The following is a 72,089-nucleotide window of genomic DNA, read 5'->3' on the forward strand; positions in this document are numbered from 1 at the left end:
TGGGATTTCCCGTAGGAATACTGGAGTGGGTTGCCATTTCCTTCTCCACGGGGATCTTCCCAGATCAGAGATCAAATCTGCATGTCCTACACTGGCAGGCAGATTCTTTACCACTGAGCCACCAGGAAAGCCTCTCATTGTCTTTAAAGTAAGGGGTAGGAAGAGGGACCAAGATACTGTCTTGAACCTTCTGTCTGCCTCCTCCTGCCAGCCTGGACAAGCTCTGGGACTTGTCACGGGTATTGCTGGTCTCCCCGTGAGTATGGCAGCTACACTGAGTGTCCCCAACAGTCACCTCAAGACCAGGATGCAGCAGGATGAAACCAAGACCTCCGCGTGGTTAGATCTAAACACTGGAAAATACAAACTTCATATCAGACACAAAAACAACCAACTATGCCGTTTTCCTGGCAAATAGGAAAGACTGCTTCTTCTTTATTGGTTATAGCTTTAGTCCTACTATCGTCTGCTCTGCTTCCAGGGAAGATTTGTGAAACCCCAGGCATAAAATGACCCCTGCCTCATGACAGCACCCAGTCCAGAGTGGACCTCACATCCTTCAACCGCCCCCCAAACCACCTACCGCAAGCCCAGTCCCAGGAGTCCTTCTGCCACCATCTTGCTCAGATACCCTCACCCCCAGAGACCACAGGATGTCCTGGTGATGTTCATCTGGGAGGTGTGGGCACCACCGTCCTCCACAGACACAGTTGGCCACGTGCATCACTGCAGCTCTCCAGGGGACAGCTCTCAGGGGTCCGTTTCTTATCTCGGTCTCTTCATTGGCTTGTACTTGGGCTTCAGATGCCTGTTAAACATCCCCAGATACCTCCTTGCTAGAAGTCCAGATTCAGTGTCTCCCAAACTAAATCATCATGGTTTTGCCTCAGCATCTTCTCTTCTTCCTGCAGTTCCCAGCTCACATAGGTCTCTGGTCTCTGGGTACAAAAAGGAAGCCTGCAGAAGAGCTGAACATTGCCAGGCAACATGTTAGGAGCGCTGATGCCCCTCCAGTGTGAGGTTCTACTTGCGTATCATCCAGAAACTTACTCTCTGACACTTGCTGAATGTGGCAAAGAAGACCGCTGCCATGGGGTTCTCCAGTAGAGAGGTTGGGCCCACCTCCAGTAAAAGAGGCACATAGGGAGTTCTGGGCTGAAGGCTCTTGCTGGAACAACTCAACAGGAATCTTGCACAAGGCAGGCGGTGGTTGGTGACAAGGGCAGTAACACATCCAGGGTGGAGGATGAGGAATTCAATCACATGTCGATGGTGGGAGATTTTCACTAAACTGACCCACCAGGACTCTTCCCAGAACTGATATGAGCAGCCCAGGGTCAGAGTGGCATCTGGGCCTGGTTCAGAAGAGGTCTCCGAGGAGCCCAACTCAGGTTCATTCAGGGAGACAGACTGTCAGTATGTATAGCATGACTGTTCTTAACTTTATTTCCTTACAGTTTCAAGCAAAAGTAACAGAACAGACCATCCTTAAAGTTCAGGAATTTGGCAGCACAAGGTAGTCATGTTCTCTCTCTGTGAAGATTTGATCTGGGGGAAAAATTGCCCAAAACAGCTGTTTTCTTTCCAGATGTTTCTGTTCACCACCCTGGGAAATTCTAGCATGGTAAAATTCAGACTGACCTGTCCCACCATCTGAATGATCCTTCCCCCAGTGTAAGTGGAGAAAGAGGCCACTTGCTGAAACATGAGTCACAGCGAGAACACTGCTCTTCTCCTGTGCGCACCTCTCTGCCAGGTGTGCAGTTCAGAGCTGTGTGTCCTCCCGCTCTGTCTTCAGCGAGGACATGGATAGCAGGCTTGACAGTAGTCTTGTCATCTGAACAGGTAGTTTCTGAGGCTGGATTTCTATCAGAATCTCTGGAGAAGTGCTTTTTCTTTCATCCCATTCCTTTCTCTTAAGAAACATATATTCCCAGGTCCCCACAGTGTGCATCACCCCCAGATTCTGATTTAGAAGATATGAGACATGAGAGTAGAATCTGTAGGTGAAAAATACAAAACAAAATGAGAAACTCTCCCAGGTAATATTGATGACAAGCAAGACTTACTACTACTACTAAGTCGCTTCAGTCGTGTCCGACTCTGTGCGAGCCCATAGACGGCAACCCACCAGGCTCCCCTGTCCCTGGAATTCTCCAGGCAAGAACACTGGAGTGGGTTGCCATTTCCTTCTCCAACGCATGAAAGTAAAAAGTGAAAGTGAAGTCGCTCAGTCGTGTCCAACTGTTAGTGACCCCATGGACTGCAGCCTACCAGGCTCCTCCATCCATGGGATTTTCCAGGCAAGAGTACTGGAGTGGGGTGCCATTGTTGATTAAACAAAATGGCTTACATTCTGGACATTGTCATCAGGTCAGTCCAGTACATTCTAACTTACTACCCTCTGTCGGCCACGTGCATCATTGCAACTCTCCAGGGGACAACTCTTGACTGACAACAAGGAAATAAAATATTCCTTTTTTATATAAAAGTTAAAGACTACATAAAGCAAAATACTTAGAATGCTTTCTGTAAATGTTTAAAAGTAAAATCCAGTGTATATTCTTTTGATTTTTTTATCAAGGTTTTTCACTCATAATATTAAACAAATTTTCTCTTAAATATAATTTTTCTTAAAGTAAGTCTTTGAGGGCATCCCTGGTGGCTCAGATGGTAAAGAATCAGCCTGCCAAGCAGGAGACACAGTTTCAATCCCTGGGTTGGGAAGATCCCCTGGAGAAGGAAATATCAATCTACTTCATGGCAGGTAGATGGGGAAACAATGGAAACAGTAACACATTTTATTTTCTTAGGCTCCAAAATCACTGCAGATGGTGACTATAGCCATGAAATTAAAAGACACTTGCTCCTTGGAAGAAAAGCTATGACAAACCTAGACAGTATATTTAAAAAACAGAGACATTACTTTGGTGACAAAAGTTCATCTAGACAAAGCTATGATTTTTCCAGTAGTCATGCATGGATGAGAGAGTTGGACAATAAAAAAGGTTGAGCACCAAAGAACTGATGTTTTTGAACTGTGATGTTAGAGAAGACTTTTGAGAATCCCTTGGATGGCAAGGAGCTCCTACCAGTCCATCCTAAAGGAAATCAGTCCTGAATATTCATTGGAAGGACTGATGCTGAAGCTGAAACTCCAATACTTTGGCCACCTAATGTTAAGAACTGACTCATTTGAAAAGACCTTGATGCTGGGAGGGATTGGGAGAGAAGGGGACAGCAGAGTATGAGATGGTTAGATGGCATCACCAACTTGATGGACATGAGTTTGAGCAAGCTCCGGGAGTTGATGATGGACAGGGAAGCCTGGTGTCCTGCAGTCCATGGGGATGCAAAGACTTGGACATGACTGAACGACTGAACTGAACTGAACTGGACCCACTCCAGTATTCTTGCCTGGAGATTCAATGGACAGAGGAGCCTGGCAGGCTGCAATCCATGGAGTTGAAAAACAGCTTAGAAGACCTTCCAAAATCTTGCTTCTGTTCCTAAGCTTCAGGGCAGCCCTGACGAATAGTTTTAAAAATAAACGAAGATAGGTAAGCTTTCTCTTGCCACATCTGTTCTGCTTTTACTGAGAGCAGCTGGTTTGCCATCTCTTCCCCATCCTATGCTCATCTCCAGTAACCAGTTAAAAAGGTAGAATTTGCTTGCATCAGATGGTAGGGTTCTTAGGGGCAAAATAGCATCCTTTGCTGTGTCCCCACTGCGTTTAACAGCATCGACTCTTTGTTAAAGGGGTGAACATACAGATTCACAGTCAAGTAAGTGGACCTGATCTTCGTGTGCACAGCACAGATCATGACTCTCTCCCAAAGGGAATGAAGTCATTTGTCCTCTGAAAAGTAAGAAAATATACCTGACCCCTCATATGGAGTCTCTGAGATCAGCTGTAATTTGAAAAGTGTGTGACAGTACTCTCTATGCAAATATGAGATCATGGGATGTCAGTACTTATTGGATCACTGGTCACATACATGTCTGGCTGCCCTGGAAAAGGTAGTATGATGAAAAGAGACAGGAAGTTGTGAGAAGCTGGGTTCTCCTCTTGGCTATTGTAAATAACACTGCCTTGAAGACAGGCATTCAGAAATCTGTTCAAATCCCTGCTTTCAGTTCTTTTGGTTGAAACCCCACAAGTGGAGTTGCTCCATCATGAGACAATCCTGTGAAGAACCTCCACGCTGGCATCCATAGTGTCTGCACCCGTTTACATCCTAGCAACAGCACACAGGAGTCCAGTTTCTCCATGTCATTGCCAACACTTGTACATTCTGGCCTTTTGATAGTTAGCTGCCTGGTGAGTGTGAGGTGCTGTCTCACTGTGGTTTTGATTTGCATTTCCCTAACAGTTAGGGCAGGTCAGGAAGCAACAGTTAGAACTGGACATGGAACAACAGACTGGTTCCAAATAGGAAAAGGAGTACGTCAAGGCTGTATATTGTCACCCTGCTTATTTAACTTATATGCAGAGTACATCATGAGAAACCCTGGACTGGAAGAAACACAAGCTGGAATCAAGATTGCTGGGAGAAATATCAATAACCTCAGATATGCAGATGACACCACCCTTATGGCAGAAAGTGAAGAGGAACTAAAAAGCCTCTTGATGAAAGTGAAAGAGGAGAGTAAAAAAGTTGGCTTAAAGCTCAACATTCAGAAAACGAAGATCATGGCCTCGGATCCCATCACTTCATAGGAAATAGATGGGGAAACCGTGGAAACAGTGTCAGACTTTATTTTGGGGGGTTCCCAAATCACTGCAGATGGTGACTGCAGCCATGAAATTAAAAGAAATTAAAAGATGCTTACTGCTTACTCCTTGGAAAGAAAGTTATGAGTAACCTTGATAGCATATTCAAAAGCAGAGACACTACTTTGCCGACTAACGTCTGTCTAGTCAAGGCTATGGTTTTTCCTGTGGTCATGTATGGATGTGAGAGTTGGACTGTGAAGAAGACTGAGCACTGAAGAATGGATGCCTTTGAACTGTGGTGTTGGAGAAGACTCTTGAGAATCCCTTGGACTGCAAGGACATCCAACCAGTCCATTCTGAAGGAGATCAGTCCTGGGATTTCTTTGGAAGGACTGATGCTAAAGCTGAAACTCCAGTACTTTGGCCACCTCATGTGAAGAGTTGACTCATTGGAAAAGACTCTGATGCTGGGAGGGATTGGGGGCAGGAGGAGAAGGGGACGACCGAGGATGAGATGGCTGGATGGCATCACTGACTCAATGGACGTGAGTCTGAGTAAACTCCGGGAGTTGGTGATGGACAGGGAGGCCTGGCATGCAGCAATTCATGGGGTCGCAAAGAGTCGGACACGACTGAGCGACTGAAATGAACTGAACTGAACAGAACAGTTAGTGCAGAAAAGGCAATGGCACCCCACCCCGGTACTCTTGGCTAGAAAATCCCACGGACGGAGGAACCTGGTGGGCTGCAGTGCATGGGGTCGCTAAGAGTTGGACACGACTGAGCGACTTCACTTTCACTTTTCACTTTCATGCATTGGAGAAGGAAATGGCAACCCACTCCAGTGTTCTTGCCTGGAGAATCCCAGGGACGGGGGAGCCTGGTGGGCTGCCCTCTATGGGCTTGCACAGAGTCGGACACGACTGAAGCGACTTAGTAGCAGCAGCAGCAACAGTTAATGATGCTGAGCATCTCCAGATGTGCTTATTGGCTCCTGGTAACACTTTATCTTTTCACTAAGGCATTTATGGCAGTCAGCCCCACACACTGGTGTTTGAACTTCTTCATCAGATATCAGACTCTAAACTTTGGCCACAAAGATGAGAAGGTCTTGTTGGAAAAGACCCTGATGCTGGGAAAGATTGAAGGCAGGAAGAGAAGGGGACGACAGAAGATGAGATGTTTGGATGGCATCACCGACTCAATGGACATGAGTCTGAGTCATCTCTGGGAGTTGGTGATGGACAGGGAGGCCTGGTGTGCTGCAGTCCATGGGGTCACAAAGAGTCAGACATGAGGAGAGACTGAACTGATCAAACAGCTTAGCTGTTGTATTACCGCCCTGGATGGTCTGTTACTCTCTCGTGTTTATGTGTTGACCAGTTGTCAGTCTTGTGCCTGGAGCTTTGTGTCTGTCACTTCATCTGATTCTCACCCAGACTGGGAGTGGCACAAGCTAGTGTCCCCATTCTATAGACAAAGGTGACACAAGCTAAGTGAATTCTCTAAGCCTGAGTGACCAGTTCCCAGCCCTGCTAGAAATAAACTCTGGGCATCTGACACCAAGATCGTTTGGGGAAGCAAGCTGTGTCCACTGTAATGACAGGCCTTGCAAGCACTGCCCACTGGGGGAGAGCGCCACTCCCCAGCCACATGATTGCTCTTCCCTACCTAGAGCACCCGGGTCAGAGAGACCCATGGAGCCACATGTGTCATCTCAGGGTGTCTTCACCCTGACTGGTACCTGGGCCCTTCACTTCCGCTGACACACAGTCTAAAGACAGTCTTTACATTTTAATACAGATGGTCCTTCAACGTGATTAATGCTATTAAGTAAAATGCTGTTACACATAAAGAAAAAAATAAATAGAAGGACCTAGCTAAGCGTTTTTCCTTATTAGCCTTAGGGCAAGTTCATTAAGCATGTTGGAACTGTTTTGTGTAATTTATGCGTTGTGTGCATGTACGCGTAGTGTCAGATAAAATAGATCATTGACTCAATTAATAATCGCAGAGCCAACCCACCGCCCCCCCCCCACACACACACACACTGGGTTTAGGATCGATCTATCAGAGCTCTTGATAGATCTGGGCTTCTGCAGCTTCTGCACAGAGCGGCCTTCTGTCAAGAAACATATATTTGGGCTTGAAAAGGTCGAAGTGCCCTTTTAAGCAGAAAATGACTGAATCAGGATCATTAGCAACTGAGTCATCCTATTATTCAATCTTCCCCTCACGCCCCCTCCCACCATTTGAAACCAGTTTCTTCCTTTTCCACTGGTTTAGCAGCCTCATTGTATTTCCTCAGGGTCAAGTAGTATTTTTGGCTATTGAAGTACAGTTGATTTACAACACCGCATTTCAGGTGTACAGCAAAGTGGTTCGGTTATATACATACATACATACGAAGAGCTTTTTAAAAATAATTGTACTTATTTATAGCCGTGCTGGGTCTTTGCTACTGGGCGGCTTTTCTCTAATTGCATGAGTGGGGGCTGCTCTTGGTTGTGATACATCAGCTTCTCCTGGTAATGGCTTCTTTCACCAGGGGGCACAGGCTCTAGGACCACGGGCTCTGGACCATGAATGGGCTCAGTTGCTCCACAGCACATTGGATCTTCCTGGACCAGGAGTTGAATCCGTGTCTCCTGCATTGGCAGGCAGATTCCTTACCACTGAGCCACCAGGGGAGCCCCACCAGGAGTACTTTTAGAAAAGAATCTCCAGTTTCCAGAGGGTTCTGGCCTGTGAGGTTCCTCCTACTGGGGAAACCTTGGTCACACTCAGATCTCTGGGTCTGTGAAGTGAGTCTCTCCATGACTTTTTCTTTAATTACACTGGATTCATCTGCTTAGAAAGCAGCCCATAGCTATAGGGATGTCATGCTCATAGTATAAACCTTCCTCCATGATGCATGTTATCTGCTGGGCCCAGGTGGAGCTGGTCAGCCTCAGGCCTGGAGGAGGAGTGCCCCTGTCCTTCCATGCTTGGTGCCCACGGTGCGGTGTCCGCACTTCATGCTGGGTGCATCCTCATAAGGGAACTGAACATCTGAGCAAGAGCCTGGGCCTCCTGTTGCACCTCCTGACAGCCCGGTGGGGACCTGCAGGGAGCAAGGAGGTTAGATGGAGAGGACTACTCCTTGGGGACCACACAGCTGCCAAGGGCAGCACAGAAAGCCAGGTTTCTCAGCAAAGTAGTTGATGCCTGAAGAGCAAAGAGAACTGCAGGATGGGGTCAGATGGATTCTGAGTTCTGGCTTCATAAATTCCAGCTTTGCATGGCTTCCTTGAGATGAGCTCAGTGCAGTGGAGGGTCTTGTGAGGCGCTGGTAGTTTTCCAAATCAAAGCGGATGAGTGTGTCGGAAATGACTGAGATCGCTTAAGTCAGTCAAATGTGTGAAGCAGTGGGCATTAAACGGTAGGTTTACTCAGTGAAGGGCCGCCATGCCCCACAGGGACAATGTGAACCATGGCTAATCCAGATGGAAATGGGCCTAGAGCAAAGATGGACACCACATTTCTTAATATGAAAATGATGGAAATTAATGTTTTATAATACTGATTACATGTCGAGGAGTTAAGATTCTGGGTTAAACATGTTATTAAAGTCATTTTGCCCATTTCTCTTTTTTATTTTTTTCAAGGTGATTTCAAGGAAATCCTGAATGGTGTTTGTGAACCCCGCTGTCTCTGGGCAGTGTCTGGGGTGCTCTAACTGCCACACGTGTGCCTAAAAGACAGGTTGCCCCACACTTTCCTTCCCTAACTTGACCTTGAAGCTCCATTTGGTAGAACGCTTACAAATCTTCCTTGAAACACTGATTTTCCACAGTAAACGACTTCAGGAACCAGTCAAAATAACGTTCTCCTCTTCAAGTCAGTCTCACAGAGACCCAGCTACCTGCCACTCTGCGTCCTCTGACAAATCCACAAGGATGCCGTGTATCCCCGACGTGCTTGTCAGCTGAGGGCTGAGCTGCAACCGGTGAGGCAGGCCATGCATTTTACAACATTCAGTCAATTAACCTTATTAACCTTATAATCTACTAAATAATCCAGGGTCCTTAAATAGTACACCCACATTTAAACACTCAGAACAAACTTATCCAGTTCACTAAAACATAACTAAAACCATGTGTCTGTTCTTTAAAATTATCATGTAATCATCTTAAAACACCAGAAAAAAATGTGCGAAATTGCAAATGAATTCCAGGAGTCATTATTAGAAACCCATAGATCCATTGGTCTCACAAGTCCTGATACTTTCACTAACCTTGAGATAGGGGATGCAATTATACAGATATTGGGGGGACTTGGAAAGTATATCTGGAAAGCAGGGGGATGAGGCCTATCTTGGGGAGGCCACACCAAGACTGCTCTACCCAACGATGGGGTACAGAGCCCACACGTCACATAACTTCAGCAAAAGATGTAAGGAAAGGCGATGTATTAATTTCTTTAGGAGATTAACATAAATATTGTACACCATAAAATACCTAAGGAGAATTTTATGTGTGATTTGCAGCAAAAAAAAAAAAAGGTCAGAACATTAGGACATTTATAGTAACAGCAACTGACAAACGATACTGATGAATATGTGGATTACATTTCTCTTTAAATAAACGTGGCTTTCAGCCTAAAAGTGAAAAAGCCATTGGCACAAAAGGCTTTGGATTTTCGTGAGCCTAAAATATTTGGAAAGCACTTGAAGGAGTTTTCCGCACCTCCTGCTGCCCTCAGTAATCCCCACCTAAGCTCCTCTTGAGTAAACGGAGAATGACTCACCCTCTGCTCAAGCACTCATCTCCTTTCCAAGCACCAGCCCTTTCACCATGCCAGCTGCAGCCACGATGCCAGGAAGCTCTGATCTAGCCCTGAACTCGTTCTGGATTGTGAAGGCCAGTCCAGCAGAGGCCGGGACTGATGCTGAGTTGGCTGGGGCAGGGTCTGCTCCCAGGTCAGCTTCCCTCCATTTAGCAGAGGTCCTCATGAGCCGCTGAGATGAGAAGGCTGGGCTTCGAGGCCAGACGGCTGGGTGCAAAGCTGGAACCTTCTCTTTCTTGCCGTGAGAAACTCCTCAGAGTTGCAGGGCTCAGGGCAAAGTGGAAATGGGGGCTCCTTTGTTCACAAAGCGTTGAGAATCTCCAGAAGCGAGGGCAGAGTGCTGCACCCAGGCTCCACGGTGTCGTCTCTGGGCGTCCTCTGTCTTTGGCACCGCGGTTTCTGCCTCAGCTCTGGATCTTTGCCCATGTGATTCCCCGTGACCTATCTGCTGGGCCATGGAATTAGGACAGTGAAGACAGCTTTCAGTTACTGAACTCAAACAAGCCACAGTTTCTACCTGAGTTTTCTACCTGCACTGTGTTTAATTTCTACTCAACGCCCCCCTCCAGGTCTCACATCACACACAGACATGAGGTACAGTCCTGAGTCACGGGCCCACCATCAGCAGCTCACGCTTAGCAGTGACAGGGCAGGACTGGAGCCTGGTTCCTTTTGCACCCGGCTCTGCTCATCATCACCTGCCCTGCCCTCGAGAAAAGCCATGTCACAGGCACGTCCCAGCCCCAGTTCCTTGGCTCAGTGCTTTTTTTTAATACATTGATTCATCTTGGAGACATTTGTCAGATGTTTTTGTAAGGAAAGCGAGCATGCAGAAGCAGCCATGGGCGCCTCATCTGCAGGGGACGGAGGTGGGGCGGGGGTGGTCCTGGTCTCCTGAGCCCGGTTTCCTAGAATCTGGTCCGAGAAGCCCAGGGCTCTCCTTCCAGCTGGGAGTTCCCCGTTCCTCCTGCTCTTGTTAAAACAGGAAATTTTGTTATATATGAAGAAGAAGTGTAGTGAAGTCGCTCAGTTGTGTCCGACTCTTTGCGACCCCATGGGCTATAGCCCACCAGGCTCCTCTGTCCATGGGATTTTCCAGGCAACAGTCCTGGAGTGGATTGCCAATTCCTTCTCCAGGGGATCTTCCCAACCCAGGGATCGAACCAGGGTTTCCCACAATGTAGACAGACGCTTTACCATCTGAGCCACCAGAGAACACCTTCATTCTCTAAGCTGGGTTCATCCCAGGTAACCATCCTTTTAACTATTCATTAATGTTGCTTTTTCTTATGAAAAAATGGTGGCACATATAAGAATTCTTATTTTTTTTCCTCTGAAGCAAATCACTGATCCTTCTCTCCACCTCCCCCCTTCCTGCCTTTTAGCTGTTTGTGAAGTTGGATTCCTGGGAGTGGGCATCCTGAGGCTCCAGGATGGTCACTCGAGGAGCCAGTCTGGACTCAGCTGGCTTCTGAAACTGCTCTCTGCACCGGGGCTTATGGCCTGTGTGCTGCCGTGGGCACAGAAATCTCCCCGTTCAAGTGGCCAAATAAAGTAACCTAGGGCCCCTTTGATTTTTTTAAAGCAGCCTTTCAGAAAGAGAAAATCATTAACCATAACTAGGTTTATTTAAGCTGCCTGTTTACCTGGTTCAGTTCAGTTCAGTTCAGTGGCTCAGTCGTGTCTGACTCTTTGCAACCCCACAGACGGCAGCACGCCAGGCTTCCCTGTCCATCACCAACTCCCGGGGTTTACTCAAACTCATGTCCATCAAGTCAGTGATGCCATCCAACCATCTCATCCTCTGTCATCCCCTTCTCCTCCCACTTTCAATCTTTCCCAGCATCAGGGTCTTCTCAAAGGAGTCAATTCTTCACATCAGGTGGCCAAAGTATTGGAATTTCAGCTTCAGCATGAGTCCTTCCAATGAATATTCAGGACTGATTTCCTTTAGGATGGACTGGTTGGAGCTCCTTGCAGTCCAAGGGACTCTCAAGAGTCTTCTCCAACACCACAGTTTAAAAGCATTAATTCTTTGGCACTCAGCTTTCTTATAGTCCAACTCTCACATCCATACATGACTACTATAAAAACCATAGCTTTGACTGGATGGACCTTTGTTGGCAAAGTAATGTCTCTGCTTTTTAATATGCTGTCTAGGTTAGTCATAGCTTTCTTCCAAGGAGCAAGCATTTTTTAATTCATGGCTGCAGTCACCATCTGCAGTGATTTGGGAAATAAAAATAAAGTCTGTCAAAAAACAAAAAAACAAAGTCTGTCACAGTTTCCATTGTTTCTCCATCTATTTACCTGGTAGATTTATGCACAACCATTATTTGTTTAGGAATGGCATCTCCACTACACACCTCTGTGTGCAGATAACCCATGTCCTTAAACTGGGTCCATGTCTGCGAACGGCCCTTGTCTATCCTCCATCCAGAGAGCAATGCATCATCCTTGTTCTTCCTTATGCATTAACCCAAGTCATAACGTCCTGCTGTTAACCACATTCCCACCCCCTGCTTCCCAGCCAGAGACTCACAGTGCTGAGTTGCAAAGCAATGACTCCGGCAATAGGACTGCAGTTCTGATGCAGACTTTCTTGTTGAGTTTTGGGGGGTTTTGTTTTAGGTTTTTGCCTCACTGCAGGCCTTGTGGGGTCTCAGTGCCCCAACCAAGTATCAGACCCAGGCTACAGCAGAGACAGTGCCAAACCCTAACAACCAGGCCACCAGGAACTCCTTCTCATTGAGACCCGAAGGTGCTATGTGTACTTCTTCCCTTCAGACCAGAGTAAGGGCTTCTGTCTTTTATTTTTATCTCTGAGATTGTCAGCTAATAATGTAGTTGTTCCAGTTATAGGTACAACCTGAGACTATAACTGAGTCACTGAACACCTCAGAGAAGAGAAGGCAGAGTGTCCAGGACAGACTGGCCCCATCCCGACTCACTGGGAATTACCTGTCAGAACTGTCACTCCCGAGCACAGACCCTCCAGCTTCCCCTGGCTCCACGCACATGAGGTCCCAGAGTTGTCAGACTCCTAGAGACAGAAGATAGGATCGTGGTTACCAGGGACAGGGAGATGGAGAAGATGCGGAGCCCTTGTATCACAGGCTCAGAGTTTCCATTTAGGAAGATGGGAAGCCCCGGGGTTTTATGGCAGTAATGGCCACACATCAGTGCAAATGGACTTAATGCCACTGACGTGTGCGCTTAAAAATGGCTAAGACAGCATCTTTTATGTTATGCGGTTTTTACCATAATTTAAAAAATTGTACTGGAACGTATACGTAGGGAAAAAACAAAACCTCAGCCTGAATCTCACACTATGCAAAGATCTAGCCCAAAATGAGTCAAAGATTCAAATAAAAATACAAAATCATGACTTTAGGGAGACAAAATAGAAGACGATTGTCAAGATCTAAGGCCAAGCAGAGGGCTCTGAGACCTATAACGGCATGAGCCATAAACAGAAAAAACTAATAAAGTGAATGTCGTCAACATGAAAAACATTTGTGTTGTGTCAATCCCTGTTAGGAGGATGAGAAGATGAACCACAGGCTGAGAAATACTATCTGCAAAATGTCTTTGAAAGGACTTGTAGCTGGAAGACAGGCAGAAAAAAACAGGTCTCGGGAAAAAAAACACCCATCTAGGGCATGGGCAAAGACGTGGACAGATGTGCACTGAAGGAGAGGCCTGGGCACAGACAGGCACATGGAAGATTCAGCACATCAGCTATCAGGGACACGTGAGTTAAAAAGCAGAGTGAGGTTCACTATACCCAATAGGACGCCTGGGTTGATGGAGTCATAGCGCCAGAGAAACTGAATTCCCATTCACCCCAGGTGGGAATAGACGTGGCATGGCTAGCTCGGAAAACTATTTGGTGATCTCTTGGAAAGCTAGCATGTGCTTTCCCTAAAACCCAGCAGTTGTCCTCTTGGGCATTTATCCCAGAGAAGTCAGAACAGACATGCTCAAAAATGCCATACGTGAATGTGCACAGCTGGTTTCTCTGTAGGAGCCAAAAATGTGGAAGCAAACGGAGTTCCCTCCAGCGGATGGGGGTTATCCACTGGGGTCATCGGTGGAATGAGACGCAGTGTGCCGGCGAAAGGGGCAGACCTGATACATGCAGCCCCCTGGATGGACCTCAGGGGCATCCTGCTTGGTGAGCAGCCTCACAGCTTCTGGAAATGGCCTCAGAGATGGCGAGCAGGTCAGAGGCTGCCAGGGGCCAGGGATGGGGTGAGGGTGCAGGGATGCGGGGGCACTGCAGGGGCCCCCTGTGATTGTGATCCTGGTGCTGATTACAGAGACTGTTGGTGGGAGAAGATGACAGGGGACACACACACACACGGCAGCTCTGTGAAGTGACGGCTGCGTTGATTGCCCTGACGTGGTAACCGCGTCACAATATATTCAGTTCAGTCGCTCAGTCATGTCCGACACTGCGACCCCATGAATCGCAGCACGCCAGGCCTGCCTGTGCATCACCATCTCCCGGAGTTCACTCAGACTCACGTCCATCGAATCAGTGATGACATTCAGCCATCTCATCCTCTGTCGTCCCCTTCTCCTCCTGCCCCCAATCCCTCCCAGCATCACACTCTTTTCCAATGAGTCAACTCTTCGCATGAGGTGGCCAAAGTACTGGACTTTCAGCTTTAGCATCATTCCTTCCAAAGAAATCCCAGGGCTGATCTCCTTCAGAATGGACTGGTTGGATCTCCTTGCAGTCCAAGGGACTCTCAAGAGTCTTCTACAACACCACAGTTCAAAAGCATCAGTTCTTCGGCACTCAGCCTTCTTCACAGTCCAACTCTCACATCCATACATGACCACAGGAAAAACCATAGCCTTGACTAGCCAGATCTTAGTTGGCAAAGTAATGTCTCTGCTTTTTAATATACTATCTAGGTTGGTCATAACTTTTCTTCCAAGGAGTAAGCGTCTTTAATTTCATGGCTACAATCACCATCTGCAGTGATTTTGGAGCCCCCCTAAATAAAGTCTGACACTGTTTCCACTGTTCCCCATCTATTTCCCATGAAGTGATGGGACCAGATGCCATGATCGTTATTTTCTGAATGTTGAGCTTTAAGCCAACTTTTTCGCTCTCCCCTTTCACTTTCATCAAGAGGCTTTTTAGCTCCTCTTCACTTTCTGCCATAAAAGTGGTGTCATCTGCATATCTGAGGTTATTGATATTTCCCCGGCAATCTTGATTCCAGCTTGTGTTTCTTCCAGTCCAGGGTTTCTCATGATGTATTCTGCATAGAAGTTAAATAAGCAGGGTGACAATATACAGCCTTGACGCACTGCTTTCCCTGTTTAGAACCAGTCTGTTGTTCCATGTCCAGTTCTAACTGTTGCTTCCTGACCTGCAGACAGATTTCTCAAGAGGCAGGTTAGGTGGTCTGGTATTCCCATCTCTTTCAGAATTTTACACAGTTTATTGTGATCCACACAGTCAAAGGCTTTGGCATAGTCAATAAAGCAGAAATAGATGTTTTTCTGGAACTCTCTTGCTTTTTCCATGATCCTGCGAATGTTGGCAATTTGATCTCTGGTTCCTCTGCCTTTTCTAAAACCAGCTTGAACATCAGGGAGTTCATGGTTCACATATTGCTGAAGCCTGGCTTGGAGAATTTTGAGCATTACTTTACTAGCATGTGAGATGAGTGCAATTGTGTGGTAGTTTGCGCATTCTTTGGCATTGCCTTTCTTTGGGATTGGAATGAAAACTGACCTTTTCCAGTCCTGTGACCACTGCTGAGTTTTCCAAACTTGCTGGCATATTGAGTGCAGCACTTTCACAGCATCATCTTTCAGGATTTGAAACAGCTCAACTGGAATTCCATCACCTCCACTAGCTTTGTTCGTAGTGATGCTTTCTAAGGCCCACTTGACTTCACATTCCAAGATGTCTGTCTCTAGATTACTGATCACATCATCATGATTATCTCGGTCATGAAGATCTTTTTTGTACAGTTCTTCTGTGTATTCTTGCCATCTCTTCTTAACATCTTCTGCTTCTGTTAGGTCCAGACCATTTCTGTCCTTTATCGAGCCCATCCTTGCATGAAATGTTCCCTTGATATCTCTAATTTTCTTGAAGAGATCTCTAGTCTTTCCCATTCTGTTGTTTTCCTCTATTTCTTTGCATTGATCGCTGAAGAAGGCTTTCTTATCTCTTCTTGCTATTCTTTGGAACTCTGCATTCAGATGCTTATATCTTTCCTTTTCTCCTTTGCTTTTCACCTCTCTTATTTTCACAGCTATTTGTAAGGCCTCCCCAGACAGCCTTTTTTTTTCTTTTGCATTTCTTTTCCATGGGGATGGTCTTGATCCCTGTCTCCTGTACAATATCACGAACCTCATTCCATAGTTCATCAGGCACTCTATCTATCAGATCTATACCCTTAAATCTATTTCTTCACTTCCACTGTATAATCATAAGGGATTTGATTTAGGTCATACCTGAATGGTCTAGCGGTTTTCCCTACTTTCTTCAATTTGAGTCTGAATTTGGTAATAAGGAGTTCATGATCTGAGCCACAGTCAGCTCCTGGTCTTGTTTTTCTTGACTGTATAGAGCTTCTCCATCTTTGGCTGCATAGAGTATAATCAATCTGATTTTGGTGTTGACCATCTGGTGATGTCCACATGTAGAGTCTTCTCTTGTGTTCTTGGAAGAGGGTGTTTGCTATGACCAGTGCATTTTCTTGGCAAAACTCTTATTAGTCTGTGCCCTGCTTCATTCTGCATTCCAAGGCCAAATTTGCCTGTTCCTCCAGGTGTTTCTTGACTTCCTACTTTTGCAATCCAGACCCCTATTATGAAAAGGACATCTTTTTTGGGTGTTAGTTCTAAAAGGTCTTGTAGGTCTTCATAAAACCATTCATCTTCAGCTTCTTCAGCGTTACTGGTTGGGGCATAGACTTGGATAACTGTGATATTGAACAGCTTGCCTTGGAGACAAACAGAGATCATTCTGTCGTTTTTGAGATTGCATCCAAGTACTGCATTTTGGACTCTTTTGTTGACCATGATGGCTACTCCATTTCTTCTGAGGGATTCCTGCCCGCAGTAGTAGATATGATGGTCATCTGAGTTCAATTCACCCATTCCAGTCCATTTTAGTTCACTGATTCCTAGAATGTCGATGTTCACCCTTGCCATCTCTTGTTTGACCACTTCCAATTTGCCTTGATTCATGGACCTGACATTCCAGATTCATGTGCAATATTGCTCTTTACAGCATCGGACCTTGATTTTATCACTAGTCACATCCACAACTGGGTATTGTTTTTGCTTTGGCTCCATCCTTTCATTCTTTCTGGAGTTATTTCTCCACTGATTTCCAGTAGCATATTGGGCACCTACTGACCTGGGGAGTTCCTCTTTTGGTATTCTATCATTTTGCCTTTTCATACTGTTCATGGGGTTCTCAAGGCAAGAATACTGAAGTGGCTTGCCATTCCCTTCGCCAGTGGACCACGCTCTGTCACAATATATACCTATATCAAAAATGTTCTACACCATAAATACATACAACTTTCATGTGTCAATGATATCTGAATAAAGCTGTTAAATAATATAATTTAAATGTGTTATTTACAAACCATAGAAGTTGCACAGGTAACTTTTGTTTTTAGGAGAGGAAACCAGTCCACACACAGCTCCACCACCCACAACCTGGATGTGGCCCCAAGTGCAGCGCCCTGGCCTCAGGCAGCTCTTACTAACTTATCTAAAGTGACCCATTGGAAAGAAACATTCTGGTCATTGATTCTGATTTTCCACTTTCTGCTGTACTCTAGCTAATGGAGAAGGCAATGGCACCCCACTCCAGTACTCTTGCCTGGAAAATCCCATGGATGGAGAAGCCTAATGGGCTGCAGACCATGAGTTCACGAAGAGTCGGACACGACTGAGCGACTTCACTTTCACTTTTCACTTTCATGCATTGGGGAAGGAAATGGCAACCCACTGCAGTGTTCTTGCCTGGAGAATCCCAGGGACAGGGGAGCCTGGTGGGCTGCCGTCTATGGGCTCTCACAGAGTCGGACACGACTAAAGTGACTTAGCAGCAGCAACAGCTGTATGCTAAGGCTTCTTTAAGAGCATACTAAACTCCCCACTAACATCCCGAGCCTCTCTTGGGTGTATCCTTTTCAAAGCCAGGTGCTCCACCTGGTACGTTTCTGGGGTGCCGGGGAATGGACGCTCCACAGGACAGTTGAGTGTGGGCCAGGGATGGTCCCCAGGGCCCTGAGACTGAGTCGGGACCCCAGAGCGGCAGAGGACGTGCCTCTTTCCCTCTGCTGGGGGCCACTCCTTCCAGCCCCTCCTCTCTCTGCTCCTCCAGGGCACTGGCCAGGCCGGGGACCACCAGGGCCACCCCCTCAGCGGTCCCCGTGCCCTCCCTCAGCTCTGGCAGCATCCCGCATTGTACTGACAGCCACAGGCAACCTGAGCAGGTGAATAAATAACCTTCAGATTCAGGAATGTGACACACTTGGCGAGGGGCAGACGGTGCATGTCTCACTAAGTGTGGAAATACTGTCAGGGCCTCAGATATTTTTTGAGTGGAAATAAGTTGCAGAAAATTGGCATAGAAATGTCACCCAGAGAACTTCCTGGAAAATGCTTTCTGAAGACCAGCTATTATGTCTGTACATGGCTCTAAAAAATGCACTGCTCTTGCTATCACTATGAAACTCATCTGAGAGGTAACCAGGGAAATGTCACCACGTGGGTTACTCTGCCAAGAGAGATCCAGGGATAGAAACAGGAAGGAAAGCTCTGTCTGGTGGAGGAGGATTCCCTTTCTTTTGGAAGAAAAAGGATGCAAGGAGAAGTGTCTTAGGTCTAAATTTTTGTCTCCCAAGCTGGTTTTGGGGAGGTAAGCCTCTATGATCCTTGTGGGGTGATAAAGCAGACGGGCTCTGAGCGGCGGGGGCTGCGGGGCCGGCCCACACAGAGCCTGCAGGCGCGGCGTGCCAGGGCATCGTCGCCGTCTGTGCAAGTGCGCCCCTGGGAATCCAGTTGACGCTGAGCAGAGAGCACCCCCAGACAGCCATCTGGCGCTCCCTCTCCCACGGCGGTATTTTTATTCAGAAGTGACGGCGCAGGCCCTGGCTTTTGGCTGCCGGATTCCTGAATCTGCCTTGTGAGGTCTGCTTGCCGCCGTGCATCTCAAGAGCTGCCTTTGGATACGGGGGGAAAATGATTCATAATTGAACCAAAGAGATTCTTTTAATGAACTTGCCCCAGGGGATATCAAGCCCTTTTTATGAGTGAGTTTAATGAATCATAATGGATTTCATCCTATGAAACAGCGTGGATCCACCATAAAACAGACAGGAGGCACAGTGGCCTGCGCTCCACGAGAAGGAGCACAGGAGTCACCAGAATCCATGGCTGTGCACGGAGCGAGAAGAGAGCGTGTCCCCGCGAGCTTAGGCCCTGAGACGGGCTGGAGGGGTGCAACACAATGAGCTTTAAAGTAATTTCAGCGGGAAAAAAGCTATTCTAGGCACATATCATTACTGATACTTCTCTGTAAGGACTCTTGAAGCTTGTTTTCCAACTTTGTCTTTAAGAGAAAAGCATTCCTTCCCTGTCAGGCTCTGTTCAGACTTTGGCTCTGTGCTATAATCCTTGCCAGCACCCTTTTCCTGAGTCTTCAGACATCAGGGCTCCCCAGCCCCGAGCCCCTGGCTCTGCAGGCGCAGTCAGTCTGATGGCACTGCCTCTGCCCTTGGACCAGGTCAGGGGCCCCCGTCCCCTGGAGCAACGTGAGCCCTGGAGGAGCCCCACAAGTGAGCGATCACACAACGCATTTGCAGGTTGTGATGGAAGGAGTGTGGGGAGAGCGTTTGCCACCTTCGGAATTGCGGCAGGGCAGGCTTTATGGAGCCTGTGTGCATGTGTGTGCACCTGTGCCTGCGTGTGTGTGTGTGTGTTCAGTTGCTCAGTTGCAACCGACTCTTGTGACCCCATGAACTGTAGCTCACCAGGCTCCTCTGTCCTAGAGATTCCTGGGCTGGAATAGTGGAGTGGGCTGTCATTTCCTACTCCAGGGGATCTTCCCAACCCAGGGATTGAATTCATATCCTCTGCAATGCAGATGGATTCTTTACTTCTGAACTACCAGGGAAACCTTATAGAAACTATACTTGATGTGAAACGTGGTTGGGGGTGCCTGCCCACCAGAAGTCCTTCTCTAGATCCTTCTGCCTTCTGCTTGGTGCCCCAGGAAGCCACAATAACAGCCTCCCTGGGTCTGGAGGAGCCCCTGGTCGGAGACGACAGCAGGAGACATGGGGGTAGGAGGTACCGATATCCCTGCCTGCCCACAGTGCTGGCCCCGATGCTTGCCCCCTGCTGGCACCTCGGTATGTGGCCCCTCCATTAGACATCCTAGTTACGCAGCTCTGATGGGTCCAGGTTTCCAGGGGTGGATGAGAAGGAGCAGGTGAGGAATGTGGTGCCGGGCCGTGGGCAGAGCTCGGGGGAGAGCGCCCAGACTCTGGTGAAGCGTCCAGTGATTCTATCGCCTAGGACACAGAGTGGAAGACTAGGGAGCTGGTGACATGCATGCGGCATCCTGGGTGCCCTGCTGAGGAGCCAGGAGCTGATCCTGAAGGTGGATTAAGAGTGGACCCGGAGACAGTCGCTCAGGGACAGTCTCTGAAATAAGCTGGGGAGACGCTGCTGGCCCTGCTTTCTTCTCTTTTGCCACGTTACACATGTTGATGCTGCTCACAAGGCAGCTGTGACCTTGATGGAAACGTGGTTTAGCAAACTTCCTTGACCCCGCTCAGCCAGGGCAGACCAAGACTTCGGAGGCATCTTTGTGATGATACCGTGTTCTGGATTTCCAGTACAACTGTAGGATATGCCAAAAATAAAAATTTGAAAAGGACAGTAAAGTAAGAAAGATAACAAAAGACTTGTTTGAAACAGGGACACTGCAAAAATGAAAGACCATTCTATATAAGATGACTATTTTGTTAGAATTTAGAACATCTAGTAAAACCCCCATTGTCTACAGAGCAGGCGATAATCTTTGTAAACTCTTTGTTAACAGGGCTTCTTTCTCCCTCATTAAATAAATGTTGAAAACAAGACTTAAAGAAAGTGGATTTGAGGACTGCCAGGTTACGGGCTTAAATGTGGTATTTGTATTCTCAGGCTGGTCCTGCTAAATGATAAAGGGAACTTATCAGAGTGTTCTAGGAAACGGGTTGACCAGATCCCCTTTCATTTTAGAAAGACTGTGTGCCTCCCTGAGGAGAGTGGTTTGGGTTTGGATGCGCTGATGAAGACCCAGGACCCGGGCAATTAGGGGGCTGTGGTCTTCATCCTGCTGGTGACCAGCCACAGTGGAAGCAGTGGAGAAGTGACAAGGACCTAGAGGGAAGGCCGTGAGTGCCCCAAGTCCCAGTCTGAGCACCTGGGCAGCATCAGTGCTGATTCCCAAGGCGTCAGGACCCCCAGCACCAAACATCTGGCAGTTTGGATGCTCAAATGTACAGGAAAAAACAGGAAGGGGAAGTGTCTTTATTTAGATATCCCAGCCACAAACACCTTGGCCCCCTGGATGTGTTATTTCTGTCTGGACATTTAAGAATCGTGCGGCTATTTTTATGTTGCGCCTGCTTTCCCATGGTTTCGCACCTTGAAGAGATGAAAGCCGCTGGCATTTGGGCTACATACCTTCCCTGGAAAAGAAGGAAAACGCAGTGGAGTTTAGAACCCCTGGCATAATGGGATTAAAGGTGGGAAGCTGTGTTGACAGGAGTGAAATAAAGAACAATGGCACAGAGATGAAAACAGGAACTGTCTGGAGGAGGCAGGGGCTGCAGGCAGGGGCTGCAGGCAGGACAGGTGGGCCTGGGGTGGCCAGGCGGGGGTGGGCTTGGAGCACAGCATGTGCAGCCTCAGAACTGCAGGCAGGACTAGGGTCCTGCCCTCCTGCCCTTGCTGTCCCAGGATCCAGGGAACTCCAGAGGATTCCAGGTCTGGAGGCGGGCAGTTCTTCCTACTAGCAATGACAAGTGTTTGTCTCTGAGATTTTTATACACAGTATGCAGCTTGAGGATTGGGATGAGATGCAAAAGGGCCTGAGCTATTGCTCTTAAGTTGTGTTGTTTTCTTGGGAAGAGAGACTACTTTATAAAAAAAAATTGGTGGAAGAAATCATATGATGTAAAAACTACCATCTTAATCTTTCTAAGTGAGCGGTGAGGCAGTGTCACCTAAATGCATGCGTTGTACAGATCTTCAGAACCTTTACATCTTGAAAACCTGAAGCTCTGAGGCTGCTAGACAATTCCCCATCCTCCACCCCCTCCCCCAGGCCCCAGAAATCACCACACTGCTGTTGCTGCCATGAACTTGACTATTTTAGGACCCCTGCATAAATGGGATCGTGCTGCATTTATCTCTTTGTGTCTGGCTTATCTCACTCAGCTTTATGTCCTCAAGGCTCCTCCATGCTGTAGCCTGTGTCAGAATGTCTTTCCTTTTTTTTGGTAAATGTAGTTGAAGTACAATATTTTACAAGTTATAGGTATGCAGTATAGCAAGTTACAGTTTTTAAAGATTATATCCCATTTGTAGTTATTGTAAATACTGTGTTCCCTGTGTTGTACAATGCATCCTTAGCCTATTTGTAGTTATTATAATACTGACTGTGTTCCCTGTGTTGTACGACACATCCTCAGTCTATGTATCTTGTCTGTAGTAGTTTGTACCTCTAATCCCTACCCTGTCTCACCCAGCTCTTCCTCTCCCCACTCATAACCACTCATTTGTTCTCTACATCTCGCATTTCTTTCCTTTTTAAGGCTGAATAACATTCCATTTTATGGATAGGCTATATTTCCTCATAATGTTAGCATCTACATAACCACATTTCATTTATCAAAGCTAAGAAATTAACATTTCTTAAACCGAAGATTTTGGGACTTCATCATTTTCCCAGTTTTGTCCCTTTGATGCTCCAAAGACCAGCCCAGGTACCACACACTCAGCAGTAACATGTGTCCTCCTGTCTGTGATGATTTATCCCTTTCTTTCTTTTTAAATATTTATTTATTTGGCTGCACTGGGTCTTAATTGTGGCATGCACCCTTTTTAGTTGTGGCAGGTGGGATCTGATTCCCTGACCAGGGATTGGGAGTGCAGGGTCGTGGCCACTGGACCCCTAGGGAAGTTCTCTATCTGCAACGACAGCTTCTCATCAGACTTCCCTTGTGTTTGGTGACTGTGACAATGTGGGGGGCCCTGTCCAGGGGGTCTGTGGAGTGCTCCCCAGCCTGGGTCAGTCTGACAGGCTCAGGTGCAGGAGTGAGGTGCCGTTTCCCACCTAGCTCCTCACTAGAGTCCAGGTGAGCTGCCCCCACCGACCAGGAGCTTTCTCAAGTTCACGCGGGGTGTGGGGATGCGTGTGGATCATTGCGGTACTGAATGAGCGTCCAGAGGAGACCCCAAGGCTGTGTGCCTACTGAGAGGCCTCCTGCTGCACAGGTGCCCGCGGCCCGGTGGGAGGAGCTCGAGGGCACAGGGGCACAGTGGGCACTGGGGTGCCCGAGGAGCAGAGCCCCTGCTGCAGCTCCTCAGACCCACTGGTCAGAGGGCTCGGGCAGCCTCCTCGGCTGGCACGCCTTCTTCCCAGTGAACCCGGGGGGACTGGCTGCTCCCCAGAGGGGCGCCATCATGAGCATTGAGCACCCCAGTTGCCGCGGGCAGGCAGAGGGGCAGGGCGGTGTGTGTGTGGCTGTAATTGCTGGCTTCCTGTCCCCATTGGGCTCAACTTGAGAGGCTGGGGCTGCTTTAGTCTCCCCGAGATGAGGGCGGAAAGCGGAGAGCAGGGACAGTGGACTGGCTGGGGACGGGCCCCATTGCAGTGGGCTGGTGCCTCTCACCCGCTCCCCCACAGACGGTGACGGAACCGGGTCTGTCCAGGAGCCCAGCCCCAGCCCCTGGTCCTGCAGGGTCAGGCCCGCACCGCAGCGCTGGGCTATTTCCAGGCTCTATCCACGCCTCTCTGGAGGCACAAGCTGGCTTCTTCTCAGGCGTACTAAGAGGTACCGCACTGCGCAATTCACTCCTCGCAGACCCTTCTCCCTCTAAGGGTGCTGGCCTCCTTAGAAGCAGAAGCTATTTTTACCAGCTATTTGGAGCTAGAGCAGTGCTGTGCAGACACCGCCCTGCATCAGAGGAGAGCAGGCACGCTCATTCATGAACTCTCACAACCTGAAGGTGGTGGAGGGGAGTGCTCACCCAGCTGGACGAGGAGGGTGCACGGTCTCCTGTCTCCCAGCCCCTCCTGACTCCCCACCCACCTCAGTGTCCACCACCGAGCCAGCGCGGCCTCCAGCCTGTGTCACCCCCTCCTGATGCTGCTTCAGGAGAGAAACGCGCACCCCGCCTTCCCTGGCTGCTGTCCACCCCATCAGCCCGTGTTTGTGGGCACGGTAGCTCTGTTCTGTCCTCCCGCTCATCACAGAAGCCATCACAGAACCCCTCCGTCTGCACCTTGCCCCAGACCTCCCATTGTGTGGGACCCAGACCTCCTGCCATGGGGGACCCAGACCCCATGCTGTGGGGAAACAAACCCCCCCATCATCCGGCCATAAAGGGCACCCTTCCCTCACTCCCCACCTCAGCTCCTCCTCCTGGACTCACCTTCCTCTGGGCTACTGACTCTTTCCCACTGCACTTAAATTCACTCCCCTCCCCCCAGCATCTGTTCTCTGAAGCCACTCCCCTGCCCATGTCTCCTGCCTACATCCACATACGTTCAAAGCATCTCGCGCACTTGCTCCTTGGCTTCCTCACCCTCTGCTTACTTTCTGCATGTGGCAGCTGACCATCATCCTACCCCACCTGCCCCCGGGTCCCCCAAAGCTGACACCAAGACCCCTGAGCCACCGCCCCTTCAGATATCTCCCCGGACCCAGCATCCAGCACTGGGCCTGGGGCTGAGCAAAGCTCCAGGAAGGGCATGACTATGCCCTCATCCTTGAAGAGGTGTGAGTGTTGAAAGCAGGATGTCTTTCAGGGGCAGTTTCCAGTGTCTTCCCATAGAAAGGTTAGGTTGACATTGGGTTGGCCAAGAAGTTAATTTTGATTTCCTGTACTATCTTATGGAAAAACCCAAATGAACTTTGTGGCCACTCCTACTTCTGTTTGTACCTGCGTCCTTCTCTCACCCACCTGACACTGACCAGCTCTGAACAGGTCAGCCTCTGCTTAGAAAATGAAGAAAGACTGTGGGTCAGCCCACCAGAAGTGTGTTCACAGGTCATGTAAGACCCTGTGCTAGGTCTGGCAGGTTATCCTGAAGTACTGTCTGCTCCCGCATGCTGGTAGGTAAATGGGAATGATGCAGGTGATAAGGGGGGTTCTGAAAGAGCAGTTTCTAAGGAACCAGGCTCTCGGGGTTGTCACCCTTCCTGCAAAAAGATGGAAGCCTTGGAGGCCCTGGTCATGTATCACGTTCTCAAAGGGGTAGAAAAATATTCCTTATAAACGTCTGACTCCGTGAGCCTTGTGTGTCCTCAGTTGTTCGAGTCCAGTCCAGTGTTTGATACTCGTCCTCAGCATAAAACAGGACAAATAGGAAGTTTCGACACTTGCCACTGAAGATCGCGCCTATGCCAACCTGAACTCTGCAGTCCAATCTCTCTGCGGTCTCCTGTTTCCTTCTTGTCACCCATAATCAAACTGTCATATTCTGCAGTGACTTTCTTTTCCTTAAAATAAAAACTGGTGTCAAAATAAGAAAAATTGTTTACCAAGGATGCCAACATTTGTCATGATTGGGTTTGGCACCTAGTCATAAAGTTGGGAATCTATCAATTTAGCGGTTTAACCATGTCTAAACAAGCCAGAACAATCACAGAATATCTTCCGACACCTCAAACTTCTTTTTTGAGTTCACACCTGGAGTGGAATTTCAGTTTTCAGTCCTGTCAGACTCTTTGCAACCCCATGGACTGCAGCCCGGCAGGCTCCTCTGTCTGTGGAATTCTCCAGGCAAGCGTGCTGGAGTGGGTTGCCATTTCCTTTTCCAGGGGTCATTGCTTGAGCAGGTAGCAAAGCTTGAGTTGAATTTAGCCCTTGGCTAAAACTCAGATGAGTCTGGGGGTTCGTTAGCAGGCTGGGTGGCCAGGCCATCCAGAAGCCCAGCTACATGAAGGGCTCGGCGGGCTGCTAGGAGGAGCTCAGCCCACAGACAAGGGGCCAGGGAATGAGCAGCTGTGCTGGAACCAAACCTCCTACGTCAGTAAGGCAGGGCCTCGCCAACATCGGCTGGGTCTGTATTCATACCGACTGCCGCCCTGTGAGGGTTGGGGCTCCATGTGGAGACTCAGAAAGCTGTTTGTACAAGCACAGTCAACCTTGCAGCTTATCCAGGCCTCCTCAGCCTCTGCGTGCTGGTGAGGGTGATGTAACAATCATAACTTCTGCTGGCTCGACCTAAGCTTCCAGACAGCTTCAAGTTACTTCCAGGTGGGGTGTTTCACCTAAACCTGCCTGCTTCCCTTTCATTCCCCTCTGTCCGTGCTGGAAATCCTTGGTCTCCCAGGGGCAAGGGAGACACCACCATGTGAGAAAGGCAGGTGTCCACTTGTCTACGGCCTTGCAGGGAGGAGATGCCCAGCGTGAGCTGGTCGTGCTGGTGGGCAGGGCAGTTCCCAGTGAAAGAGCTTGCCATAAACAGTAAAGAAACAGCAGGTGCCCTGAAGCAGCTGTCCGGGACTGCTGATGGGTCCATGTCTGACCAGCCAGAAATGCATGGGGCTCACTTCGGAGGGTGTCAAGTTCCTCTGTGAGAATGTGGTTCTAGGCGCCAGTGAAATTGGACATGGAGACAAGGAGACCTTGGAAAACACGGAAATACTGTTGTTTCTGCACATTTCAAAGTCGCTCACTCACCATTGGAAAAGTGAGAAAGATACTTACCAGGTTTTCCTACTTTCCTGGATCATTTGAGAAATTAAGAAAACACTCATTTATTTATTCTCAGCCCTTTATTGGTTGTTGAATAAAATAAACACATAGAAAAATGGCAATAGTAAGAATTGTACGTGCTAAGGTTTTTGTTAATTGAAAACAAGCAGATCAAATTCCAAAAAAATTAAAATTCTGTAGGTTACTTAAAGGAAAATACAACTAACCCCTCAAAAATCATGCTTACACAGACATTGGAAACACAGAAGCTCTAATCAGTAAAACTTGATATGGACAAAACTTGATCAACGAATCAATCTTTAATAAACATTTACATGGAAAAAAGATACTAGCAAATAGAAAAATAAACATTTTTATTTAATGCTATACAATGTTTATAAATTAATTAGACTGCCTCAAAGGAATTCATTTTCTCTATGCAAATTTGTCAATCTTTCCAAAAATGTAATTGAAATATGTTTTTACATAGACGGAATGTGTATGAATACAGAAAGTCTGAGAGTTTATATACACAGAGATTATAATAATTTTTTCTCTAAACAGTAATTTTGGCTTTTGCATACACAGGCTGTACATACAAACACAAGTTGTTTTATTAATGTAATTGAATGACTTAGGGGTGATAAGATTAAAATTCTTTTGCATTTCAACTAAGAAACTTTTCCCTTACTGAATTGTGTGTCTCCCTTCCCAGCAAAATTATGTATTGAAAAATTGTGTTGAAACTGTGACTCCCTGGACCTCAGGATACGACTGTATTTGGGGATAGGATCTTGAAAGAGGAGGTTAAACCAGTCTTAATCCAATATGATGTCTTTAGAAGTACGGGAATTTGGACACAGAGACCTCAGGAGTGTGCATGCGTGGAAGAAAAACCATGAGACGACACAGTGAGAAGGGGGCCCTTCGCACACTGAGGGGAGAGACCCCAGGAGGAACAGCAAGGTCCGTTCTTTGTAGAGAAATAAAGCATCATCCTTGGCATCAGATTAGATTTAATTTTTCACATACAATTTCTAGCACTCAATCAAAATTAATAGAACACATAACAGAAAGCAAATGTTAAGACAATGGACAAAAGAAAAGGAGATTTCAGGTGAAGGCGTTATCAGATATGATTAATATATTCAAGGAACCGTAAGAAGAGTTAAAGAACCAGAAGGTATCTAGAAAGAACCAAAGGGAGATTTAGAACAACAAAAACAGGGCACAATAGCCACAGTTAAGAACTGAACTGGAGAGTTTCACAGCCGCTGAGGAGAGGTGAAAGAAAATGAGTGAGCTGGCAGACAGATCAGGAAAAAAAAACACGCAGAGTGCAGCGCAAAGAGGCAAGAGTGCAAGTCAAGTTCCAGTAAGAAAGAAGAGAGAAGGGGAGAGAACACTTTCTGACAATTTTTCAAAACTGACAAAAGCATCAAGTTATAGAGTCATAGTCAGGCAGGACTCAACCAGGCAAAATCGAAACCAACCACACCTGAGTGCAGAATGGCTTCCAGAACCTTCCCGACACGAGAGGCATTTATCCCCCATTCGGTGAGGAAGTGAGTCCCTCTGCTGTCTGGTCTGCGATGGCGTGGGACTGCTGAGCCCCCCGGGATGCTGGAGAAGACGCTGAAGCAAAGAGGGAAGGCCTGTGGCCCATGCTCAGGTGGGACGCCATCACCGCAGGTGAGCTTGTTTGACCTGGAAACTACAGGGGACTCAGAATCACAGACGGGCCAACGAGATGCAATGTGAGAACCTGGCGTGTTTGCTACATGACTTGTTAAAGACTGTCACCTAAGAAGAACTGCTGGCATCACCGCAGCCCTCTGTGTACAGTTAACCTCCCAAAGTCAGGACCTCCATCTGTTTTGCAGAGCAGGTCTGTCTCTAAAGGTCAGCGCTAACGTCCATCGCCCACGTAACGAGTGTTCTGTGTTAGAGGAGTATCCGGACACCCTAGACAGGACTGGGGAGCATCAGGAAGGTAATCTGAATGATTCTCTTCACCACGAGCAAACCTGTCCCTACAGGAGCTCTGTGGGCCTGGGAGTTGTGCTAATCAGCATCAAAGCCCGTTTTCTGAACTTTTTAAGGAACAGCTGACAGCCTCGCTCCTACCCACTGGGCGCTTAGGGTCGGTGACTCAAACTCTTCCCATTTGTTTGGCTACTGACTGTTTCTCTGACTTTTGCCAAATTTATCTCTGTGCAAAGGGATCGAAAAAGTTGACTTCCAAGCATTTTTAAAATAGCCAGGGGAAAAAATAACCTGAGCAGGAAACATCAAATCAGCTGAACTGCCTGTCCACCTGCTGTGGAAGGTGACATCTTCAGGCCAAGACTTCAGTCCATCAGAAACCTGGCAGGAACCCAGAACCACCTGCAATTTCTCCTTTCTTGTACAGCCGGCCACACGGATTCTAAATGAGCAGCGAAATGCAAGGTCTGCACCCGGGCACTCCTGGCAGACATTCCTCCAGCCCACTCGCATTTTGTACTTCTACGCTGCTCCCCAGAACTTTCTTGGGGATGCTAGCTGCCATGTGTGTCATATTTATGAAGAGAGAAATTGGGGAAAGTAAGTTATTTGAGAATAGATTTTGCTCAAGAGAAGGGCTGTCATTATAAAGTCTGCTTATATCAAAGGTGAGTCCTGCTCCGTCACTGGCCACCTTTGCTGTGGGCGACCCCGGCTGGCCGGGTGCTGTGTGAGCCCCTCTCGTTGGCTGCCTGCCACTTCTTCACAGGTCTTATCTTACTAATGCTTAGCTCGCAGAAAGCTCCTTCTATGTTATGAACTGTTTCAAGCCTCACAAAAAATATAGAGAACAATAGGATGAAGACTCATAACCTCGCATTATTGAAAACAGTATTTTGCATCATTACCTCAGTTCTTATTATTTTAAAGAGATTGATCACTATAATTACAGTTTATATGCTTCTCCAATTCTTTCTGTCTGATCCTTTCTGAAAGATAATGCTTGTCAACTGTCTTGGTGTTTAATTAGCCCCAACACTGTTTGGATGCTTTTGCATTAGGTGAGGGTACATAGTCACAAATAATGCATTAAAATTTATATATATGGCATGATACTGTGTCATTCTACATATTCCTCATTCAGTATTTTCTGTGATGTATCTATTTTGATGTTTTAAGTTCTAAATGACTCATTTTAACAACTGAGAAAACTCCACTGTGTGAATCTCCAAACTGTAAGGATCCATTCTCTTGCCCATGGACACCTAAGGTTACTCCAGCTTCTCTCCAGGACAAGAAAGGCTGCAGCCGGTGTCCTTATACACATCGTGTGCGTGTGTGGGCGAGTGCTCCTCTGGGGAGCATTCCTGGAAGCCCAGCACCTTCAAGCACACGCAGCATCTCCAGATTGCCTCCCGGAGCTCTCAGGAGCCTGACCAGGTGTGTCCAGCACAGGCAGGCACCCCAGATCATAGCTTAATCAGTCATTTCTGCAGCAGAGTGCACTGACCTGCACCCACAAGAGATCTTGCTGTGGTTCTGGGAGGGGTTCGGGTCCTGTGTGATGAGATGTTTAATCCCCATTCAGATCACAGTCAATCCTAAAAGAAATCAGTTCTGAATATTCATTGGAAGGACTGATACTGAAGCTGAAGCTCCAATACTTTGGCCACCTGATGTAAAGAACCGACTCATTGGAAAAGACCCTGATGCTATGAAGGATTGAAGGCAGGAGGAGAAGGGGACAACAGAGGATGAGATGGTTGGATGACATCCCTGACACGATGGACATGAGTTTGAGCAAGCTCCAGGAGTTGGTGATGGACAGGGAAGCCTGGCATGCTGCAGTCCATGGGGTCACAAAGAGTCAGAGACAACTGAGCGACTGAACTGATGTGACCTGGTGGCAGGTGATCAGCCAGCTGATGTCTGTCCAAAACTCATCTTTTCTGAAGCCAGCCCACCTTGCCACATAATTGAACTATGTTCATGCTGCATGTTTAATTAGATTGTCACTGGCCAGCTCCTAGAGTTTTGTTAATTTAATAGCATCCAAATTACACGATCCTGTTCTCATTGTGAAAATACCTCTAGTTGCCTTTATAAGATCACTCGAATTCTTGAGCATGGCCCAGGGAGACATGCCTTACTGTTTCCGAACTTCCAGGGGCAAGAAGTCATGGAAATTGCAAGTGAAGATGCTCGGAGGGAGAGAGGAGAGTGGGCAGGTGGGACGCAGACCCCTGATGGTCAGCTCAGAGTTCGTGACAGATTGGCCTGTGCCGTACTGGCCACACAGCTGGGACCCCCACATCTGCCGCAGCCTGGAGCAGGTATGGACCCCCGGCCCAGCCCCCTCCTCTGTGAAGTGGGGATGTGGTGATGCTGGCACCAGGATGCTCTGAGAGAGCTGGTGACAAGGCTCCCACAGGGCACCTGGCCTGTGCTGAGTGCACTGCAGCCAGCTCTCATGGCCCCTGCATGTTGTGGGGAGGTGAAGCGCCCCGCGGCCAGGCCCTCTCTGCTGTGAGTGGAGTGAATACCTTGGTCTCGGCTTCCTCCTCTGTGGACCAGGCTGGCGGCACGTCAGCAGCATCGGTGCCCAGAGGCCCTCAGTGCTCCCTCCCTCCAAAGCTTGTTCTGTCTCCACTGTCTCCATGCGGCAACGGCAAGAAGCAGAACCACCCCCAATCCCAGAACTGTGACGGAGAGCAAATGGAGCTCACAGAGTGAAACCTGTCTTCCTGCCAGAGGGGTGGAAGAGTGGGCCCACTTGGCAGATTCCTCCTGGAACTCAGTGCTTCCCAGATGTGCACGCACGCCCCGAAATTTCCCTAAACCCGGGGAAGCTGCGCTCACTCCGGGCCCAGGAAACGAGAGGGCCCTTTTTCTACTTGTGGTCTGATCATTACAGCATTGTGAGCCCCTCAGATCTTGTTTAGAGGGAGACATCTCAGCAACTTCTGTCCTGCCCTCACTTCTGCCGTCTGGGGGAGTGGCATTCGGATTGCGAGGAGGGGATGTACTGACTATATTTTTCATTTTCTGTGTTCTGCAATCTTCTCATGTCCTAAAGAAGCTCCCTGGCTGGGAGACCACCCTCCTGGGATGACTTAGTTCTCAGAGATGCCCAGGGCCCAGTGGGAGAAGCCTGAAGTGCCGATCAGGCACCCAGACTTCCTCTCCTTGCCCATGCACCTGAGGGGAAGGGGGAAGCCCTCCTCTGCCTGCATCATCCTGGCCAGGGGCCTGGCAACCAGGGACCATGCCTGTAGCCCAGAGACCCCAGATTATCCAAGCTGGCCAGCCCTCCACTGTTCCCCTGCCTTCCAGAAACCCCAGGAAAGACCACGGCTGTAGCTCCCCTCCTCCTGTCTTCTGCCTGCAGACCAGCCTGGGGCTTCCCCATGTGGCCCTGTGTGGCGGCCCTGCCTGCCGCCCCCTCTGCGACCGCTCCCCACCCTGGAGCTTGTGTGATGACTGTTTACTGTCAGGCACTTTAATCAAGCTGCTAACTTTTAATTATTGCCACACCATGCTGTTGGCATATCGTAGAGTCTGTTTAGACCCTGATGCTGGGAAAGATTGAAAGTGGGAGGAGAAGGGGACGACAGAGGATGAGATGGTTGGATGGCATCACTGACTCAATGGACATGAGTCTGAGTAAGCTCCAGGAGTTGGTGATGGACAGGGAAGCCTGGCATGCTGCAGTCCATGGGGTTGCAAAGAGTCGGACACAACTGAGTGACTGAACTGAACTGAGAGTCCATTTCTGTGTCAAAATGCTGTGTTTTCTGTTTGCTTTTACATAGTGAAAATTCTTCCCACTTCTTTCCCACCCATGGAGGAAAAAAAAAGATGGAAAGCATTTGAACAACTTATATCATCATCACAATAATCAATAATATTTATGGTGTTTGATAATGGTGGTGATCACGTAATTCTCTCACTGCACACTGGGTGTGCCTCTGGGGGATTAAACTCAGCTCCAGCTCTCCCTGCACACGCCCCAGCCAGTGAGAGACAGCATTTACCCTCTCCCTCCTGAAGAGGGAGACAGTGAACCCTGAAGACTGAACTCATATGTGAGAACAGGGGGTAATAATGTGGTTGAAAGTGAAAGTCGCTCAGTCCTGTCTGACTCTTTGCAATCCCATGGATTATACAGTCCATGGAATTCTCCAGGCCAGAATACTGGAGTGGGTAGCTGTTCCCTTCTCCAGGGGCTCCTCCCAACCCATGGATTGCAGGTGGATTCTTTACCAGCTAAGCTACCATGCAATATGGTTAGGTAGGGTTTAAAGTCACTTCCAGCCTCAGGTTCTGCTTTTCTTTTTTGGATTATGGTTTAATGCTTTGTCAGGAATATAGCTGCATTTGAATAGGGGCTTCCTGGAGAAAATAGGCAAAAATGGCACCATAGTTGAAATGTCTGTCTTGGCGGCAAGCTGGTGAGACTGGTGGCTCAGCGGTCAAGAATCTACCTGTGATGCAAGAGACCCGGGTTCAATTCCTGGGTCGGGAGGACCCCCTGGAAAAGAGCATGATTACCCACTCCACTATTCTTGCCCAGAGAATCCCATGGACAGAAGAGCCTGGTGGGCTACAGTCCAAGGGGCCGCAAAGAGTCAGACATGACTGAGTGACTAGCAGTCACTTTCAGTGGGACTGATGTCCCGTCCGAAGCCCAGACCCAGCGGGGCTTTCACTGTGTCTCGTGGATCAGTCAACCCCTCCAGCCCTTAGTCTCCTCACCTGCTTACTCGGCAGGTTAGCGTGAGGACAGAGGTGTCCATGTGTATGGACTTCTGAGCCTTTGTGCAACTGGTGCCCCAGAATGTGTTTCTCCCTGCCTGCCTCACTGTGGGCTTCCTGTCTGCCCTCATCCTGTCCCCCTTTCTGGGGCAGGAAGGTGAGCTGAGCTCCAGGGACCATCCTTCCCAGCCAGGCTGCCTGAGCGTCTAGAGTGAAGCACGCTCTGGCCTCTTCTCCCTTCCTTCCTTCCACGAAGGGGAAATGCACACAGTTACCCTCCTCCCTCCCATCCTCTCTCCAGAACCCAGTCCCTTCCACTCTGCTTCTTGCTGGAGTTCTTCCCAGCAGCAGGCTTGCGGGTTTCAGATTCACTTTGGCTTGTGAAGCCCCCCTTTTAAATGCCCTCAGCTTTCATTCAGTCACGTGGATGGCGTTCACATCCACGTAAGACGAGTGCGTAATGGAAATGGATGTTATTGTCACTGTTTAAGCAGTTTTCTTCACAAGTCCAACTGGAGCACCCCCACATCCAGAACTTGGGGTCCAGCCTGGCAGTTGGCCTCAGAGCTGCCTCCGTGCTGGAAGAAGGTGGGGCTGAAGAACGTTGACATCTGTCCTTTCTTATCAGCTATATTGGGATATAACTGACAGAGGAATTGCATATTTTTAAGGTGAACAACTTGATGTTTTGATATGCGCATCTGTTGTGAAATGGTCCCCAGAAAGAGGAGCAGGGGTTTCTCTTTGAAGTGAGTGTAATGCACACCTGTAAATTCACCAACACCCACTGATTTGTGTGCTTTCAGTGGGTGCACTTCATGGTATTTGAGTTGTGTTTTCATCAAGTTGATTTTTTTTGAAATGAACAAGAATGTTGGGGGGCTCCGGCTCCAAGCTCAGAGACCATGGGCAAGTTTGTACTGGAGGGGGAAGGCGGGAGTTTATACGTGCCCCTTGTCCACACTGGCTGCAGGCTGTCGAGACAGGAGCTGACCTCACATCGGTCTGGACATTTCAGCCTCCCTACCTCCCCTTGGGGAATGAATGACCACGTCTCAGCTGCAATTGGGCCTCAGAGGCAGCTCAGCCCCGGCCTCGCTGATTCTCAAATCTATGCAGGTTGGGGGAAGGGGGGCTGTGCTTCCTTTCTTGCTCTGCTTTTCTCAGCTGGGTCCTTTCTGCACACCCACCAGGGAGCTGTCACACGTCCCCACGTCCCCACGTCCCCAAGGCATCTGAGGATGAGGAAGGGATTCTCAGTCGGTTCTTTCAGATTCTTCAGTGAGGAACCCAACATGAAAGGAACAGACGTCCATGCGGTGCTAAGGTTGCACAAACCTCACTGATCTGTGAGAACTGTGAGAACTGATCTGTGTTCTGTTTGTGGGACTGGGGCTCCCCGGGTTAGTCGCATCCTGACGGCAGGCTCCTCTGTCATCTAGGGTCTTCAGCGGCTGCTTAGTCACTTTCGTCATGCCCGACTCTTTGAGACACCATGGATTGAAGCCAGCCAGGCTCCTCCGTCCATGGGCTTTCCCAGGCAAGAATGGTGGAGTGGGTTGCCATTTCCTTCTCCAGGGGATCTTCCCCACCCAGGGATTGAACTCACATCTCCTGCATTGCAGGCAAATTCATTACTGCTGAGCCACCAGGGAAGCCCTGTCCAGGGTACCCTTCTCCTTTACATGAGCTCATCATGAGTGGAAGGCGAGGCCCACGCATCTCCCAGGTTCAGACGAGGCCCTTGAGGATGGATGCTGCACTCAGGAAAAGACGCCCACCTGGGGAAGGTGGAAGACAAGCCCCCAAGTTTTCCAGAGTGTCAGGGTGCAGCTCTGAGGAGGATGAGGGCCTCGTCTTTCCTTAGAGGCAGGGCAGGGCCCCTTCACCACTGCCCCTGAAGTGTGTCTGTTCCCCAGACACTGTTCAGAGCACAGCACACACTGACTCTTACCCTCCCGATGGCCCCATGAGATGGGCACCAGGCCCTTACAGCCGGGGGACCTTGGGGAATGAAATCAGCTTGCTTGTGGCTGCACTGCCTATAGTGAAGAGGCCAGGATATGACCATGGGGTTGGACTCTCAGATCAGCCTTCCTCACCACATGCCGCATAGACCTGCCATTCTCTATATTGTCAAGGAAAGTCAGAATAGTTTGTATTGCTGGGTATGGAAACTTCCAAATTGCCTTGTAATAACTTGAATTCATTCATTCCTTATGACACTTCATCAAAGGAAAAACGGGATTTTACTCTACTCCTGTTTTAGAAAAGGAAAAAACTGTTTTAAAAAATGAAGTCATTTGCCCACAATAACAACTCTGGGATTAAAATCTGTGGTCTCTGGTGCTTTGTTTGCTGACTGTTCCAGCGGCCACCTAAGTGGCCACTTAGGGGCCATTTTACTCTAAGGGGAGAAGACAGAGAATCAGGACTTCAGATGCAGGGCGCCCGGGGGCACCAGCTGCCCTGTCTTCTGCCTAGATGGTGACTCCCAGCAGCAGGCCTGTCTCCATCGGCACTGAGTCAGGAGTTCTGGCTCTTGGAGGAGGCAGAGGGTGGAAATAGGAGGCGAGGCTTGCACAGCTGTGGGAAAGACCGTCCTGGGGTCTAGGAAGACCTTCGGAACTCTGGAACCCAAAGACCCCAGGAACACATGTTCACGCTCAGGAACGGCCATGGCCTTGATCTCCCTCTAACCGTGGTGAGTCTGAAGGCTGTGGGGTGAGTTGAGGGCGGCTGGATGTGGGTGAGAAAGAAAACAGTTGAGCTGACCCCAGGGGGGTCCGGCCTTCTGGGCAGGGAGCAGCAGGCATGCGTGCAGAAGGGTCTGTGCTTGGCTTCAGGCTCCACTGTGTCATCTTGGAATCTTTAGTTGTTTTTAAACATGAGGCTGTATTAGTCAGCTCAGGCTGCTGTAACAAAGTGCCCAGACTGGGGCCTGGAACAGCAGATGCTCCCTGTCTTCAGCTCTGCAGGTGGGAAGCCTGTGGTCAAGGCCCCTCCCGGTGCACAGACACCGTCCTCTTCTGTGTCCTCACTTGGCCACCCTCTGGGTATCGGTGGCCCCTCTTGTAAGGACACCAGTCCTCCGGGTTAGGGCCCCTCTGCAGTGACCACCTCTTGCCTTAACCCCCATGCAGTTACTGGTCTCTGGGCACACTCGCACTCTCAGTTCCCGCTCAGGGTTTAAGCTTCAGCACGTGCGTCTGGGGGCGCGATCCAGCCCCTCCTCGTGTTCCCTCTGCCCCAGGGTTTCTGGCTCGAGCAGCTGGCACCATGGATGATGGCTGTGGAGTTGGGGGTTCGGAGGTCAGCCCTCTTGGATGAAGGGAGATTGTCTGAGTCTGAAACAGAAAAACAAAGTCGTCAAGCAGGCAGGTGATACATGGTGTGCTGCTCGGGGCAGGGATGTGCTGTGGGTAAACGAGGAAGCAGCCAAACAGAAGTTTTAGGTGGCGTCCCTCAGATGCCGGGCCAGGACCACCTGAGTCTCAGAGCAGAGCCTGGATGGCCCAGCCCGCAGGCAGAGTCCGCTGAAACCAGGGGGCGCGTCTCCATGCCGAGGGTGGGTGGTGCAGAAGGAGCGGGGACCGGGCACAGGGGCCACGAGGGGAGGAGACAGGACAGGAAACCCCTCCAGACTTGGTGCTGATGCAGCCCTTTGACCCAGGGGAGAGCACCCTGGGGCTCGGGGGGAGAAGAAAGCAGGGGAGGGGTGGAGGGGCTGCCCACTATCTCGCGCACCACCTGCAGTCCCAGGTTTAAAGATCTGTGGCCACTGGGTTCTGAGCGTGACCTTTGACTTGGAGAGGGCCCAGCCTGACTGGAGCCCTGCCCGGTGACAAAGCAGAAGATGCTCGCTGGAGTGCCCGGTGAGCTCCGGGCTCTGGAGTGTGTCTGAAGGGGACATTATGGTTGTTGCTGCGTTTTCCTGCTTTTTTAAAATCGCAGTGTTTCCGAGTTTACTAAAGTTTTGAAAACTCAGAACAAAAGGAAGCATGAAATAAAAAGCGCCAGCTATCCAATCACCTTTTTTCCTTTGGCTGTGCTGGTGTCTTCGTCATTGCTTGCACATCTTTCTCTAGTTGCAGGAAGCGAGAGCTGCTCTCTAATGGTTGCTCTATGGTATGTGGAATCTTCCTGGACAGGGAACAAACCCATGTCCCCTGCATTGGCAGCTGGATTCTCAACCACTGGACCACCAGGGACGCCCTATCCAATCACTTTGAAATGTGTACTCTCAAGATCACAGCAACCCACTCCAGTATTCCTGCCTGGAGAATCCCATGGACAAAGGAGCCTGGCGGGCTACAGTCCATGGGGTCACAGAGAGTTGGATGCAGCTGAGTCACTTGGCACGCAGGCACGCATTCTCAAAATTAAGGTGTCTATTTTTCTCAGTATCTTCGTACAAGTACCTGTTTATGTTTTTCCATAGTTAAGATGACACTGAGTTTGCAATTCAGATGTTTTCTTTCTTTGTATTCCCCACTACACAGCAAACTTTTTCCCATAGTGGAAAATACTTCTAAAATTACAGATTTTAATGGCTGCTTTGGTGATCAGCGTATGTATCATAGTGTAGTTAGGTCTACCATTTCTATGAATGTCTAAGTAGCTTTCAGGTTGGAATTATTATGAAATATCCTTAAATAAATGCAAACAGTTTCTAAAGGGTGAGATTATTGGGTCTAAGATGAATTCTCCATGCTCTTGGTAAACATTGCCAAAGTGACCTCTCAAAAGCCATTGGTGCTGTAAGGCCAACAGTGTGGTAGAACACATAATGTTAGCATTTAGAACATATTTTCCAGTTTAATCAGTGCACACTGACATCTCATCTTCCTTTAAATTTCAATATCTTTGATCATTATTGAGGTTAAACATGCTTCCATCGGTTGGTTGGCCATTGCAGTTCTTTCAGTAATTTACTCTCGTGGTAACCGTTGACAGTTTTTTCCAATCTCTGCTGAAATGCTCTGTTCTTCCCCTTGGCTTGGCAACAGCCCTTCACGCTGTGTGTTAATTCTTGCCCTATCCCCTCACTCTGACTTTGACTGCCATGGCACCTGGGCTGTCTTGGAATTTCCAAATAAAGTCAGGAAGGACCAGAGTCCAAGGGAGGAAACTTACAGGACATCTGACCTCTTCATTATACATTTTAGAGACTTCACATAAATTCTTAAAAATCTGAGAGCCAAGTAATGATGACCTGGGGCTAGAACTCAGAACTCTGAGAACCAAACCTATGTTCTTTTCAGCAAGTCATGCTGCTTGCCGCCACGTGAAGCAGGTTGTTTCACTCATGGCTGTCCAACTGACAGCCAGAGCCCAAGCTTCCCAGGCATGGGATGAAGAAGAGGGTTGGAGGGAGCATAGCAAAGGCTCCAGGTTAAAGGTCAGTTTCTAGGTCTCCAGGAACTGGGGACCTTCCCCTGGCCCCACCCCATCTCGGGCCTCCAACCCCTGCTTTCACCGTCCCCTCCTCCCCTGCCCCGCAACGCACCCCCCCACTCCCCCAACCCCCCCTCAGAGAAGCAGTGCCCCCCTGGCCTGTTTGGAATGCCTGTTAATTGACTCAAGGGCAATTTCCCATAATCTAAGTAGCCAAGTGTTCTAAGTTTTCCTAACCAACAGTCTTTTTCTCTCTAAAGACCTCAGCTGACAATTCTTAATGCTAACATTTCTTTTTTCCCTCCTTTAAGACCACACGATTCAAACTTCCTCTTCTAATCCATAAATAACCTCCTTGGTAATACACCCTGAGTGCTGATTACTTGCTGGGCACCACGCGAAGCAATTACGCTGAGCGCCACCTCATTCAGCTCTGAAAATAGCCGTGTGAGATAGGTATTATTATTCCTATTCTATGGGCACCTTAAATAAATCGCCCTTCGTTTCCCAGACAGTAAATCACAGAAGCATTTAATCGCCAGCATGTCTCATGCTAAGCCCCTTACTCTTAGCAAAAACTCTCAAGAATGTTTAGAGGACTCCAAGAAGTTAAATCATCTCTTCGTATCTGTAACCTTCAGTCTTCTCACCTAAAAAAAAAACCAACATAACAAAATAATAATGAAGCTCCTTCCTCTGTGATGGAAGACGGGTTGGTGTGTGGAGGTGGATGTGAGCGTGTCTGCAGAGACCCATGCCTCCCTCCAGGGTGGGGTCTGTTTTCCTTCCCCCTGAATCGCCTCGCTACTTGGTTTGACAACGTGATGTGGTGGAAGTGATGCTGTGACTTGGGGGGCAAGCTCCCAGGCAATTGATATTCACCCACTGAGAACCCTGTGCACCATGGCAAGAAGCCCGCTGGTCTACTGGAGACAGCGATCCAATGGGAACCCAGGACTCCCGAGCCCAGCCTAGGAAGGGGACATCCTTCAGCCTTCCAGCCCAGCCCCCCACTGCACAGCAAACACAGACTCAAGTGTGACGCCCACGGGACCCCCACTTGCCAATGAGGGTGGGACACTCTTGCTCAGTCCTTATGTGTATGTGAGAGACACATGTCTGTAGGTGTTTGGCCTGGGGGACAAGAGCAGGTGTTCAGTGAATGGACATGTCCTCTGTCCCTTCCCTCCCATCTCCTATCCTTAGAACAGATTGGAGCGCACTGGACAGGCAGGGAGGGAGGGTGCTGATTCCCCCTGTTCGTTCCCAGGGTCACCGCTGCACGTGGCGTCAGAAGATGTTTGAGCTCTCTATGAACAGGACAAAGCCTCAACATCTGCTTTAGTTTTCAGATTGGCCTCCAATCAGCTCAAATGTGAGCAGTGATGGCCACACAGCAGACTTGTGTACACACCTTTAAGTATCCTGTGTCCACTAATTGCACTGTAAATGCAATGTAAAATTTTGCATGTTGCTCACCATGAATATTTTTATTTGAACTAATTGAAATCTAGTCTAAAGCAAAATCCTAGCCCAAGCTCTACCCCCGTGGTGTCAAACAGACTCTTCTGTATCACTTTGTCAATCCTGTGCTTTCTTACATCAGCTCTGGTGTTATTTGGAAGCTTTTATGTTTTCCACCTAAACGCTGTCATGTTCATGAAGGGCTGACTCCTTGAGGACCAGGACAAGCATCGTGATTTCTCGACACCCATCGTAACACTTAGCAAAAGCCTTGGCACACAGAAGCAGCTCAGTCCATGTGTTAAGAGCCAGAGGAGTCTTAAAAAATGTTTCTTAATGATCACAAGTCAGCACAGGCTATTTCAAAACAGACAAAGGTACATAAGATTTGCCCTACACTGGCTGCCATCTATGTGGTCACACAGAGTCAGACACGACTGAAGTGACTTAGCAGCAGCAGCAGCAGCATGAGCATATTTCTAAAAAGAAAAGGAGCAAATTCACTCCCCTTGCAATAAATGGAGAGCAGATGTGTGTGTCTGTGTTTGTATGTCCAAGTATGTGTGTGTGTGTGAGTGTTTGCCTCTCTGATGGTATTACTTATGAACATGTGTGTGACCTTAGGCTGGAACTGGGTGGTTGAGAATTGCCAACAGTGAAAGACAGCAACAGCAATGAAGTTTTTCTGTAGAATGTTGCCTTTTCCTTTACTGCAGGCTAAGCCAGCTATCCTTATTATGCTCCATAAACAATAGCAACAACAACAAAGTGCCCTATAAAAATTAGATTGTGAAACCTAAATTATTTATGTGATTTCATTTGTTGGATGCATTTTGTGCCATTGAGCCTCACTTCTTTCCAATGTCATGAGACTATTAGGAACTGTAATAATCTTCAGGGCATGTAAGATTTATCAGCCCTTGCAGCATGGGCTAGGAGCCAGGGAAGGAGATTAAGGGCACTGGTGAAATTAATCGAGCTTCTCTCCGTGCTGGCCAAGAGAATGCACGGGTTACTGTTCAAGCACGTTACACAGTAGGCGCACAGTTTGACCACAACCATATGTTGAATTTAGAATTACGTGTTAGCCTTTTCCAAAAGCAACCCCATAAAAATGTCAATACTTCCATCAACTAATAGTTCTGTCCACCTAAAAGGGGGTTTTACATACAGAGAGGGAAAGAGTATTGGTATTCACTAGCTCCCTGGGACATCTCCCAGGGCACCTTTTCATCCTGATGCAGAAGCCAGGCCAGCTGATCTGCAGAACAGGAAGGCTGACGGAGAGACAAGGTGAGGAGATGCTGCTCCATCACTGTTTCCTTGACTGAAAAGGGAGCTGGCGCGTGGTCCCTGATGATGTTTAGATGGGCTCCAGTCAGTGGCCTTGAAATGTAAGCGTTTCCTGTTCACTTGAGGCAATGCTGGAGTTTTCTGGAATAGATAGAAGCCATCATTTCAGTCCTAACACAAAATGAAAGCGGTATTGTGGGAGCAGTTTTGAAAATGTATGAACTTCATAAAATGTTCCATTTTCCACATGGTGAGTTTGGCTGCACTATCAGATCATCAGAGCTCAGGAAAAACACCCATTGAGGCTCCAACCCTTTATTTGTATGACACTAATAAAGAATAAGGTATTTGCCATATTGCTTATTGATCGGTAATGAGACAGGAAATAAGCACATCACCTTCCGTGCCATCCAAAACCAGGGAAGAGGCAGCCAGAAATTCCAGTGTCTCTCTCAGTAAAGCTATTACACATTTATGGCTGAAACCATGTCTTCAATTTCCACGTGATGAGGCTTTGAAAGAGTCTTCATTAGGTTCACATTGAGAGAGACTGCCTTGTCACATGAGGGGAAAAGTTGGAATATAAGTCTGCTGGTTGTCATTTTCCTTCTAGATTGAATCAGTGGCTCCAGTTCATTCCAAAAGAATGCAACTGCTGGAAATAAACCAACCCAATAACATGTTGTGAGCACACTGACCTGCCTTTTTTCAGATCTAAATAGCTAGTGGCTTTAGAAGGAAACCGGATTTTAAGAATGAATTTTAGGGTCACCAAAAATACCAGGAACCTTAGATTTTTCTCTCTGACAGAGCCAGGAGAATCCTAGTGGTTCTCAATCAAGGGCACATCTCAGTATCCTGTTCTTGCTAGGTCCACCCACTGGCCAGGTGTTGAAAGAAATCAGGTACATGATAGGCAAGTGGAAAACCGTGAAAATGCTCCAGTTTTGTGAAGCAGTTTGGAATTTTTCTCCACCCAGTGTTCACCATTTCCTCACCTGCCGTGTGTTTTTTCCAACCAAAGGAGCTGTCATCTTCTACAGAGAAACCCAGATACTCAGAACTCAAGTCAGCCCTCAGATAACACAGATGTGGGGTGTTGTGTTTGTACATGGGGTGTATGTGCATGAGTGTGTCTCCCACACAGCAAAGGCAATGTAAACCTAACTCAGCCAGCGGGTGCAGGAAGAGAGGAGAGGCAGAAGTGAGATGTTTTTTGTTTACTTTCTAAAAACCAAATACTTTATTTTCAAGGCAGTTTTATATTGACAGCAAACTCGAAAGGGGTGTTCTGAGATTTCCCACGTACACCCTCACTGCACATACCGACAACCTCCCCACCATCCACATCACCCAGTCGATGCTGCCTTTGTTATAGCTGGTGAACCTGCACTGACGCATCATCGTCATGAAGCCTGTGGTTTACAGTGGGGTTACTCTTAATGTTGTACATTCTGTGGGTATGGACAAATAGATAACCGCTTCATCCATCGATACAGAATGTTACAGAACATGCTCACTGCCCCCAAAGTCCTCTGCCTCTTCATCCCTATGTCTTCCCCAAGCCCCTGGCAAACTTTGAGCTTTTTACTGTCTCCACAGTTTTGCCTTTTCCAGAAAGTCATGGAGCTGGAAATATACAGGATATAGTCTTTACAAATTGGCTTCTTTAACTTAGTAATATGTACTTATGTTTCCTCTATGTCTTTTCATAGCAGATTGCTCATGTCTTTTTAGTGCTGAATAGTATTCCAATATCTGGATGTACCACAGTATTTATCCACCCACCTACTGAAAGATGTCTTGGTTGCCTCCAGGTTTGGGGCAATTACAAATAAAGCTGCTGTAAACATACATGTGTAGTTTTGTCATGCTGACTTGTTTAAATTCTTATTTTGAAAAGTTGTAGATTCATAGGAAGTTGCAAAGATAAGCAGGAAGGTCCTCTGGATCCTGCATCTAGTTTCCTCTCAGGGTTGCCCCTTACATGACCACTTAAGAGTTCAAAGCCAGGAAACTGACGCAGATACAATGCCTGTGCCTAGTTTTGCATCACTTAGTCATTTGTGCATGTGAGTGTAACCACGGCGGTAATGGACACGCAGGGTATTCCACCACCACTTCAGTGGTGCTGCCTGGTTGATTCATGTCCTCCAAAACGAGGTGTCCAAGTCTGCCCCACAGTACCTGTGAACATGACCCTATTCGGAAATAGGGTCTTTGCAGATGTAATCAAGGTGAGATGAGGTATTCTGAATTAGCCCTGAACCCCATGACTGGCACCCTTATAAGAAGAAAAAAGGAAGACATACACACACAGCTGAGAAGACGGCGTGAAGGTGGAATGAGGCACCACAAACCAGGGAAAGACAGCCATCACCAGCAGCTCTGGCAGCCAGAAGAGGCAGAGAAGGAGCCAAATTCTCCCATGGTGTTGGACTCCTAGACTCCAGAACTGCAAAGGAACAAGCTTCTATTGAGCCACTTAGTTTGTCATCATGTTATGAACTCCCTAGAAAACTAGTGCACACCTCTTCATAGTCACGTGTGTCAGTCGCTTGCCCATCCCACCACCCCGAGCCCCCCACAGCCATCATCTGCTTGCATTTCTCTTGTTTGTCATTTTCGTGATGTTATATTAGTGGCAGTGCATATCCGTGACCTGTTAAGACTGGCTTCTTGTACTCAACACAGCGACCCTGAGATGCATCCCTGTTGCAGCTATCCACAGTTTACTTTTTAGCTGAGTAATAGTCCACGGTATGGACATACCACAGTCAATTGAACGATCCACCTGCTGAAGGACATTCTGTTAGAAGTCAAGTTGCTACATTTCATGTTGATGCTGTTTAGCTGATATAATAGATGCGTAATGCAACCCACATGTTTTTTTTTTCCCCTAGTCAATCATTTATTTATTTATTTTTGGCTGTGCAGGCTTTCTCTAGTTGCAGTGTGCAGCCTTCTCCTTGTGGTGGCTTCTCTTGTGGAGCACAGATTCTAGGGTGCGTGGGTCAGTACTTGCGGCCCTTGGCTTAGTTGCCCCATGGCATGTGGAGTTCTCCTGGGTCAGGGATGCAACCCTTGTCCTGCACACTGGCAGGCAGATTCTCAACCACTGAACCACCAGGGAAGCTCACCCGTATGGTTCCTGAACCAGCATCTCCCTAATAGCTAGTGATGTTGAACATTTTTCCATGTGCTTTTTTGCCATCACATACTCTTTTCAGTGAACTGCCCCTTAAGGTCTTTTGCCCATTTTCTAATTGAGCTTTTTTTAATGTTGAGGGTAAGAATTCGTCACAGAATCTAGATACTAGTCCTTCATCAGATATATGGTTTGCAGATATTTTCTCCCATCTGTGCTTGTTAACTGGATCTTTCTCTGAACAGTCTTTAGGCTTTTCATGGAGTGAAAGTTTTTCACTTGATGTCCAATTTATCAAGTTTTTCTTTTATGGGTTGTGTTATTGGTGTGATATCTCAGAACTTTTCACCAAATCCTAGGTCCTGAAGATTTGTTCCTGTGTTGTTTTCTAAACATTATGTAGTCTTATGTTTTACATTTAAATCTATGATATATTTTCACTCAGCTTTTGTAAAAGGTGTGATACTGAACTTTTTTTTCTTACAAGTAATTTTTCCATGGCTTTATTTATATCCTTTTGGTCTAAAATTAAAGTACATCTTTTTTTCCAGTTATTCCTCATTTTTTCTCATCTTTGAGAGATGTATAATATCTCCTATGACATTAAATATAAGAGCTAGTGAAAATTAGGTGTCCAAGAAATAAGCATCTGTGTGGAGATTCTGATTATTTTATTATTTATTTATTTTGGGGGCGGTGGTCCACTGTGGGGCTGCTTTTTTTAAATTTATTTATTTATTTTAATTGGAGCCTAATTACTTTACAATATTGTGGTGGTTTTTGCCATACATTGACATAAATCAGTCACGGGTGTACATGTGTCCCCCCATCCTGAACCCCCCTCCCTCCCCATCCCATCCCTCAGGGTCATCCCACTGCACCAGCCCTGAGCACCCTTTCTCATGCATTGAACCTGGAACTGGTGATCTGTCTCACATATGGTCATATGCATGTTACAATGCTATTCTCTCAAATCATCCCACCCCCGCCTTCTCCCACAGAGTCCAAAAGTCTGTTCTTTACATCTGTGTCTCTTGCTGTCTCTTATATAGGGTCATCGTTACCATCTTTCTAAATTCCATATATATGCATTAATATACTATATTGGTGTTTTCCTTTCAGACTTACTTCACTTTGTATAATAGGTTCCAGTTTCATCCACCTCATGAGAACTGATTCAAATGCATTTTTTTAACAGCTGAGTAATATTCCATTGTGTATATGTGCCACAGCTTTCTTATCCATTCATCTGCCAATGAACATCTAGGTTGCTTCCATGTCCTGGCTATTGTAAACAGTGCTGTGATGAACATTGGGGTACACATGTCTCTTTCCATTCTGGTTTCCTCAGTGTGTATGCCCAGCAGTGGGACTGCTGGGTTGTATGGCAGTTTTATTTCCAGTTTTTTAAGAAATCTCCACTGTTCTCCATAGTGGCTGTACTAGTCTGCATCCCCACCAACACTGTAAGAGTGTTCCCTTTTCTCCACACCATCTCCAGCATTTGTTGTTTGTAGACTTTTGAATAGCAGCCATTCTGACTGGCATGAAATGGTACCTCATTGTGGTTTTGATTTGCATTTCTCTGATAATGGTAATGTTGAGCACCTTTTCATGTGTTTGTTAGCCATCTGTATGTCTTCTTTGGAGAAATGTCTGTTTAGTTCCTTGTCCAGTTTTTTTGATTGACTATACTACAAAGCTACAGTCATTAAGACAGTATGGTCCTGGCACAAAGACAGCAATATAGATCAATGGAACAAAGTATAAAGCCCAGAGATAAATCCACACACCTATGGACACCTTATCTTTGACAAAGGAGGCAAGAATATACAATGGAGAAAAGAAAATCTCTTTAACAAGTGGTGCTGGGAAAACTGGTCAACCACTTGTAAAAGACTGAAACTAGAACACTTTCTAACACCATTTACAAAAATAAACTCAAAATGAATTAAAGATCTAAATGTAAGACCAGAAACTATAAAACTCCTAGAGGAAAGCATAGGCAAAACACTCTCTGACATAAATCATAGCAGGATCCTCTATGACCCATCTCCCAGAGTAATGTAAATAAAAGCAAAAATAAACAAATGGGACTTAATTAAACTTAAAAGCTTTTGCACACTGAAATAAACTGTAAGCAAGATGATAAGATTTTTATTATTTTTTACTTTGATTTAATGACCGGCCAACGTAGCTTTAGAAACACACGTGGCTCTGGCGATGTGCTAATGACGGAGGTTACATGTCCAGACAATGACCTGATGCCCCCAGGAGGCTGGTTCCCTCAGCAGAGCAGGCGTCCATGCATCCAGACCATCGTGTTTGTTGTCATTATCAGACAGCTGTGTGTGAGACAGAGCAACACAGAAGAAAGAAGAAGCCCTCTGAAGGGATAGGAAGCCGCCAGGACATCCAGGAAGCCATTAGAGCTGAGCTGAAAGAGCTCAGAGCAGCAGGGTGGGCACAGCGCCACATGAACCAGGACCTTTCTCCGAGGGACCCCAGCCGAGCCCTGAGGCAGCGACAGTCACCTCTGAGGACAAAGCCCTTCGTCTCCACTGGGTTCCCAGACATCCTCCGGGTGTCTGTGGGAGCCTCCTCCCACAGAGGAGGAAAAAATGCCTTCAGTCATGTAAGGAAGCATTGCCTAATAATCACCATCCTTTAGAGTCATGTGTCTGCACTCGGACAGGCATATACACGCCATTATCCAAAACGTTGACATGCCAACTGGATATTTCTTATTCACCGTACCTGACTGAATCTAACTTTTGGCTGTTCTGTGAAAATCAACGTCACTTTCATAGGATGTACTGCTAAGGTTAATTTTTTTTTTAATTAAACTCTGAGAGAAAGAGAAAGAGACAGAGAAAGGGGAAGAAAAGAGAAGGAAGAAGGAAAAAAAATAAGCAAGTCCAAAAATATGTTGTGTAACCCAGGCTGCCTCACTTGGGAAATATGCCTCTTTCCTAAGGGATTATCCTGAAGGAAGCAACCACTTTTCAGTTACACCTCTGAGTATGTTTCTTTAAAATCCATAAACGTTGCTTTATTTGTTTTTCTTGAAAAGTGGTAACATGTAGTTAAACATACCTGGGGAAATTTCCCCGGCTAATTTTTTCTTACTAAAAAATGTTTCTTTCCAGATTTCAGTTCAGTGGACTTCCCGCACCCCCACCCCCATATTATTTTTGGAGTCCCATAGGTTTTCCTTGGCCAGAAAACAACACTGTGGTACAGCAGAAAAATGCGGGCAGGACTTTTCTAGAAAGGGAGTGGATAACACACATTCATTTTGGCCCTTTCTTGAACTCCCACTATAAAATATGGGAAAAAATAGCTTCTTTGAAAGATATAAACTCACAAATTTTCTTTTAGAGAGGTTAGGAAAGAAAAGCTACATTTTGGAAGCTAAGCAGAGAAATTTGTTTCCGGAAATAAGACCCTTCAGGGTATTCAGATCATCTTCTCTTTTGCACGTGAGAAAATGATGATTCAACTCTAAAGAAGCTTGTTTTTAAGTTATTGACCAATTGACAGGGTAAGTAATTATCAGGATGGACTATAAACCTGTAACCGGAGGGTCTAGCCAGGCACCAACTGCTCTTGCCCTGCAGGCACCAGCTCAGCCAAGCAGAAATAAAACTCCATGGCCTCTTAAAGTTTGGAGACTTGCAAAGTGGGGCGCTTCAACAGGATTGTCATGACCACAAGGTGCTGGTATCAGAAGAGTCCACTGTCTCAGAAGAGTAAATCTGAGACAAACCCCACCCGCAACACAGAATCAACTCATGTTCCTGGAGGAAAAGGGAATGTCCAAAATCTGATGGGAGGCAGAACAAAACAAAGTGAGACAGAACAAAGACAGAACAAAATCCTACCTGTTAAATGTTTAAATCTGCCCCTTCCAGATCAGGAGCCAGACAGGAACAATGCTCTCCACTCATCTCCCCAGTATCTCAGAGGTGTCCGCCTGCCAAGGAAGGTGTAAGACTAACAAGCATAAGGATTGGGAAAGAAAAAACAAAATTGTCTCCTTGGAACCAAGCAGGATCCTGTGGGGCTCCTGGACGTGGAAGCATTTCTGCCCCCAATTTCTTGTTCCTAGAGCACACACTCCAGCCTCTGTGACCTTCCCTGAGTTCCAAAAGGCTGATTTCAACAGTTGCTAATCAAAAGAGGAGCAGTCTAGAAACCACTGCTTTTTCATACTGTTCATGGGGTTCAAGAAACATCAACCCTGAAAATTCATTGCTGAAGCTCCAATACTCTTGTCGTCTGATGCAAAGAGCCAACTCATTGGAAAAGATCGTGATGCGGAGAAAGATCGAGGGCAAGAAGAGAAGGGGGAGACTGAGGATGAGATAGTTGGATGGCATCACTGACTCAATGGATGTGAGTGTGAGCAAGCTCTGGGAGATAATGAAGAACAGGAAACAAAGAGTCAGACATGACTTCACAACTGAACAACAACAAGAGCCAGGAAACCACCTGCTGCTGCTGCTGCTAAGTTGCTTCAGTGGTGTCTGACTCTTAGCGACCCCATGGACTGCAGCCTACCTGGCTCCCCCGTCCATGGGATTTTCTAGGCAAGAGTACTGGAGTGGAAGAAACCACCCAAGGCAAGATTAAAAGAGCTAGAGAAGCTAATGAAGAAGGTGACCCGAGACCAGATGAGAGGAGCGCAGGCCCTGCACACCCCCTGATCTTGTCAGCCACCTCCTCCACTTGAATCCTGGCTGTAAAACTTTTCATCGTATCCTCCCAGGTGGGGACGCATAGTTTTGGGGGGCAGGAACTCGCCGTGGCCCCCTTTGCCTGGCAAAGCATTAAAGCTCTTCTTTTCTACTTCACCCACCTCTGTCTCCAAGCTTTGAATCAGCATGCTGCAAAGAGGCTGAGTTTTCAGCATCACTCTAAGAAGACAAAGTAAGGATGCCCTGCCAGCCACTGTCCAGCCTGGCCCCACTGTGGCCTCAGGCTGTGACCTTGGGTAGCTTCTCCTTGGACTTCACTTCCTTCTCCCGTGAATCAGGATCAACAAAGCCCTAAACTATGTTAACTAGCTGTTAAACCAAACTGAAGTAAGAGCAAAAAAAGGAGAACTGCAAAGATCAGGCACTACAGAGATAGGACACTGTACATATTATTAATACTGTCATCCCTGGTATAGTTTTGTGTTTGGAGGTTCACCGTAGTTGTTGTTTAGTTGCTAAGCCATGTCTAAGTCTTTGGGACTTCATGGACTGTAGCCTGCCAGGCTCCTCTGTCAATGGGATTTACCAAGCAAGAATACTGGAGTGGGTTGCCATTTCCTTCTCCAGGGCATCTTCCCAACCCAGGGATTGAACCTGCATCTCCAGGATTGGCAGGCAGATTCTCTACCTTTGAGCCACTAGGGAAGCCCTTAAAGAATTCATGCAGCAAGTGAAGCAATGTGACAGATTTCGCAGCAATCAGTGACTCACCCCTGTAATTTATTCACTAGGGAAGTTCTGTCCTTTGTATTCATTGGAAATAAAAGGCCTGCTGTAAAACCAAGTGTTTTCATGGAAGAGTTGATGCAAAAGTGTTCTAAATGTTTCAGTAAAAGGCCAATTCCAAAGAGAACCGAGAAAATACATTCTTAAAAATAAGAGCGTGAAGGATGCGAAAGAATGTATTCCTTTGTGTACTTATCTGCGGAGAGTTGCATCTTCTTTATGCATTAAGAAAAATGAAGAGCCTTCAGGTGTCTGCAAAAGGAGGGAGATAACGCAGGTGTGCCCGAGAAACACCGCAGATAAACACAGACACTGCAGGACGGTGTGAGGCAAAATTGTGTTTAGGTTGAAGGACCCTGACAAAAGAGATTTAATCAGTGAAGCACCAAAGAATCTTACCACACTGAGACCACCCCCCAAAGCCAACTAGAAGCAAAAGACTTTATGGAAGCTTTACATCAAAGAAAAGCTTTTATCAGCTTTAGATAGCTTCAATTTAACTTGCAGTAACGATCAGATTCTTCTCCAACCCTGGGATTTTTCTTCCTTGTGCAAGACAGGAGGGAAAAAGGAGGGCGGGTTGGGTGATCATGATGTAACAGAGTTGAGGCTTAAGGAATGTTTTATTTTATAACAGTTTTTTACAATCATATCATTTGAGGTGTATCTCATGCCTGTTTTAACAATAATTCTTTTAAGTGGGAATTTATTACAGGCAAATATTATCCTCGTAACTATTCCTCAGATATCATACACACATTAAGCTAAGAGCATCCATTAATAATGCAAAAGTCTTTCATTCCCTTTCATCCGATTGTCTAATACTTAAGATGTTAATGTGAAGAGAAGAGAAGTGCAAATGGCATTCTTCCGTTACAATATTAAAACAATGGAAGGATACAGGCTCTCAACCCTTTTACGAAAGTCATGAGCAGTCAAGCAGGAGATGCCAGGCATAGGAGAGTAAGCCCTCTGACTAATTTTGGCCTCTTACCAAGTGTTCACTTTTGCACAAAGTGGTCCTTTCTAGCGTGTGCCTTCTTTCTCCCTTCCCTCCTGCAGCCTGTCCCCGGATGCTCGCAAACAGTTGCGCCTGCAAGAAAGCCAAGAAGCCTTCTCGGAAACATTGCAAAGGGTGCCGCAGCCGGCCCTGATTCGCCCACAGGTGCCAGCAGCACTTCTGCCTCTTCCGGTCATCCGTGGAACTTCTGGGAGACGTGGCAACAGAGAGCCGTGACAGGGAATCGTCTGATTTACGGGATAATTCACATGCCAGGAAGGCTCTGTATCTCTTCTTATGCTGCAGAATCGTTAGTGGTGTCACCCAAAGTGGCTGCTCACCACTCAAAGGCCGGTAAGAGGCCAGGTTGGTGGAATGGAAAGTTCGCTCTGTTTTAAATGCCGACAACCTGCCTGTCCAAAGGCTGACACCCTCTACCCACCCCACCGACAGTCAATGAGCAAGAGCTTTTAAAGACAGAGGGAGGGAGCTCCACGCAGAAACAGCACAGTCTGCTCAGACAGTCAACTTGAAGCTGGTCATCAGCGGTCTGACCAGTGTCATCGTGATTGTTCTAGGTACAGTCAGTCTTCAGTTCCAGCTTCCATTTCTTTGAGGCAAATTCTCGGAACTGTGGCAGCTCGTATTGTGACTACAGTCCGGTCGTTGTGTAGTTAACTCCTTCTGCCTGGTGGGGGTTTCAGTGTCTATAAGATGGCTCACAGAATGTGGCTCAGACTATTATCTATAGCCCTTGAGTAGAAACTAAAGGTCCTTTACTGTGCTTAAGTATTATTCGGTCTGCTTTGACTGTTTTCCTTTCTTTCTGCATCTTGTCACTTCTCTGATTAAAAGTATTCTTTGGCTAAAGTTTGTCCACACACAAAGGCAGGGTGAGGTCACAGAGAGGTGGGCAGGCAAACGCCGTAGAGTCCTGCTCTGTTTCAGCAGTATGAAGGGTCACTAACACGTGGAAGCACTGCCACAGGAAAAAATCTGCTCTGCTTGAGTAAATGACGGCCCCCTGACCACCTCAGACCTTGGGCTGTAGCCTGATGTGTTCTGTTCCTTCACTATTTGAGTGCAATCTGATGAGTTTGCTTCTCATTCATCATGGCCCATGGGGGCTTGGCATGTCGCTCCCCGTGAATGGAATGGCAACGCTTCACAGCACGCCCCTTGAAAAGTCTCTGCTTTTATGCAAATGAGACAATCCTTGTCACCCATACTATCCACTAATTGGTCGTGCTTCTCCAGGCTAGGGCTTCCCTGATAGCTCAGTTGGTAAAGAATCCGCCTGCAATACGGGAGTCCTGGGTTTGATCCCTGGGTTGGGAAGATCCCCTGGAGAAGGGAAAGGCTACTCACTCCAGTATTCTGGCCTGGAGAATTCCATGGAATGAATACAGTCCATGGGATTGTACAGTCCATGGGATCACAAAGAGTTGGACACGACTGAGCAACTTTCACTTTCACTTTCTCCAGGCTAGTGAAGACCAGCCCCTTTCTCTCCCAGCCTGTGCTTAGTAAATGGAACTGCCGGAGGTAACAAGGAAGAAGCAGAAGAAGCCACGGCCCGAGCCAGCCAGAGGAGCTCCGACTCCCAGTCAGCAGGGTTATTCTCGCTCCTGTGTGCACAGAAGGGAATGTTTAAAGGAAATATGAGTTTTGCTTTCTCCTGATGAAGCTTTGCCATTTTTAAAGGATCACACGGTGATCACCGTGATTGCACTAACATTGGTGGTAGCCAGTGTGCTGTGTGCTATTTTTAGCACGAAGCGTAACATAAAATCCCTGTTAGGCAGCGTGCGGCTCTCACCTCCCGAGGGGCTCATTAAAATGAGACATTTCCCTCCAGAGGCTCGCTCAGTGAGTAGTGTTTAAATTTCTTAACCAGGCTGCACCAAGTGGCCACATAAGAAATGGTTTTGAGAACAAATCCAGTGTCAGGCTGCAGCCACACCTTGACAGTAAAATCCCAGTGACATAAAATCTCAGGGAGGAAGTGGTCTTTGAATGAGAGACATTTAGAATTTTCCACATTCTAATCAGAAAATAAGAACGCACTTCCTCATCCAGAAAGGAGCCACCTCATCAAACTCTCTTGTCCTGTGAACATGCAATGTCAGCCTAATAGCATTTTGCCAAATAATGAAGTTGTGAATATTAACCCTCATTGGGAATCCAGGTCAAGTATTAACTGCTGCAAATAGAAAAAGCTGGGATTCTGGGAATAAGGCCCATTTTAAACTCGTCAAAATTATTTTTGTAACTGGCAAGTAGGCAAACCTCTAACAGAACATTGCTCAGTGCCCGCGTCTATTTCAGTGTCCTACGTAGCTGTCTTCGCTGAAAACACACCCAGTGTCTCCTCGTGAATAGGCCCCTGAAATGCCAGATGAATAAAAACCATCCTACGATGAGCACGATATTCTGCGTCCTGCTGTTGAAAGGCTGATCGTCTTACCCAGCTGTGCTGGCCTGAGGCTCTCCAGAGGCCAGTTTTCCATTCCCGGCTGAACCTGGGAGCCCACTGCTTGTGGGTGAGAAGAACCAAGGCCCTCATCACGATGCCGACCCTGAGCCACAGCTGAGGACACTTGCGTGCTGGGATGGCAGCTCAGTGAAGACCAGGCTGCTTGGGCTTCGTCTTGGGCTCTCTGTGCGCCCTGAGGCTCTCCGCAAGCCCCTGGCTGCCTCGCGGATGCACGAGTCTTCCTTCTAAAGATGATGTCTGTTTAAAACCACCAACTGTCCCAGCAGGTTCTAATAACCCTCCACAGCAGAGCCTTGATCCACGTCTTCTCTGTTTGCAAACCTTGGTGTGAACAGTCAAAACTGCCACCTAAGCAGACCTACAGGCATGTGCCCACAGCTGTGTGCCTCCAACACGTACTAAGCCCTGGTTATCGCTGTGGACGTAAGTCAGTGTCCAAAACACGACATTTGGAGCAGACACACATGATGATTGTGATATGGCTCTGGAACTGTCCTTCTCACTCCGAGCGCAGAAATGTTTGTATAAAATCAGATCAAATAAAAGGTCTCTCCCCGGTCCCTTGGCCAAATCATCTTTCATTCAGCGCAGTTGAACAGATACTAGTCTGGGCTCTGTAGATCTGACCTTTCCAGTGGGCCCGTGAGTTTATTCTTTGTTTAAAAATAATGTATTTTGAACCCATAGTTTTGCCTTTCTGAGTTTATTCTCTGCCTTCATGAGAGACTCCTGTCTGATTGTTCAGGTTTGGATGGAAAACTAGACAAAGGGACAGGCTGCTGTGCCAGTTTGCCTTGTTGCCTGAAAGGCACCCACGTGTCACCTGGCACACAGACAGGACCATGGGAATCTCTCTAGTTTGGAGTTGGATCAGAAGTTGCCAGAGGGGGTCCCATCAGTGCTATGGTCCAAAACATGTGAGCTGGAACCAGGCTTGGCTCCCATACCCCCCGGCTGCTCACCCAGGGGCCTCAGCCAAGACCAGACTCTCAAGGCTCATCTGCCTTCTCAGGAAAATGAGGACAGTGACTGTCACCCCTTAAGGAGGCTGAGGAGATAGAGTGATTCCCAAGGGGCCAGGAAGGCTGGAACCCTGCCAGTGACCCTGGAAGAACACAGACCCCGAGCCATGGAAACCCACCTCTCACCTTATAGTCGGACCACTGAATCCTTGGTTCCAATCCCTGGATTCAACCAACCTTGGATCGTGTGGTCCTAGTTCTCTTTTACTGAAAAAGTCCCTGTGTAAGTGGACCCCATGGTTCACACCTACGTTGTTCAAGGGTCAGCTGTATTATTACAGCTTCTGCCTTGTTTCCAGGACCAAGTGAACTGAGACCAGAAAGGTTCTGCTTGCCCTCAACGGCACACATCGTTCGTCTCAGTCTGGGTTCTCCATGTGGACCCACCCACGTCTGGGATATGAGGGGAGTGTGGAGATAGCCCTGGGACATGCTACGCTGGCAGGTGGGCTGTTGTGAGCTGAAGGTGGTTGGGAGTCAGCAGGTGCAGAAGACAGCTTTCCAAGAACCTCCCTCCTCTGACTCAAGGCTGAGCTTCTGAACATGAGATGCCATAGATTCCCGCTCTGGGAGGGGGGTGGGCTGACCAAGAAGAAGACAAAGTTGGCACTGAGATGCATCCTCACAAACAAGACTTACTACAGTGGCTCATACTGTCCGCATTTTCCCCTACGTTTACCTGCTCACAATGCCCTGCCCCTGGAAGCCCACCCCACTTCCCACCAATTATTGCCCTTTGTTAAGAGTATAGAAATCTCTGAGACCAACCACTTCTTTGGGTTTTTATTTCTTTCCTGTGAAGCTTCCCCCGCCATGCATGCCAAAAAATTCTTGTATCAATAAAACTTACACTAAACGAATGTGTTTTTCTCCTGCCAGTCTGTCTTGTGCCAGTTCAGTTCACGGAACCCAGGAGACTAGTAGGAAAAGGCACTTTTTCCTCCCCTCAAATGAAAAACAGGACAGTCCTCACAGTGTGGTATGAACCAGATCATGTTAAATACGCAGTGCAGTGTATACAAGCGACCATAACCTGGAAAGGAAAAGCCCCCGCGTCATGGATCAGAGGTTGCGGGCGGATGGTGAGTGCCGTTTGCTACCTTCCTCGTAACTGTGTGTTTTCTAGATGTCCCCAAGGACCGTGAGAGAAATCCCTGGGTGGAGGGCCTGGCCCAGCCCGTCCAGGTGACCTGCCGGGGCGCCCTCCTTCTCTGGGCCGTGGCCAGCAGCTTCCGTGGAGGCGGGAATGAAACGCCTGCATGAGTGCAGAACGCACACCTGAGAGAACCAAGAGCAGCGAGGCCTGGACCACGTGGGGCAAGGGGCGGGGGGACCGTGCCTTCTGTCAGGCGGCTCCGCCCACAGACTCAAAGTCAGCCAGTCTTCCAGGACCTGCTTGGTTGGCACAAGGCTTACGCTGTTGTCTGTAGAACCAGCTTTGTGTCACGCTGAGGAAGGAATACGGGAACAGGTGTGAAGCGTTGAAGATGGGGAACGAGCCATGGCTTCGCCTTCCTCCATCCCCTGGGAGATGTGGTGCAGAGATGGAAGGCGAGGCCTCCCCGGAGGAGAGTGGGGAGAGGAGGGAAGCCTGGCTGAGCCGTGCGGGCGCTGGGAGGAACAGGGCCGCCTGACACCGGCCTGACACAGCTCTGTGCTTGGCATTCTGGCCAGGCCCGGCCAAGAACACAGGCATCATACACGCCCAGCAGAGTAGGGGCTCTGAGATCCCGCTGTGATGGAGAGCAGGTCCTAGCCATGTCTGTTTTCTAGATTGACCCTTGTGGCCCAAGGCCTAGGGTGTGTCACCTGGAACTACTGAGTGGGACCGAGAGCTCTCAGAAATCACCGTGAAAGCAGAACTGGAGAATCCTGGTGGAGGGGAAGGTAAGCTTTATTCTGCCTGGAGCCTGGTGCCCTCCACCCAGTTTCCCAGGTCCTGCCCTGCTCCCAGGCAGCGGGGGTGCTCAGAGGGGTGCTGCTGTGTGAGGTGGACACTCAGACCAGCCGTGCTGGTTCTTCTCTGTTCTTCCCTGGAGCCCCTCTAGTTGGGGAAGGTACCCAGTCTGTGAGCCCTGCCTGCCAGAAGCCCAGAGTCCTGTGAAGTCCCTGCTTATTCTATTGAACAAGAAAGGAGGCAGGTGTGCGGTAACTCTGCAGCCATGCAGGGCAAGGGACAGGTTATTAGGAGAAAAGAGAGGACCAGTGACCTCCGCGAGGACACTTGCTCCGGGAACCTGTGGTCCTTCAGGGCTTCCCTTGATATCCGTGGTGGGAAGGAGGCTGTGGACACACCAGGGCACGGCCTCAGACCCAGAGCTGATTCTTACAAGCTGCTTGCCCTCACTCACCTCTGAAACAGCCTCTGAACTGGAAGAGGAGAGAGTTTGCTTGTTGTTTCTGTGATGCTGATGATGCCGAGAGTGCAGAGCGAGAACAGGGAAAGTGCCCTGGGACAGAGGGATGGATCCCCAGCCAGGAGCTCAGAGGACAGGCCTGCCTCACCCCCCAGCCCAGGATCTGTGCTCGTCCTGCCTCTGGCATCTGTCTGCAGGGTTAGATGGTGAATGAGAGGGCTGCGCACTCAGAGGCCATGCACCACACTTCAGCGGTTTTTGGCCACAAGAATGAGCTCAGCTTTGGCCTGACCACCGTGAATGGCTAGAGGAAGTAGTGGTCAGTGTGTCTCAGCACTAGAGTCTAAGGTCACAGGAACTGCCTGGAGGGGGTGCCATCTGTTCCCACCTACACAATCAGGTCCCTTGGGTAAACGTTTTTGTCCTTTGGTCAATGGTGCAAAGTTTCCATCATTGTCACCAAGCAGATGGTGTGCGTGTTGCTCTCAATCCATAGGCAACAGGAAATGTTGCAAAATTATTTTAAAAGTCAGTAAGAAGAGAATACGGTGAAACTTTCTCCTAGAGAATAAATTGCTAAATAACATTTGACCTCTTTAAAAAATAATAGAAGCAGCTCAAGATAATAAAAGAGGCGAGAGAGATTGTTCTGTGTAACCAGCAGCACATAGGCAGGCTATTTGATGATGAAAGTACATGCTTGGGACAGTAAAGAATACTGTTCTTCTGGCATTTTTTGAAAAATTTCTGAATGTGAACAGCTAAGAGTTGACCATTGCTTCCCTGTTCCAAATCACAATCTTTAATATGGAAAGAGGATTACGGGCCTTCGTTATCTGCGTGTAGCTTACTGAAAATCCAAGTCTCAGAAAAACGGAAGTACTCATGTTATTTTGTTTGACTTGATGAAAAGCGGCATGATTGAGCCCAGAGACCTTGACTCCAGCCCTAGCTGCGCAGCCTTCAGCTCTTCTCTACCGACCAACTTCTCTCACACCTGCTTCCTCCTTGTAATCAAAGCAGTGAAGGAACCAAGTTCTCTGCAGCACAAAAAGTTGAAGAGCTGGGTTCATGGAAAGGTTGAGAAATAGGAAAGATGGCATGTAGATAGGTGATAGAGATAGGTGATGGGCACGGGGATAATAGGTAGATGATAGATTGATAGATATGATATAGAGCGATAAATAGACGATAGATAATAGGTGGCAATGATAGATGATAGACACAAGGTACCAGACAACAGATGACAGACGCGATAGACACGTAGATGAGAGAAAATAGACTGCCAATCGATGGAGAGATAACAGATGGCTGAGTGCCTGCTAAGTTGCTTCAGCCACGTCTGACTCTTTGCAACCCCATGGACCACAGCCCACCAGGCTCCTCTGTCCATGGGATTCTCCAGCAAGATTACTGGAGTGGGTTGCCATGCCCCTCCTCCAGGGGCTCTTCCCAACCCAGGGATTGAACCCATGTCTCCTGTGCTCCTGCACTGCAGGCAGATTCTTTATCACTGAGCCACCAGGGAAGCCCAGCAGATGATCAGACAGGTAAACAGACAGACGGACAGACAGTCAGGCCTATTACCTGAGCGCTGACTTTTGTTTCTGCTCTGTGGCATGACCATAGCAACTGAATTCAATAAAAGATAAAAAAAAAAAAAAAAAAAAAAAAAATTTTAAATAGTATGACATAGATATTCATAAGGAAAGATGTCAGCAACTGTTCAGATGAGAAGTCACAAGTCCTCAATATCAGATTAATCACAGATGTGAGAGCTGTTATCCTAATTGTAAACTGATATGGAAAAGAAAACAGACCAATAATTCTCTTTAAAGTAGCTTTTAAATGTTAATTTTTTAAAATACAATATAGTTGATTTACAATTTTACATTAGCTTCAGGTATACAGCACAGTGGTTCGGTATTACAAATGCATATATGTTCTTTTTCCTTTTTAAAATATTTATTTATTTATTTGACTTCACTGGATCTTAGTGTGGCATACGGGATCTAGTTCCCTGACCAGGGATTGAACCTGGACCCCTTCACTGGGAGCAAGGAGTCTTAACCACTGACTGCTAGGGAAGTCCCTGTGCTCCTTTTCATATTTTTTTCCATTATAGGTTATTTCAAGATATTAAATATAGGTCCTTGTTGTTTACCTATTTTATATATAGTAGTGTGTATCTGTTAATCCCAGACTCCTAATTTATCCCTCCCCACTACATTTCCCCTTTGGTAACTATAAGTTTGTTTTCTATGTCTGTGAGTCTATTTCTGTTTTGTGAATAAATTCATTTGTATCAATTTTTTAGTTTCTACATATAAGTGATATGTGATATTTCTCTCTGTCTGACTGAATTCACTTAATATGATAATCTCTAGGTCTGTCCTTCTTGCTATAAATGGCATTCTTCTTTATGGCTGCATAATATTCCATTGTATATACATACAACATCTTCTTATTCCACTCATCTGTTGATGGACACTTAGGTTGCTTCCATGCCTTGGCTATTGTAAGTAGTGCCATGTGAACACTGAGTGTGTGTATCTTTTCAAATTAGAGTTTTCATCTTTTCTGGGTGTGAACTCCGTACTGTTCTCCACAGTGGCTACACCAGTCTACATCCCCACCAACTGAGGGTTTCATTCTCTCCACACCCTGCCCAGCATTTGTTATTTGTAGATTTTTTATAATGGCCATTCTGACCAGTGTAAAGTAACTTCAAAAAAAAAAAAATAGAACACTACAGACATTTTTAACCAAGTTATCACTGATGGCCGAAGTTGTTTGTTGTTGTTTTTTTTTTGTCAGGAGGGTCGCTACACATGCTTCACTCTCACTGTTTTTTTTTTTTTTAGATCTGCTGCCTTCAGTGAAGGGCCCGTAAACGTTCTTGCAGACGGGAACTGTTCTGTCGTGAGCACTTTCCGCTTGAGTCTCCCCTGATCGATCCTCCAAAGTTCCCACGTGGGGCGTGACTGTGCTCAGCCTGAGGAAGTGGAGGGTATTTTCAGCAGAAATGTGACAGAAAACTGTTTCTGAGAGATTGAAATCCAACAATAATATTTGCAAATTGTCTCAGTTTGTTCAGCATAAATAAAACTGAAGTGCACACCCAGAAAGGACAACAGAAAGTGTGCATTTTCTATCAACATGATGTCATGACTTTGCGGCAACTGTCTTGTGACAGTGAAGGCCACCTGACTCTGGCACAGCCATGGGTCGCTGGGCTGTGGATGCTGAGGCGCCCGATGCACGAGCAGGACTGGGGATGCCCCGTGGAGCCCTTCTTTACATTTCCTCCACTGACCATAGTGAGTCTAAATTTTACTTTCTGTTTTGCATATCTTTCCTTTGAATTTATGGCACATCTCCTATTTGGAGATCTAAATTGATATATGTTGTAGGCTTCTGTAAATATCTAGGAAAAATACAACTTCAGCATTTATGAAAACTTAAAGTGTAGCAAAGCAAGAATGAAACCATGCTGTTAAAGATGTCATCAAGTACAAGTTAGAAAAATAGCCAGACCTTGGGCGATCCAGACGGTGCTGGTAGCACCTTGTGTGAGACAGGGACACACAGGCCTTCTCAGCTGCACTGGGCTCCCAAGGCAGTGACTGTTCACACTGCTGTGCAAACAGAGCCCTGGGGAAGTGGGGTTTATGCTGCTGTGTAGACAGGTGCCTTGGGCCTTCAGAAATGGGATTTGAAAGGCAGATTTACGTAAAAATCAGAGACCGAATTATGTAAAAATCTACGGAAGGAGGGGAAAGTTTCCACCCCAGCTTCAGAAGCTGTCACGGTTGGTGGCATCTTCTCTCAGGTGGTTCTGTTTCCAGCAGGAGCAGCCTGAGATCTTCCTGGCCCTGTCACCCACGCCTGCCTTGGGTTTGGCAGGATTAGGAGGTGGCCGATGGCTTCCAAGCCTTCCACCCAGTGAAGCGCCCACGGTGGTGTCTCCACGCCCATTGCGGTTTGAGAGTCAGAATCGAGAGCAGAGGAAGCCATGGGATCTCAGCAGCCCCAAGACGATCTGGAGGGGAGCAAGGGTCTGGGAGGTTGCTCACGAAGAGACAGGGGTGCACATCAGCTCAGGTGGTGGCCAGAGCTTTCAGTGGCCTGTAAGAGTGGGTGCATGCATGGTTAGGGTGGAGAAATATGGGTGGAATATTGTGCTTCTTCTTTTCCTTTGCACCCTCCTGCTGGTGACACTCAGTCCCAGGCACCAGAGCCAGGGCACCTCAGTGGAAGCAGCCATCACCTTGCCCTCCAGGTGTGCCCTCCAGGTGTGCCCTTCGGCTGCTCAGCTTTGCGGGGCGCAGTTGCCCGACTGAGTCATACCCACCGATGGGGGAACACTGCAGGTCCTGTCGGAGTGGACTTAACCCCTGTCTCTAAGGTTTTGGCAAAGACATGTGCCCTCTGGGCATCAGCCCCTGGGGAATGAGATGAGGGTGCCCACTTGCCTTTCTCATGGGGTCCTGGTGAGGTTCAAACTAGGCCCGGATGCTCCATGAATGCTGCTCCCGAGGGAGGACCTGAGCCCCCGACGCTGCCTCCTGGGTGGAGGCACTGCCAGAGTCTGCTTGACACTGTCCTCGTCCTGTCTGTTGCCCCAGCAGCAGCCGTGTGAGGGTTCAGCCCTTCCCCAGCCTTGAGCAGAAAATAGTAGAACCGGCAGCCTTGCTGACAAGCTCATCACCTCGGGGGACCCCAGGCTCCCGGCAAAAGTGACAAAATGACAACGAAGCATCTAGACTGCAGAGCACAGTCTGACCTTGGCCTCAACCCAAGAACCCAGTCCTCGGCCTCAAGTGCAGAGACCTGGCTCGCCTCAGTGCGGGGAACACGGAACGCTGAGGGTAGGCTGGTCACCGTGCCCACGAGCTCCCCAGCTCAGACCGCTGAGACTGTGGGCTCTGGTGACCGGACACATAGACCCGCAGGGCTGAAGTGGCTCCTCCAGCCATTTCAGAAGCTCAGCCTGTCGTCCACCTGCTGCTGATTGTGGGCCACACACATCCTAATGGTCACTCCCGATGCAGACCAGCTCCTGGACGAGGGTGACAGAAAGTAGCAGCAAACAGGAAGAGCGCACTTGCCCTTGCTAACTAAATTTCTCTCGGAAACATGTGACCAGTGATTAAGCATCACCCTGTCACTTTAGAAAATTAAGTCCAGCCCGTAAGTGCAGGTGGCTGACCAGCCTAACATCAGTTACACCCCTCAGCATTGCCTCTGGTTTTGTAATTTTTGTTCCTTGGATTTAATCCTAAATCACTTGATTCTTGTATGTCAGAAGACATTCTATTTTTCGCATGAATACAAGTCACGAAAGACAGATCTCTTAGGCTGGACCTCACCTCACAGAATATTTGTATTTCTGAGAGGTTTCAGGCCCTAAATTTACTTTACTTGACTGAGCCAGGTCTGCTATTTCAGGGAACTTGCATGGATCACTCAACTAAATATTCGTCTACTTCGTCATTCCCTTCTTATCCACTAGGAAACCTCCTCTTTTACAAATCTCGTCACTGCAACCACAAACTTGATTTTTCCCTTTTTTGGTAAAGTATTTTGTCCTGGGGCTCTCCTATGCAAAGACAAGAAACCATGAATTAAGGAATCATACAAGAAAATGTTTATTCCTCCCGCTGGATCTTAATTTTTGAAATAAACACTGAATCTTTGGGAAACAAAAACTGTTTTTCATGCAGCCATCAAGGAGGGATAATCCTGAACCATGAGTGGGGTCGGGGCTCCACACCCACCCAACACTTTCTCCAGGGCCTTAGTTTCTGTGCAAATAGCCAGCTGCCGCAGCCGATTGCAGAGCACAAACCACACAGAAGATGAGCTGAGTCAGAGCTGCCTGCGCTCCACTCCAGACTGCTGCTCACTCTCCAGAGAAGAGGAGAAAACTAGGGAGAATGAACCTTCCCGAACAGCTCTTCCTTAAAGGAAGAGCTGATTTACAGCACGTCACCAGGAGGAGTAGACTTCAGACAAAGCAGCTCAACCGAGTAAGGGGGGAGCAGTGAAGAGCAAAACGGCCGTTCATTCACCCTGATGCACAGCTCAGACCCACAAAAAGTCCTGGAGGAAACCGAGCTGAGAGGACTCCCACACGCGCGCACACCACACCTGGCCCTCTCTCTCCCTGTCTGGTCTGTTGTCTCCTCATCCTACAAGGACTCATGTCTGTGCCCGACCATGTGGATCTTCCCTGAAAGCTGCTGACCGTGCAAGGACTCACGCCCGCTGTGTGTCTGCTCATTACAACCCTACGTTCGGGACTTCCCTGGCGGCCCCGAGGTTAAGAGTCTGCCTTGCAATGCAGGGGGCACAGGTTTGATCCCTGGTCAGGGAACTAAGATCCCACATGCCACAGAGCAACTGAGTCCCCACACCACAACTACTGAACCCTCAGTTCAGTTCAGTTCAGCTGCTCAGTCGTGTCCAATTCTGCGACGCCATGGACTGCAGCATGCCAGGCCTCCCTGTCCATCACCAACTCCTGGAGTTTACTCAGACTCATGTCCATCAAGTTGGTGATGCCATCCAGCCCTCTCGTCCTCTGTCGTCCCTTCTCCTCTCACACCACAACTAAAGAGTTTGTGCACCCTAAAGAAGATCCTGCATGCCCCAACTGAGCCCTGATGCAGCCAAATTTAAAAAATAAAACAAAACCCAAACTATTCACATTAGATGATATTGTCACAAAAGAAGATAGAAGATAGAAAAAGAAGGAAGTTAATGGAAAAAATCCTGCTCAATGTTTTTAAATGCAATTCAAATAAATGTTTTTTATAGAATATAGGACAATTCCTTCTCATTTTTAGGAAAAACATTCAGATGTAAGAGCCCTATGTATATGTTACTTGAACTGTATCACATTATCTCAGTGACCACAAACTCTTTTAATTAGATTTTATATCACGACCCAATGCATGTGTGCAGGCATACACATGCACACACACACAACCATTTAACACTGTGACATGATACTTTATCACACGCAGTGCACTTAATTCTGTTCTATTCTGTTTTCTTTGTGTCTCCATCTCTCCTTCCTTTCGTACTAAATTGATCTCATGAGCCTAGTGGGTCAGGACCCATGGTTTGCAAAAACGCCTCTCCCGGTGGGATACTGAGCTAAAGCTGGCTCACATGAGATTACTCCCCGTCGTGGCCGGTGGTGGCATGTGAGCCAGGGGGAGGCACAGGTCTTGTCTGACCTGGCTCCAAGGCTCTGGGAAGCTCCTGAGTGGACCAGACAGCGCAGTTCATGTGAGGGGTTGGGGGGAGGGCTCCTGGGGCGACTGGAAGGGCTCAGGATAGGTGCAGAACAGTACAAACCAGGCTGAAACTAATTTTGCTCTGGGATTCAGGCAGGATGCATCCCGGGACAGCCAGCATCCTTGCTGCCTTCCTCTGGCCTGTCTCTGTCGCCTTCGGGGCAACTGTGCTTGGTTAGTCCTCGCCGTATTTATAGGACCCTCAGAGGTTAGTGATGCTCTCTGCTTCAGGGCCTGGAGCTGCATGCCTTCTGTGCTGAGGGGGCCAGGTGCATCACCAGCTGGCGGGAATGTCACACAAGGCAGACCCCAAGGAATGAGTTGGTGCCAGAGCGCCAGGTGCCTGACCTACAAGAACCAGGAATCCCAGTGAGGAGGGGCTTGACCCTGGGCCAGCACAGGCCCACCCACTTCTCTTACTCCATGAATATGTCTGGGGACCGAGTGTACAGTGTGTGACTGCAGGGAACAATACTGTGTTGTGTACTTCAAATTTGTTAAGAGAGTAAATCAGGAGCGTTCTCACAAGTACAAAAACTGAAGTTCCAATACTTTGGCCACTTAATGGAAAGAGCTGACACATTGGAAAAGACCCTGATGCTGGGAAAGATTGAAGGTGAAAGGAGAAGGGGACGACAGAGGATGAGGTGGTTAGATGGCATCACCGACTCAATGGACATGAGTTTGAGCAAGCTCCAGGAAGATGGTAAAGGACAGGGAAACCTGGTGTGCTGTAGTCCACGGGGTTGCAAAGAGTTGGACACGACTTAGCAACTGAACTACAACTTGAAGTGACGGATGTGTTAATTGAATTGTGGTGATCATTTGCAATGTATGCGTATATCAAATCATCACATTGTACACTTGAAGTTCATGCAGTTTTGTCAAATATACCTCAGTAAAGCTGGGGAAAAAACATTTATTTCTACATTCTTACTTGTGACTCATATGGTCAGAAGGAAAACAACTTGGTATGTTTTGCATTTTGTGTTTCTGTGCAAATGACATGGAGATGACCCTTTACAACACTTGACACCGAATTCACTAAGCACATGACCAGGTCTCCATAGCCCTCACTCGGGAGCTGAAGTTCTGCGTTAATCAGAGTGATAATGGCCAGAAAAGTAACCCAAGGTGCCCTTCACACCACAGTGCTGTCCACTGCAGCCTCTGAGGCCAGCCGTGGTCCCTTTCCCAAACTGCCTACGGGCCTCACTCAGCTACGTCCTGTCCGTTCCATCTTCTGGGTAAAAACCTGAAGTCAGCGGGAGGCCGACCCAGCAGTTCTGAGTGATCACCCTCACTGGGGGACCTCTGTCTGCCCTGGACCATGGTCATGGGACTGCTGAACTTTACCAACTTTACTGGACATTCGGACAAACAATAAAACTCCCTTTTACATTTGAAAGGTCAAATGAAGACCAAACCAGTTACAGAAACATGTAAGAATGTCCCCCAAACTGCTCGGAACTTACTCGTGGTGTTTTGCTGTTTTTCTCTTTGTGAATTGAGATGGGGCTTGTAACACAGGGGCCTTCATATGTCTGTTACATTAATGAATTCACTAAAAATAAAACAACTAATATGTATCTATACCATATTCTCATTCTACCATCTGTATTATATTGCCTATGCTAATATCTCTTGTATTAGGATTTTAACTTCTCGTGACAGTTTAAATGAACTGTTAATGTGTCAACTTGCCAGGGCTGACGGAGGCTCAGACAGCTGGTGAAATGGGACGTCCGGGGGTGCATCTGTGAGGGTGTTTCTGGAAGCAAGCAGCACTGGAATCTGTGGACTGAGTGACAAAGGTCACCCTCTCCAACGTGGTGGGCACCATCCAAGCTGAACAGTACAGAGAGGTCCATCTTCTCCCACCTTCGGACATCAGCACTCCTGGACCTCAGGCCTTAGGACTGAACGACCTGGCCTCCTGGGGCTCCAGCAGGTGGACGTGGGTGACCGGCCACCAGGCTCACCTGGGTAAGCGCCTGTCTATGCCCACCTCTCCCTGGCTCTGCTCCCGCTCCTCCTGCAGAGAAGGAGGAGCTCTTACCCTCACCCTCAGCAGCGCTCCCACGACCCCGGGGCCCAGCGTGTGCTCAGGACACTGGATGAAGCCTCCTGTTGAAAAAGCAAGTGGCTGCACTCTCCCAACTCTCACAAAACCTTTCTTTAGTCTCTTCATCTGATATCTGGTAGAAATCCATAACACAGCGGACGTGGACGTTCAGGGGATGTTCAGAATGCCTCTTGCTTCCTGGGGGACAGTAGCTTTCATTAACGAATAGACGAGACCAAACCCCAGCACAGACCACAGCCTCTGTGAGCTCGAAGCAGGAATGCCAGTGGAGGCTGGAGTCATGACCAGTGTCCATCCACCGGATGATTATCGAGCAAGGACGGTGTCAGAGCACCCGTCAACCCAGTAGCTGCGTGCAGCCTGGTCTCAGCCCTGTCCAGCGTGGGGGGCTGCACTGTGGGCCCTCTCCTGCCACTCAAGCTTCCTCACCACCTATTCACCAGGGGCAGTCACCACTGCAGGCCCCTGGGCACGTCAGACTATACTGACTGATGGCAAGATGGGCCTTCCAGAAGTGATGAAGCCCCTGGGTCAGCCTTAACCCATGCCCAAGACTCTGACCCTGGCCTCTACTCCCCACTCTGACCTCCCAGGGTCACGGGAGGTGCACACTCATGGTATACCGTGTCCACTCACGAATCAAGGCCAGGCAGGCCCCTGCAAGAGTCCATCACCGGTGCTGGGAATTTTAGTCCCGACTTTCCCTCTGCTTGGATAACTGCCTCAGGATCCCTGGCCTCCTGGCTCCTTGACTTAGCCCCACATAACCTCCCAGCTCACTTGAAGGCAGGACCTCCAAGGTCACGTGGCATGGAGCTCCATGGCTGCTGGGCCTCCAGCATCCACGGCCCTGTGTCCAGGCCCTCGTCCAGCCCCTGGGGAGGACCAAGGGCCTCATTCCATCACCCAGAAGCTGCTATTACGTTGAAAGCAATTTGTACCAGAAACAGTGCTTTCTGAAGGCTTAGTGTTTGGCTCAAAGGAGCACACTAGTGGGGACACGTGGAAAACATTAGCATTTAGGTTCTCAGACCCATCAAAGCTGGCCACCTAAGGCTCTTGGTATCTCCAAGGTGACCTATAGAGTCCGATATTCTGCAGCTAAGCTCCCACTTCTCTGAAAGGATGTAAGAACTAGGTCAGCTACTGTGAAAGCTCGTGGACAGAGTGGTTGAGAATGACCTCGTTCTAGCTGTCCCAACACCCAGGATTAAAAGGGTAAGAAAACAGTGTGTCCCTTTTATGTCCTTGGAGACCAGCACTTCATCTGGATTTTTGCAGGAAAACATTTATCATGAAAGTCGATGAGCACCTTATTGACTGGCCAGCAGATTAAGGCTATTAAGAACATTTGCTAAAATAAACAAGGCGCTTTCTCTGGGCAGGAAGGCTGATATTGTGCATAATCACCAAGCCAGTCAAGTGAAGAATAAGCAGCCAGCCACCACGATCATGGCAGATGCCTGCAGGGAACGGCCAGCCAGGTAGAGACAGCCTTCGTTCACAGACAGTAACACAAGTCATAACACGGAGGCAGGAACGTGAAACCTCCTTAGAGCAAGCTGGGGAGTCCTGGAGTGCTGTCTATGGGTGTCACTTGAAAAGGCTTTTATCGAGTCCAGGCGCAGCTGGGGGCTCCCTTGAGAGCAGCCAGGCAGGAAGGAGCGGGGAGCTGGGGCAAACTGCTCAGGGCCTCGTGCTTGAGCAGCTTCTGCTGTGATGAAGGATGTCTGACATCTGCAGGGACCAGAGCCCCCACTAACCCCACCCCAAACAGGGTCCAGGGAGGACAGGTGGGAGCCACATGGCCAGTGGCAGGGGTCACACTGTCCATCCAACCTCAGGATCCAGGCTCCACTATGTCAGGGAGGCACTCGTTGGTTGATCCCACTATAGCTGGCTTCCTGACTCAGTTTATACGATTTTAAGTATTGAGGTTTTGCTGTAATGTTGACAAAACACCAGTTCTGGAAATGTGCTTTTCCTGTTTTCGCTGAAAATATTCCTGGTAGACCCAGCTGTCCTGAGCCATCCAAGCCACTGATTAGTTTCCTCAACCCTCCCTCTCAAGTGTTCACTTTCGGTTTATTAACTACTATTTGTGTGGTTTATTAACCCTGTAAGATGTCCCTCTCGGTGCATCAGAACCACCTGTAGCAGCTTCCGTCATGGGCGTCTTGATGATGCCGCCTGATCAGGGTTGGAGCTGGTGAGTGGCTCTGTGGGAGCCTAGGGGTGCAGCTGGAAGGCAGGGACACCGGTGCTGTGGGTTTGCATCTCCAATGGCCGTCGCGGTCACATGTCCCTGATGTCCACAGTTGGTGATGAGGATCAGCTCACCTGGCAGGTGAAGGAGTGTACTGAGTCCCCAGGAGGTGGGGGCACAGAGCCCCCCAGAGCTGAGCGATCGTCCCTGCCACTGCGGACTTGGTATCCGCCAGGCCTCACCCTAGCGTGTCAGAACTCGGGCCTCCGCCCGGCCTCCTCTGCTCCGAGAGGCTGGCCCTAGGGAACCCTGTTCCCCACAAATATGACTCTTTCTCTACCAAGTCTGTGTGTGTCCGTATGTGTGCGCGAGCATGCCCATCTGCCCGTAATCACGTGCGGGAGCAGACGTGTGTCCCCGAGCCCCGGCTGGCCTGCAGTGGGCAGTGGGCGTGCACAGCCATGCAGCGCTGCCTCAGCTAGGGGCTCACTAGCCCTCTGCTGTTTTACTGAGAACGAGGGTGCTCCCTGAGGGCGCAGTGAAATGAAGCACTGTCCGAGCAAGGCCGTGCTTTGGGGCCCTCGGGGGCCTGATGCTCTCAGCAGGTGAGGGTCTCCAGGTAAACGCAGGGTTGTGCGGTCGCCATGGCAACAGGGGTACTCATCTCCGGGTTCGCACCCGTATGTTACCAATTTGGTGCTCCACTAAACACAAAATAATGCCTCCTTTAACGATTCTGGGCCAGGGTTCTTAGAAATAAGGGAGCCCTCTGGAGCAAGCGCCAAAGTGCAGAATCCAACCGCTGAAAGCACGCCATCACCCTGTGAGCGGGCAGTGGTTTCCACCGCGCGGAGCTTTGTGCGGTTCCCCCTAGGCGGCTCAGCGGGTCGTGTCTGACCCTGGCCGGCGGCTCTCCACGCCCAAGCCAGCTGTCTCCTGTGCAGGGTGGGCCGAAGGCCTCCCGAGTGCGGTCCCGCGTCCTCCTGCGTCGGTGGAGCAGCGGGGCCAGGCCGAGTCCGCCCCAGGAAGAGCCTGCTAGCCTCGGGGACTCGCACCGCGGAGGACGCGCAGGTTTGCATCTGGTCCCCGGGGGCTTCAGAGACCATCTGGCTCGGCGTGGCCCCACCCTCAACGCAGCAGACCAGCTGTCCAGAGCATCTTCTCCACCTGCCCACAGGGCCTCTCCTTAGTCACCTTCTCCTGAAGGACGGGGGCAGGGGCACCAGGGGCACCAAGGGCAGCGAGGGGCCGGGTCTGACCCCCACACTGACCTGGATTTGGTGGATTGTCTGGGAGCTCCCGGGACCGTGGAAAGGCAGGCGACCTCCCACTGTCAGGGTCTGGCCGCGTTTCAGCCTCGGGAACCCTCCCCAAGCTGCCCTCCAGTGCATGGGGGACACAGCTCACCTCCCACCCCCGACGTGAGCCAGGGCCCAGGACGTCAGGCGACAAGACACAGAGCTAGGGTGGCCACAGCCACGGCAGGACAGAGGAGCCCAGCTTCCACAGACTCGCTGAGTGAGCTTGGAAGGGGCCTTTGTGCAGGTGAGGAGCATGGTTTCACTGAACAATGGAGTAACTTGAGGCCACCTTCCCACTAAGGAGCAGCAGGCTGGACTCCGGCCGAGTCCCTGGGGGCAGTGGCCTCATTCTGAGAGCGCGGGTGCCACCTCCTGGGCCTTTGGGGAAGCACTACACCTGCTACAGATGCTGGCTGGAGCAGGGATGGGTGCTAGGCCATCAGAGAGCCCCTGAGGGGCGCTTAGTGCTGGCAGGTTAACATCTTGATGTGAAGGTGCGTCACAGGGGAAAACACCCCAGGCCTCTGGAAACATCCCTCCACAGCTGGTGGGTGTGTGAGGCAGGACCCTGGGTCTTGGGAGTAGTCATCTCCTGGGGACCCTAACCCCACCCGCTGTGTCCTGGACCCAGCGCAGTGGCCAGGAAGCCTAGGGACAATCAAGAGGGTTCCCAGCGAAGGAGAGGGAGCCCACACGGCCCTTCCCATCACCAGACTAGATGGCGAGGGCATGAAGACTGAGGCTCTCTTCCTGCTGGTTTAAGATAGACCCCAGTGGCCGTCCGGTTAGGTTCTCCCCTCTCAGCCCACTCCCTGTGGAGCTTGCTCTTGGAACCTGCTCCACTGCGGAGATGTGGCAGAAACACAAGTTATAGCTAGTGGTTGTTATCCTCACATTGTGTGTGTTTGCAAACATCAGTAGGATCCCAGTCAGGAGCAGAACACTCACCTGGAGTGTGGTGCAGCCTGCAGCCTGGGTGGCCCTCATTTTGTACAAAGGCTTCCATGCTATAAATAACTGCCCCCCAACTGCCAGGGGGCCTGAGATCAAAGAATGTGTGTCCCCAACTCAAGAGGGAAGAGCCTCCTTCTCGTCTATCCCCCTTTTGAAAATCCCAGTGTCTTGTGGGTCACCCACCCTGGGCTCAGCTCTTCTCCCCATTTGCTCTCGTGTCTCAGAGGTAAGACGGCCCAGCCTGGAGCCTCTGCCCCAGAGATGTGTCTCCTGAGGGCCTGCCCCGAGGCCAGGGGAGGCCACCATGTCTTTGGAGGGGAACGGTCCACCAGACTCCCCCCAACTCCAGCTGGTCCCCTTTTCACCATGACCTGGTGTTCCCAGCCACCCAGGACACACCCCACCAGACCCTGCAGGGCGGCCCAATGTGGTCCCTCCGAGCCTGTTCCCTGAGACCTGGTGGGCAGGAAGGATGAACCTTCACTAGCAGAGATGCGTCCTGTTGTGGATGAGGGAGGTGGGGGCAGGGGGACACGCCACGCAAGAAGGCCTGTCGGGAAGGCTGAAGTCACAGAAGGCTCAGGAGGACGGGACCTCCTGTCCAGTCCTGGAACTAGGTGCTGACCTTGTGCCAGGAGACAACTGTGTGGTAAACGAATAAATGAGTGAAACAGTGAGTGGACAAATCAGAAAAGTGATGAGGGATTGGGCAAGAAAGTGAACAGGTGAACAAACAGGTGAATGAGCAATGGAATTAATCAACAAATGAATGAGGGAAGAAATGAGCAAACTGGTGAACAAGTACACGAAGTAGAACGAGTGAGTCCTGACTCGCTTCCTACCTCCCCATCCCCTGGCTCCACCCTCTTGGGCCCCTAAAGAGATGAAGGAGGGGACAGCATGGCTTCTCTGAAGGTGACCCCCGGCCTTTTCCCACAGGCCTGTCAAGAAGAGAGTGAGGCAATGGAGGGCTCAGCCTGGGCCCAGAGCCCCTGTCCTCTTGATCCCTGCCATTTCAATGCAGAATGTTAAAAAAGTAAGAATTAATGCAAACCCCATGACCAAAAAAAAAAAAATCAGCATATTAAATAAAGACAGGATTACTATTCCTGATTTCTTCTTGCCTCAGGCTTTAGTATGGCTCATCACAAAGCTGTCTTTATGTCAGATTTTGTTTTATGTACATCATGATTTTTCTGCATTAATTTTGATGTTTTGACATGTTGCATTAAGATAGTATTTATCTCTGTTCCTGAGAGTGGCTGTGTCTTTCTTCTCTGTTTGGTTCCTCCTTAAATGTCAC

This window comes from Capra hircus, chromosome 13 (assembly GCF_001704415.2).
Source record: "Capra hircus breed San Clemente chromosome 13, ASM170441v1, whole genome shotgun sequence".
NCBI lineage: Eukaryota > Metazoa > Chordata > Mammalia > Artiodactyla > Bovidae > Capra > Capra hircus.